Source organism: Bufo bufo, chromosome 3 (genome assembly GCF_905171765.1).
Source record: "Bufo bufo chromosome 3, aBufBuf1.1, whole genome shotgun sequence".
Lineage (NCBI taxonomy): Eukaryota > Metazoa > Chordata > Amphibia > Anura > Bufonidae > Bufo > Bufo bufo.
Genome location: NC_053391.1, coordinates 613,852,166 through 613,915,493, shown reverse-complemented (window position 1 = coordinate 613,915,493; position 63,328 = coordinate 613,852,166). Strand labels below are relative to the sequence as shown.

The 63,328-nt window shown below is 43.1% G+C and overlaps 1 protein-coding gene across 3 annotated transcripts; it reads right to left on the bottom strand.

The window, feature by feature from the left end:
• Positions 1–31,668: 31,668 nt before the first annotated feature.
• On the bottom strand, positions 31,669–61,854 carry RNASEH2B (ribonuclease H2 subunit B). Of its 3 annotated transcripts, none has more exons than XR_005777748.1 (11): positions 61,704–61,854; positions 59,229–59,300; positions 56,828–56,935; positions 51,518–51,594; positions 49,442–49,559; positions 44,750–44,814; positions 44,233–44,338; positions 41,646–41,727; positions 37,081–37,124; positions 35,705–35,782; positions 31,669–32,095 (listed from the first exon to the last, which is right to left on the bottom strand). XR_005777748.1 is itself a non-coding variant. In XM_040426040.1 (11 exons), exons 1-11 carry the CDS (start codon positions 61,765–61,767, stop codon positions 31,988–31,990), a joined length of 921 nt encoding a protein of 306 aa, XP_040281974.1. In that variant the 5' UTR covers positions 61,768–61,854; the 3' UTR covers positions 31,669–31,987. The 3 variants fall into 3 exon arrangements, 2 of the variants coding, with proteins under 2 accessions (XP_040281974.1, XP_040281973.1); XM_040426040.1 differs by having other exon boundaries at positions 35,705–35,789; positions 37,089–37,124; XM_040426039.1 differs by lacking the exon at positions 35,705–35,782.
• Positions 61,855–63,328: the final 1,474 nt, after the last annotated feature.

The window sequence follows — 63,328 nt, the reverse complement described above, 5'->3', positions numbered from 1 at the left end:
GTTATCTCCTAACCAGGAACAAAACCTTTTCCAAATTTTAAGGTAAATGGAAGAAGTAACCTTTTTCCTACAAGCTCTGAGTGTAAGTATCACTTTATCAGAAAGGCCCTTTCTTCTCAATGTCTCGCTTTCAGGATCCATACCGCTAACTTGAATATCTGGATGAATTAGAGGGCCCTGGACAAGCATATCCCTTTGGAAAGGGATTTCCCACAGGTCCGACAGTACTAAATGTTTTAAACTGGGGAACCAGCTCCTCTTGGTCAAGAGAGGAGTTATCAGGATTATTGTGGCGGTCTCTCTTTGGATCTTCTGAATGATCCGGGGGATAAGGGGTATTGGAGGGAACGCGTATGCTAGCTTTCAATTCCAGCTTATTGAAAAAGCGTCTACTGCCCAAGGCTTGTCCCTTGGATTTTGGGAACAAAAGAGATCTACTTGGGCATTTTCTTTTGAAGAAAATAGATCTATTTATGGGCGGCCCCATCTGGAGACTATCTTCCGGAAGTTGCCTCTGTTTAGAGACCACTCTATTGCCTCTATTCTTGTCCTACTGAGGTAGTCTGCCTCTATGTTCTCCGAACCTTTTAAGTGGATTGCGGATAACGATACAGAATTTTCTTCTGCCCAGGCGAAAATCTTCCTTGCTATTTCTTCTAGAGGGGTAGATCTTGTTCCCCCTTGGTGTTTTAGATAAGCTACTGTTACGTTGTCGGACAGAACTTTCAGAGGCTGACCTCTTAAAAGCCAAACCCCTTTCCTTAGAGACATGAGGACCATGTATAACTCTCTGAAGTTGGAAGAACTTTTCTTTATGTTTTCCGGCCAGGTGCCTTGAAAGAAATGATCTCCGATCTTTGCACCCCAGCCTAGGGTGCTGGCGTCTGTTATCAATTGAATTTCTGGCTGTCTTAACCAGCTCACTCCCTGGGGAAGGTTCCTTCTGAGTTTCCACCAATCGAGATCGGACTTCACCCGCTGAGGTATCTGGATTTTCCTGTCCAAATCCATCTAGCTCCTGTTCCATTCTTTCAGGATCCAACTTTGAGTTATTCTTGAGTGTGCCTGGCTCCAAGGAACAGAAATTACACAGGCCGTTAAATTCCCTAGCAGACTCATTGCTTCTCTTATGGAACATTTGTGAGCTCTTTGAAATCTCAAATTTTTGGGGATAAGACCTTCTGCTTTGTTCTACTCCTAGGAATCTTATCCTTTTTGATGGAGTGAGGGAAGTCTTCTTTAGGTTTATAATCAAACACAATTTTGAAAGGATGTTTAGGAATTTTTGGGTTGCTGCGATATTTTCTTCGCGATAATCAGGAAGTCGTCGAGGTAGGAAATAATGATTAAACCTTCTTTGCGAAGGTAAGCGACCATTTCTACTACTAGTTTCGTGAATATTCTGGGAGTGGAGGAGATGCCGAATGGAAGAGCAACATACTGGAAGTGATGTAAGGTGCCTCTTGGATCCTTTATTGTAAAACTGAAGAATTTTTGTGAGCAATGGTGGATGGGAATGTGATAGTAGGCATCTTTGAGGTCTATAGAAGACCTGAATGCCCCTTTCGGAATGAGTGGTATTGTGGATCTCATAGATTCCATTTTGAATCTTCTGTACAGAACAGATCTGGTTAGCGGTTTTAGGTTTATAATGGTACGATAGGACTGGTCTGGCTTTTTTACTAGGAAAAGGTTTGAATAGAACCCCATCCTCTTTTTCTAGATCTGGAACTCTTTGAAGCTCAAAAGCTCCTGAAGCCCCTTCCATAACTTGGGTAAGTCTGCCCCGAGGCGAGGTAAGGAATCTTCTGGGGGGAACTGAAGAGAATTCTATCTTGTATCCCTGTGCAATAATGTTTAATGCCCAGAGATTTGTTGTGATCTGCTCCCATGAAGATAGAAACCCTAACAGTCTGCCCCCCACCTTGGTGTCATTGCTTATTTGCTGTTTTGTCATTGCTGTTTTGAGGGTTAAGGATGAAACCCCTACCTCTCCCTCCTTTGGGGTAACTCCATCTGCTCCCTTTACCTTTTCCCCTATAGGATCTCTGGAGGGGTTGAAACTGACGAAAGGGCTTTTTATTTTGATCCCTATCTTCCGAAAAACCTTTTTTCTTGTCCGCTGCCTTCTTTAATATTTTGTCTAAGGTAAGGCCAAAAACGAACTCTCCTGAGAAGGGGATTGAACACAACTTAGCTTTAGAAGCCTTGTCACCGGACCAGGCTTTCATCCATAAAGCCCTACGGGCGGCATTTGATAGTGCCCTCTCTTTAGCGGAGAAACGAATGGTTTCTTCAGAAGCGTCAGCTAAGAAGGCAGTAGCAGATCTAAGTAAAGGGATGGAATCTCTTATCTCTTCTCTTGGGGTTTTGTTTTTAAGATGTTCATCCAGCTCCCCTAACCAGATATACATGGCCCTAGCAACAGATGTTGCAGCTATGTTGGCCTTTACACTAAACATAGATGATTCCCAGGCCTTTTTTAATAAGCCATCAGCTTTGCAGTCCATGGGATCGCCTAGTTTGGAGGAGTCCTCAAATGGAAGTGCAGTTCTTTTAACTACTTTCGCCACTTGAATATCTACCTTAGGAGTCTCATTAAAGATTTTACACTCAGACTGGTCGAAACAAAGCCTGTTTCTAAATTCTTTAGAGACACCCAGCCTCTTCTCTGGGTCTAGCCACTCGTCCATGATCATCTCTCTAATGTTCTCATTTATCGGGAAAAAAATAGATTTTCTTGATCTAAGACCTCCGAACATTTCGTCCTGGACCGTGCGTGGTTTAGGTGTGTCCTCGATCCCCATAGTGGATCTGATGGATCTTAAAAGCTCCTCCATTTGATCGGATGAGAAAAAATACTTCTTATCCTCCTCTATAATTTCTCCCTCAGATAAGGGATCTTCGTCTATAATCTGTTTAGATGAGACCGAGATCTCCTCTGCCTCATCTGCGTCAGATGAGGACTGGACAAAAAGTTTACACTTTTTTGGCGGATGAAGGGGGCCACTGGGAGCGGATATAGTGGCTAAGGAGGACTTTATTTCATCCTGAATAAAGGATTTCATCTCTGAATACTTGGTTGTTCCTCCTTCCATAACTCAGAAAGACACGATTTGCAAAGTTTTTTCTTGTAATTCTCAGGAAGCTTTTTAGAGCAGGCATTACATTTTAGTATCCTAGACTTTGATCTAGTTTCCTTTGTGCCCTGGAAACAAGAAACAACCAGCATACACCAATTAATACAGCTAGAACGCCTGTCTACAAAAGAGGAGTCTAGCATTAAAAAAAAAAACGCAGGGGACTCTCAGTACAGGCGCTTGCAGAGGGGTCCTGGACCTCCTGATGGGGAGTAGGTGTCTCGGTGACATCGTGGATAATCTGCAGGCAAGTGCTGAGAGGAGCCCGCGATCTTTTCAAATTCCGGCGTCTTACGTCATCAGACTACGCCTCGGCTGCCGGCTCGTTCATGCGCCGTAACATCGCCTTCAGCATCAGCGCTTAATGCGCCATACCTGCTCCCCTCACCGGTTACTTGTTGTAACAAGAGGACACCGCACTCGCGCGTGTGCCTCTCAGTGAATCCGGTGCAGCTGACTGCTTCCTCCAGAGGAAGGAGGTCAGTTGAAAAGGAAGGACCGCAGGCCCCAGCATAAGCCGGAACGAGGGTCCTCGATGCTCCAGCTGCCCAGCCAAAGCCCCTGCCGCGGGAGGACAGCCGGAGATCCCGTAAAGGAGTGGAATTTATTTTCCTTTTTTCTTCCCTCCATCAGGAGGGCTCTCTCCATGTGCTAATCTCGTAGGGGCAGGAAAACACTGAGGGGGTGGAGGGGTGGGGGTAATTTAAACTCTGTGTGTTCCTGCCCCTACAGAGGTCAAGGGTCAATCTCATTGTGGCAGTCATGGTGAATGAGGTGGAAATTAGAATTTCTCTGCTTTTAAGGCAGATAGTTATTACTTGACATTTCCCGTATGTCTATTTTATGTTGCATCATTTGGTAAATGTCATTTTATTTTTTAAAGACGTCAGAAGGCTTAGAATTTTTGAAGCAATTCTTAAAATTTTTAAGAAAATTTCCAAAACCCACTTTTTTAAGGACCAGTTCAGTTATGAAGTCACTTTGTGGGGCTTGCATAGTGAAAACCACCCATAAATGACCCAATTTTAGAAATTTCACCCTTCAAGTTATTCAAAACTGATTTTTAAAAACTTTGTTAACCCTTTACGTGCTCCAGAAAAATTAAAGAAAAATGGTGATGACATATCTAATTTTCACTTTTTTGGCAGATTTTCTAATTTGTTTCTTTATTTGTGTTTCATATCTGAATAGGCTTTTATAAACCCATATACATAATGCATAATTATTACGTTTAACAATAAGTAGAGAAATACTGAACATTGTTATAGGAAGTGAACAGGAAAGAAGGTCCGTTCTTTCAATGCAAAAGACTGATTGAGAGGCAGAGCATAAGGCAAGCATGACTTTGTAACATACATATACTGTTGTCCAATGGAAAGTGCATATATGAATGACTTTACTTAAGCAAGATAATAAAAGCGAGTAAAAAGGGGAGGGGGGGATTTTTTGTTCTCTGTTTATAATCCCAATGGAATCAGAACCCGGGTAACCAGCTAGTCTACCAGGGAGGTAAGAGGATTATTGGGAATAAATTGAGTACCACTTCCTCCATAGTTTCCACAGAGCCATAAATCTATCATGAGTTAGGGTTAACCAGCTACTGAGTTCCTCCATCCTATAAATATCTTGTACTTTCTCAACCCAATCGCCCAAAGTGGGGGTGTATTCACTAAGCCAGTGTCTGGGTATTAATAGTTTAGCTGCCATTATGAGAATCGTCGGGAGGTGTGCTTTTTTAATAGGGCATTCTTGTTTGGGCAAGTTAACCAAAACTAAAGTAGGGGTTAATCTTATAGAAGAAGAGAATATTTGATTAATGGCTTCATTAACTTTTCTCCAATATGGAGTAATAAGTGGGCAATCCCACCAAATATGGAGTAGTGAACCCTGTGTTCCATGACATCTCCAACATTCTACAGGGACAGATGGATTAATTTTGTGTATTATGTCAGGGGTGCGATACCATCTGGTCACTATTTTGTATGAGATCTCTTGAATTCTTATGCATTTTGATATACCGTGCGAGTTTTGAACGATTTGTTTGTTTTCAGAGTCTGATAAGGATATGCCCAAATCTTTCTCCCATTGTGAGAGGTAGTTAGGTTTAGTTGTAGCGCTACCCTCCAAAAGTTTTCTATATAGTAATGAGATAAGACCTTTGCGTTGGGATGTAGATTCTAACAGTGTCTCATACCACGTGAGGGCCGAAGGTATTTTCTTGGCCTGTAAAAAATGGGAGCATATGTTATAGAAATGCTTATAATTTCTAATAGACCATGTTTTATGTACTATAAACCTAATTTATGGTTTTCAGGGAGGGTATTGCATTATTCGCCAATAAGTCTCTTTTTAGTGTTTTGCCTAGTCTTGGCCAAATGCCTAAGTCATCTGTATAATTATACTTTATTAGGTAGGGAAGCAACTTGGCAGGGGTGAGGGAGGAAGGGGTATCCATTAGTTGCAGAGGAGCAGCTATGTTTTGTCATGTATAGAGCATCCTGTTAAATAGAGGGTGGATTGTCAAACCCGGTTGAGGTTGGCTAGGAGTCTTCCAGAGATTAGACACATCAAAGGGAGAAAACAGCAGCACAGATATATTCATTCCAAGCTTATCGATGTGTGGGTTTAGCAATTCAGTGTGCAGACGCATTTGAATTGCCCTGTAATAAGTTGTAATATCTGGAAGTCCAAAGCCACCTAAGCTTTTAGGCAGAATTAGGGTTTTGTAGGAAAGACTAGGTCGGGAATTTTTCTAGACAAATTAAGTAAACAGTCTCTTAACTAAAGTTAGGTGGTACATATATTGCGGCAGATTGCATAAGGTATAGTAATTTTGGGGCAATTAATGTTTTCAATAGGTTTTTACGACCCATCAAGGACATATAAGGGATATCTAAGCTAGTTAGTTGTTGTTTAATCTCCTTTAGCAAAGGGGGATAATTTAATTGAAACAGGGATTCTGTTTTAGGAGCTATATTAATCCCCAAGTAAGACATATGGGAAGTGGGCCACTGAAAGTCTGTGTCTGCGATAGAAAAGTCTTAGTGGTATGTGATATTTTAATCCCTAGTGCTGAACACTTCAGAAGGTTGATTTTAAAATTTGACAATGACCCGAACCTGTCAAATACCGTATTTTTCGCCCTATAAGACGCACCGGCCCATAAGACGCACCTAGGTTTTTGAGGAGGAAAATAAGAAAAAAAATATTTTGAACCATAAGGTGTGCTTTTTGTGGGTTTTGAACTAATGGTGGTCTGTGGATGGCACTGTTATGGGGGCATCTGTGGATGGCACTGTTATGGGGGATCATTGTGGGGGCATCTGTGGATTGCACTGTTATGGGGGCATCTGTGGATGACACATACAGTACAGACCAAAAGTTTGGACACACCTTCTCATTCAAAGACTTTTCTTTATTTTTATGACTATGAAAATTGTACAGGGTGGGCCATTTATATGGATACACCTTAATAAAATGGGAATGGTTGGTGATATTAACTTCCTGTTTGTGGCACATTAGTATATGTGTGGGGGGGAAACTTTTCAAGATGGGTGGTGACCATGGCGGCCATTTTGAAGTCGGCCATTTTGAATCCAACTTTTGTTTTTTCAATAGGAAGAGGGTCATTTGACACATCAAACTTATTAGGAATTTCACAAGAAAAACAATGGTTTGGTATTATTTCACAAGTTATTTACAAGTTTCTGACCACTTACAAAATGTGTTTAATGTGCTGCCGATTGTGTTGGATTGTCAATGCAACCCTTTTCTCCCACTCTTCACACACTGATAGCAACACCGCAGGAGAAATGCTAGCACAGGCTTCCAGTATCCATAGTTTCAGGTGCTGCACATCTCGTATCATCTGAAGGCAATCGTCTATGCTGTGAAGATACGAGATGTGCAGCACCTGAAACTATGGAGAAGAGGGTTGCATTGACAATCCAACACAATGGGCAGCACATTGAACACATTTTATAAGTGGTCAGAAACTTGTAAATAACTCTTGAAAGAATAAAGTTACATTAAAACCAAGCAAACCATTGGTTTTCTTGTGAAATTCCCAATAAGTTTGATGTGTCAAATGACCCTCTTCCTATTGAAAAAACAAAAGTTGGATTCAAAATGGCCAACTTCAAAATGGCCGCCATGGTCACCACCCATCTTGAAAAGTTTCCCCCCTCACATATACTAATGTGCCACAAACAGGAAGTTAATATCACAAACCATTTCCATTTTATTAAGGTGTATCCATATAAATGGCCCACCCTGTAGATTCACACTGAAGGCATCAAAACCATGAATTGACACATGTGGAATTATATACATAACAAACAAGTGTGAAACAACTGAAAATATGTCATATTCTAGGTTCTTCAAAGTAGCCACCTTTTGCTTTGATTACTGCTTTGCACACTCTTGCCATTCTCTTGATGAGCTTCAAGAGGTAGTCCCCTGAAATGGTTTTCACTTCACAGGTGTGCCCTGTCAGGTTTAATAAGTGGCATTTCTTGCCTTATAAATGGGGTTGGGACCATCAGTTGCGTTGAGGAGAAGTCAGGTGGATACACAGCTGATAGTCCTACTGAATAGACTGTTAGAATTTGTATTATGGCAAGAAAAAAGCAGCTAAGTAAAGAAAAACGAGTAGCCATCATTACTTTAAGAAATGAAGGTTAGTCAGTCAGCCGAAAAATTGGAAAAACTTTGATAGTAAGGGCTATTTGACCATGAAGGAGAGTGATGGGTTGCTGCGCCAGATGACCTGGCCTCCACAGTCACCGGACCTGAACCCAATTGAGATGGTTTGGGTTGAGCTGGACCGCAGAGTGAAGGCAAAAGGGCCAACAAGTGCTAAGCATCTCTGGGAACTCCTTCAAGACTGTTGGAAGACCATTTCAGGGGACTACCTCTTGAAGCTCATCAAGAGAATGCCAAGAGTGTGCAAAGCAGTAATCAAAGCAAAAGGTGGCTACTTTGAAGAACCTAGAATATGACATATTTTCAGTTGTTTCACACTTGTTTGTTATGTATATAATTCCACGTGTTAATTCATAGTTTTGATGCCTTCATAGTCATGAAAATAAAGAAAACTCTTTGAATGAGAAGGTGTGTCCAAACTTTTGGTCTGTACTGTATATTGCATCTTATCTAATGTGTCATCCACAGATCCCCCATAACAGTGTCCCTGTGTAGTGAATGGGGGCCGGCATCTGGCTCTGTAATGGCAGCGGGGCCTGGTGCAGTCAGTGTATTCTACTACACCGGGCCCCGCTCACTGTAGTATAATCATATCTAACTTGTGGGTATTGTTAAAAGTATTCAAATCATTTTAAATCCAGCGCTGTACTACTTACTACTAACTTCTTGGCAGTCAGGAGGCCGTGCGGGCGCTTGCATCGTAGCTCACTACGTCATGCACCTGCGCCGCCTGCTTCATTCATAAAGTGGGCAAAGCAGGTGCGTGACGTAGTGAGCTACGCAGCGAGCGCCCGGCCTCCTGACTGCCAAGAAGTTAGTAGTAAAGCGCTGGATTTAAGATGATTTGAATACTTTAACAATACCCACAAGTTAGATATGATTACTACAGTGAGCGGGGCCCGGTGTAGTAGAATACAATGACTGCACCGGGCCCCGCTCCCATTACAGAACCAGATGCCGGCCCCCAGCCCCTCCTCCCGCTCAGCCGACACACCCAACGGTCGCACCATTCTCCCCATAAGACGCACTGCTATTTTCCCCCACTTTTCCACTTTTGGGGGGGGGGGGAGAGTGTGTCTTATAGGGCGAAAAATACGGTAAGTCCAGTAGGGCTGGGAAAGCTGTGACCGGATCAGTGAGAAACAAAAGCATGTCATCTGCAAAAGCAGCAACCGTATGGGTGTGATTCTTGATAACTAGTCCTTGAATAGAGAAGTTTCGTCTATTAGCTTGGATTAGGGTCTCTTGGCATAAAATGAATAAGGAGGGAGATAAGGGGCACCTCTGTCTAGTGCTATTTTGGATATCAAAAGCAGGAGACAGTATGCCATTCACTCTAACCTTAGCATAGGGGGAAGAATATAAAGACATGACAGCAGTTATGAATGGTGCTGGGAAGCCGAATTTTAGTAATGTTAGGTCCGTGAATTTCCAATCTACTCTGTCTAATGCCTTTTCGGCATCTGTACTGAGTAGCGTTAAGCCAGAACCCGTACGGTTAGCATATTCTATGGCCTGTATAACCCTAAAAGTACTATCTCTTCCTTCCCTTAACAAAACCTGTCTGTTCGGGGGAAATCATTTTATGAAGTAGTGGTGCTATACGTGAGGCTAATACTTTGGCCCAAAGTTTAGTATCAGCGTTTAAAAGTGAAATAGGCCTATAGCCTGTTGTTAACTCTGGATCCTTACCCGGTTTAGGTAAAACTACTATATGAGCCTCAAATGATTGTTTGGCTGGGGGAGATCCATCTCACTGAGCGCTGAAGTATTGTACAAGGTGCGGTCCCAATATAGGGAAGAATTTGCTCGCAACTTTTTCAAATGAGAGCCTAGTGCTATAAACTTGCCTCGTATTACAGCTTTATGAGCTTCCCATATAGAGGATTGTTGTATTGAAGGTGCGAATTTTCTGTGAAGTACTTATGCAGTTTTTCAGAAAATGTTTGAACTGTGTCAGTGGATTCTAATATAGTAGGATTAAGTTTCCATGTCCACGTCCTATTAGGCGAGTCCGGAAATTCCAGAGTGAGCATAATAGGCGCATGATCTGAAATTGTGATACAGTGTATATCAGCTTTCACCACCTGGGGGAGACATCCACTGCTAGCCAAAAAGTAATCTAATCTTTGGTAAGATCTATGGGCATTAGAATAAAAAGTATAGTCTCTGACATTAGCGTTGAGAGTTCGCCATATATATCACATAAGTGAAGGTCTTGTAATTGGCGATGGAACCTTCTCAAGGCCTTATAAGAGATTGCAGATTTTTGTGAAGAAGAGTCCACAATGGGGTTTAGTGCCAGATTGAGATCTCCGCCCCAAATAATAAGGCCTGTGGCAAAAAGAGACACAACATGCAGTGTCTTCCCTAGCCATTTTACAGTACCCACATTAGGGGCATATACACTCACCTAAAGAATTATTAGGAACACCATACTAATATAGTGGACCCCCTTTTGCCTTCAGAACTGCCTTAATTCTGCGTGGCATTGATTCAACAAGGTGCTGATAGCATTCTTTAGAAATGTTGGCCCATATTGATAGGATAGCATCTTGCAGTTGATGGAGATTTGAGGGATGCACATCCAGGGCACAAAGCTCCCGTTCCACCACATCCCAAAGATGCTCTATTTGGTTGAGATCTGGCGACTGTGGGGGCCATTTTAGTACAGTGAACTTATTGTCACGTTCAAGAAACCAATTTGAAATCATTCGAGCTTTGTGACATGGTGCATTATCCTGCTGGAAGTAGCCATCAGAGGATGGATACATGTTCTCATTCTGTTTACGCCAAATTCGGACTCTACCATTTGAATGTCTCAACAGAAATCGAGACTCATCAGACCAGGCAACATTTTTCCAGTCTTCAACAGTCCAATTTTGGTGAGCTCATGCAAATTGTAGCCTCTTTTTCCTATTTGTAGTGGAGATGAGTGGTACCCGGTGGGGTCTTCTGCTGTTGTAGCCCATCCGCCTCAAGGTTGTGCGTGTTGTGGCTTCACAAATGCTTTGCTGCATACCTCGGTTGTAACAAGTGGTTATTTCAGTCAACGTTGCTCTTCTATCAGCTTGAATCAGTCGGCCCATTCTCCTCTGACCTCTAGCATCCACAAGGCATTTTTGCCCACAGGACTGCCGCATACTGGATGTTTTTCCCTTTTCACACCATTCTTTGTAAACCCTAGAAATGGCTGTGCGTGAAAATCCCAGTAACTGAGCAGATTGTGAAATACTCAGAGGCCCGTCTGGCACCAACAACCATGCCACGCTCAAAATTGCTTAAATCACCTTTCTTTCCCATTCTGACATTCAGTTTGGAGTTCAGGAGATTGTCTTGACCAGGACCACACCCCTAAATGCATTGAAGCAACTGCCATGTGATTGGTTGACTAGATAATTGCATTTATGAGAAATAGAACAGGTGTTCCTAATAATTCTTTAGGTGAGTGTATATTGCATATGGTGAATTCCCTATTTGACCTTTGAGCAGCAAGTATCTCCCCTCAGGATCGACAAGTTTATCCGACAATGAGAAAGGTACATTTTTGTGAAGACCGACCCTGACGCCTCTGGAAGATGAGTTATCATGACAAGCATGGAACCATAGAAACATAGAATGTGTCGGCAGATAAGAACCATTTGGCCCATCTAGTCTGCCCAATATACTGAATACTATGGATAGCCCCCGGCCCTATCTTATATGAAGGATGGCCTTATGCCTATCCCATGCATGCTTAAACCCCTTCACTGTATTTGCAGCTACCACTTCTGCAGGAAGGCTATTCCATGCATCCACTACTCTCTCAGTAAAGTAATACTTCCTTATATTACTTTTAAACCTTTGCCCCTCTAATTTAAAACTGTGTCCTCTTGTGGTAGTTTTTCTTCTTTTAAATATGCTCTCTTCCTTTACCGAGTTGATTCCCTTTATGTATTTAAAAGTTTCTATCATATCCCCTCTGTTTATAATGAGAAAAAGAGAGGTTAGGGGTGTGACCTGACCTGAAGTGAGTTTCCTGCAGCATGACTCCTCTTCACTGGTGAATTAAGTCCCTTAACATTAAAGGAAGCAAAGGCAACTTGTAGCTTAGCCATATGAGGTTACAGAAAGATATACATAAAAGTCGGACCTCATTCCTACAGAACAGCAGAGAAATACAATTAATACAAACATTAACCTAGAACTGAATAGGTGTAGTACACCATAAAATGAACATATTTTTAGATCTAAGTAACAGAGGCTCCAAATGGAGCATAGTGGGGGGGAAGGTATGATGGATCATGTATAGCCTGATTGATCAGACCCTCATCCCCTAAGCCCAGCAACTAAGTGCATAGGAGAGATCTCCCTTTGTAAAGGTATAATCAGGGAGTAAATGAGAAGTATGGTGGGCGACAAAGGCCAAATCACCTCAGGTAAGACCGAGGGGAGTCACATTAAGGTATCAGGAGACAACATCTCTTGGTGGGTTTCTTCTGTTTTTCGGCAATTTCACCTTCTTAGCCATATCCGAGGTAGAGGTCGATGGAAGTTGTGGAAGGGTATGGTCTTCAGATAGTGGCATCCATGAGGGGATCTCTATAGGTGGTATTTGGAGAGAGTCCCAAGCAGATGGAAGATCTTCTGGTGACCTGATCGTTATTCTTTTATTGCCCTGAACAATAAGAATTCCAGAAGGAAATAGCCACCTGTACGGAATTATTGCAATTTTGAGCTTGTCCGTGAGGGGCTTCAGGATTCTTCTCTTCTGCAATGTAGATGACGCCAAGCTCTCTTGCTTTAGCTAGTATATCTGCCGTGTCACAGAAAGATAGTAGGCCGCATATTATGTCCCTGGGATTCTCAGAAGATGAAGGCTTGAAGCGCAGGGCTCTATGGGCCCTTTCAATTACAATGGCATCCGCTCTTTCTACTCCCATCATCTCAGCAAACAAGCGCCGTGTTACCGCCATGACATCCTCTTTATCTCGGGCCTCAGGTAAGCCACGTATATGAAATTTTTTCCTGTGGCTTCTGTTCTCCTGATCTTCTAACAGGGGCATAGAATCGTTAATACGATTTGCTTGAGCTGCCAGATTCTTGTTAAAAGCTACGAGTTTCCACTCTGTCACCTATGTGGCAGACATCTGCTTTTATATCTGTCAAGTCTGAGGCAATTGGGGCTAGAGCACGCTTGAGGGGTCTTTGTAGGAAATCTCGGGTCATTTTTAGGGACTCACCCGTCTCCGGTAGCTCTGGGACGCTGTCCACATCCGAGGTTTCGCTGTGTTGGCTCCATCTTGGAAGGCTGAGATCTGCACGCTGGCTTCTGGAGGTATTTCTCCATTTCAGATTGCGAGCGCTGCCCCTTTGGAGTGCTGTGCGAGTCCCGATGAGTCTCTGCTGTTTGTTCTCACCATGGGAGATCACAGTTTTTAGGGGTTAATGAGAGTCTGTTGGCGGGAGAGCTCTCCTCGAGCTCGGTCAGGCTCCGCCCCCCAGATTTTCAATTTTTATATATTTTTTCCTGTAATACAGCAAGGGTTAACAGCCAAACTAACTCAACATCTATTACCCTGATTCTGCAGTTTACAGAAACACCACATATGTGGTCATAAACCCCTGTATGGGCGCACAGCAGGGCCCAGAAGTAAAGGAGCGCCATATGGTTTTTGGAGGGCAGATTTTGCTGGACTGGATTTTAGGCATCATGTCACATTTGAAACCCCCCTGATGCATCCCTACAGTAGAAACTCCCAAAAAGAGACTCCATTTTATAAACTACAGGATAAGGCGACAGTTTTATTGGTACTATTTTGGGATACATATGATTTTCGATCGTTCGATTTTACGCTTTTTTTAAGGCAAGGTAACCCAAAAATGGGTGTTCTAAAACAGTTTTTATTTAGTTTTTTTATTTTCACCTCACAGATTTAATCATGTGCTTTTTTCATAGAGGAAGTTGTTACGGACGCGGCGATACCCAATATGTCTATTTTTTTGTTTGTGTTTCATTTTTGAAAAGAAATCATGTATTGTGTCTCAATTTTCAGATTTTTTTATTTTTTGGGCGTTTGTCTCATATAGGGGCTTATTTTTTGAGGGATGAGGTGGAGGTTTGGTACTAATTTGGGGTACATATAACTTTTTTGATCACTTTTTATACCATTTTTTGGGAAGTGAGGTGGGCAAAATTGCAATTCCATCATAGTTTTCCTTTTTTTTTAATGGCGTTTACCGTGCGGTAAAAGTATTGTGATACGTTTATAGATCAGGTGGTTACGGACATGTCGATACCAAACGTGTAGTGTATTTTATTTTAGTTTTTACCCAATTATAAATGTGCGGATATGGGAAAAAGTTAGATTTTTTTCATTTATTTATTTTTTTACACTTTTTGGAACCAGACCCACTTAATTCTTGAAGATCCAGTGGGTCTGATGCCTCTACAATACACTACAGTACACTGTATAGTGACTTTACACTAAGCCTGATCAGGATCCTGCCTCTGGCAGGAACCTGTTAGGCTTTCATACCATGGCAAGCCTGGATGACTTTGTAAGGCATCTGGTTGCCATGGTAACCATCGGGACGCTGCTACAGCAGAGCGGTGGCCCGATGTGAGGAGGGAGGGAGGGAGCTCCCTCCCTCTGTTATCAATTCAAACCATCGGGACTCTGCCACAGCAACACAGCTGCCCAACGGAAAAGGGAGGGTGCTCCCTCCCTGTCAACCCCTTACATACAGCGGTCTCTACAGACCGCGGCATGGAAGGTCTTAAACTGCAGACATCGGTGCCAGCACCGATGTCGGCCGTTACAGCTGACACACTGCTCCGCTCGGCCATCCTGAATAATTGCGGGTCCTGATTGGAGTAGTTTTTCTTAACTGGATTTTGGGGAAAGGAGTTTTTTGTTTTTTTTAACTCTTTAACCACCTCCGGACCGCTGTACGCACAGACGCGTCCTGGAGGTGGTTGATTCATTCCTCCTGGACGCGCCCTCTCGCGATGGCCGAGATTTCCTGTGAACGCGCGCGCACACAGGCGCGCGCGCTCACAGGAACGGAAGGTAAGAAAGTGGATCTCCAGCCTGCCAGCGGCGATCGTTCGCTGGCAGGCTGGAGATGTGATTTTTTTAACCCCTAACAGGTATATTAGACGCTGTTTTGATAACAGCGTCTAATATACCTGCTACCTGGTCCTCTGGTGGTCCCCTTTGTTAGGATCGACCACCAGAGGACACAGGTAGCTCAGTAATATGTTGCACCAAGCACCACACTACACCCCCCCCCGTCACTTATTAACCCCTTATTCACCCTTGATCACTCCTGATCACCCCCCTGTAAAGCTTTATTTAGACGTCCGCATGATTTTTACGGATCCACTGATAGATGGATCGGATCCGCAAAACGCATACGGACATCTGAATGGGGCCTTACAGGGGCGTGATCAATGACTGTGGTGATCACCCCATATAGACTCCCTGATCACCCCCCTGTCATTGATCACACCCCTGTAAAGCTCCATTCAGACGTCCGCATGATTTTTACGGATCCACTGATAGATGGATCGGATCCGCAAAACGCATACGGACATCTGAATGGAGCCTTACAGGGGCGTGATCAATGACTGTGGTGATCACCCCATATAGACTCCCTGATCACCCCCCTGTCATTGATCACACCCCTGTCATTGATCACACCCCTGTAAAGCTCCATTCAGACGTCCGCATGATTTTTACGGATCCACTGATAGATGGATCGGATCCGCAAAACGCACACGGACGTCTGAATGGAGCCTTACAGGGGCATGATCAATGACTGTGGTGATCACCCCATATAGACTCCCTGATCACACCCCTGTCATTGATCACCCCCCTGTCATTGATTACCCCCCCTGTCATTGATTACCCCCCCTGTCATTGATCACACCCCCTGTAAAGCTCCATTCAGATGTCCGCATGATTTTTACGGATCCACTGATAGATGGATCGGATCCGCAAAACGCATACGGACGTCTGAATGGAGCCTTACAGGGGCGTGATCAATGACTGTGGTGATCACCCCCCTGTCATTGATGACCCCCCCCTGTCATTGATCACCCCCCCCTGTCAGGCTGCATTCAGATGTCCGTATGATTTTTACGAATCCACGGATACATGGATCGGATCCGCAAAACATATACGGACATCTGAATGGAGCCTTATAGGGGGGGGGGTGATCAATGACGGGGGGGTGATCACCCCATATAGACTCCCTGATCACCCCCCTGTCATTGATCACCCCTCTGTAAGGCTCCATTCAGACATTTTTTTGGCCCAAGTTAGCGGAAATTATATAATTTTTTTTCTTACAAAGTCTCATATTCCACTAACTTGTGTCAAAAAATTAAATCTCACATGAACTCACCATACCCCTCACGGAATCCAAATGCGTAAAATGTTTTAGACATTTATATTCCAGACTTCTTCTCACGCTTTAGGGCCCCTAGAATGCCAGGGCAGTATAAATACCCCACATGTGACCCCATTTCGGAAAGAAGACACCCCAAGGTATTCCGTGAGGGGCATATTGAGTCCATGAAAGATTGAAATTTTTGTCCCAAGTTAGCGGAAAGGGAGACTTTGTGAGAAAAAAATAAATAAAATCAATTTCCGCTAACTTGTGCCAAAAAAAAAAAAAATTCTATGAAGTCGCCATGCCCCTCATTGAATACCTTGGGGTGTCTTCTTTCCAAAATGGGGTCACATGTGGGGTATTTATACTGCCCTGGCATTCTAGGGGCCCTAAAGCGTGAGAAGAAGTCTGGGATCCAAATGTCTAAAAATGCCCTCATAAAAGGAATGTGGGCCCCTTTGCGCATCTAGGCTGCAAAAAAGTGTCACACATGTGGTATCTCCGTACTCAGGAGAAGTTGGGGAATGTGTTTTGGGGTGTCATTTTACATATACCCATGCTGGGTGAGAGAAATATCTTGGCAAAAGACAACTTTTCCCATTTTTTTTATACAAAGTTGGCATTTGACCAAGATATTTATCTCACCCAGCATGGATATATGTAAAATGACACCCCAAAACACATTCCCCAACTTCTCCTGAATACGGCGATACCACATGTGTGGCACTTTTTTGCAGCCTAGGTGGGCAAAGGGGCCCACATTCCAAAGAGCACCTTTCGGATTTCACAGGTCATTTACCTACTTACAACACATTAGGGCCCCTGGAAAATGCCAGGGCAGTATAACTACCCCACAAGTGACCCCATTTTGGAAAGAAGACACCCCAAGGTACTCCGTGAGGGGCATGGCAAGTTCCTAGAATTTTTTATTTTTTGTCACAAGTTAGTGGAAAATGATGATTTTTTTTTTTTTTCTTACAAAGTCTCATATTCCACTAACTTGTGACAAAAAATAAAAACTTCCATGAACTCACTATGCCCATCAGCAAATACCTTGGGGTGTCTTCTTTCCAAAATGGGGTCACTTGTGGGGTAGTTATACTGCCCTGGCATTCTAGGGGCCCAAATGTGTGGTAAGGAGTTTGAAATCAAATTCTGTAAAAAATGACCAGTGAAATCCGAAAGGTGCTCTTTGGAATATGGGCCCCTTTGCCCACCTAGGCTGCAAAAAAGTGTCACACATCTGGTATCTCCGTATTCAGGAGAAGTTGGGGAATGTGTTTTGGGGTGTCATTTTACATATACCCATGCTGGGTGAGATAAATATCTTGGTCAAATGCCAACTTTGTATAAAAAAATGGGAAAAGTTGTCTTTTGCCAAGATATTTCTCTCACCCAGCATGGGTATATGTAAAATGACACCCCAAAACACATTCCCCAACTTCTCCTGAATACGGAGATACCAGATGTGTGACACTTTTTTGCAGCCTAGGTGGGCAAAGGGGCCCATATTCCAAAGATCACCTTTCGGATTTCACTGGTCATTTTTTACAGAATTTGATTTCAAACTCCTTACCACACATTTGGGCCCCTAGAATGCCAGGGCAGTATAACTACCCCACAAGTGACCCCATTTTGGAAAGAAGACACCCCAAGGTATTCGCTGATGGGCATAGTGAGTTCATGGAAGTTTTTATTTTTTGTCACAAGTTAGTGGAATATGAGACTTTGTAAGAAAAAAAAAAAAAAAAATCATCATTTTCCGCTAACTTGTGACAAAAAATAAAAAGTTCTATGAACTCACTATGCCCATCAGCGAATACCTTAGGGTGTCTACTTTCAGAAATGGGGTCATTTGTGGGGTGTTTGTACTGTCTGGGCATTGTAGAACCTCAGGAAACATGACAGGTGCTCAGAAAGTCAGAGCTGCTTCAAAAAGCGGAAATTCACATTTTTGTACCATAGTTTGTAAACGCTATAACTTTTACCCAAAGCATTTTTTTTTTTTTTACCCAAACATTTTTTTTTTATCAAAGACATGTAGAACAATAAATTTAGAGCAAAATTTATATATGGATCTCGTTTTTTTTGCAAAATTTTACAACTGAAAGTGAAAAATGTCATTTTTTTGCAAAAAAATCGTTAAATTTCGATTAATAACAAAAAAAGTAAAAATGTCAGCAGCAATGAAATACCACCAAATGAAAGCTCTATTAGTGAGAAGAAAAGGAGGTAAAATTCATTTGGGTGGTAAGTTGCATGACCGAGCAATAAACGGTGAAAGTAGTGTAGGTCAGAAGTGTAAAAAGTGGCCTGGTCTTTCAGGGTGTTTAAGCACTGGGGGCTGAGGTGGTTAAGTCACCCTAGGGGACTATAACCAGCAATCATCAGATTACCAGTTGTATTCTGTGATGGGTATTTATCCATCACAGAAAACACCATTCACTGTATTCCAATACAGTGCTGCCACCTGCAGGCCTGTATTAGAATATACCAGTAATAGGTATAGGAGCTTGCATGAGGCTCCAAGCTATCACTGGCATATTACAGCTTCTCCGATCTCAGCAGAGGAAGGCTGTTGCAGGTGCTGGAGTGCGCAGCTCCCACGTCTTCACTGCTCAGATACTGTGGTCACATTTGAGAGGTTAAATGTCTGCAATCTGCCTTAAGGCTGACATTCGCCCCAGGCCTTTGCTGTTTCAAACAGCATAACTTGCTAAAGTGACAACTTACATGTACGTCAGAGGTTGTGACACTTCTTAAGGCCATTTCACACAAGCGTATTCAGTCCGTGAAATAAGCTCCGTGTGTCAGCAGTTTTTCCTGGACTGAACGCTGCTCCTGTGACATGAACACACAGAACTATTATTTATTTATAATGCTGTGTGTTCTGGCCCAACCACAGCTGTACTGAATTGTACTTACATAATGCCGGCAGTACAATTCAGTACAGCCATAGTCTGGCAGGAATGTACAGCAGTACAAATCATTATAATGACGTCAGTTCGCATTACAGGAGCAGTGTTCAGTCCGGGAAGTACTGCGGTCACACACAGTGTATTTAATGAATTAAATGCACTCGTGTGATATTGTCCTAAGGGACAGCCTATCCTCAGTGTAGGCTGTCTGACACTCCACTGAAAGTCTGTTTGGCAATAGCTCCAGAAGCTTGTCACTACAGCACTCCTCTCATTGACTACAAAGGGGAGAGAGCTGTTGGCTCCTGCTGCTAGAGCTATTGCTGAACAGCTAGTGATGGCCTATCCTGAGGATAGATCATGACTCAAAACGGTTTTCCAAGATTTTTTTTTTTTTTACTAATGATCTATCCTCTGGATAGGTCATCAGTATCTGATTGGAGGAGGTCCAACACCCAGGACCCCCGTTGATCAGCTGTTTTGAGAAGACACTGGCGCTTCTGTGAGCACCGCTACCTTTTTGCAGTTTACCAAGCACAGCGCTGTACATTGTATAGCGTATGTGCTTGGTATCATGCTCAGCCCCATTGACTTCTATGGGGCTGAGCTGCTCCTAGGAAAAGCAGAGAGCATGTCTCTACTGTGAGTGCCGCTGCCTTCTCAAATAGCTGATCAGCGAGGGTCCTGGATGTCGGACCCCCACCAATCAGATACTGATGACCTATCCAGAGGATAGGTCATCAGTAACAAAAATCTCAGAAAACCCCTTTAATGAAAGGTGGACAACCTTTTTAACCACCTCAGCCCCCCTAGCTTAAACACCCTTAATGACCAGGCCACTTTTTACACTTCTGCACTACACTACTTTCACCGTTTATTGCTCGGTCATGCAACTTACCACCCAAATGAATTTTACCTCCTTTTCTTCTCACTAATAGAGCTTTCATTTGGTGGTATTTCATTGCTGCTGACAATTTTACTTTTGTTATTAATCGAAATTTAACGAAATTTTTGCAAAAAAATAACATTTTTCACTTTCAGTTGTAAATTTTTTTTAAAAAAAACGACATCCATATATAAATTTTTCTCTAAATTTATTGTTCTACATGTCTGATAAAAAAAAATGTTTGGGTAAAAGTTATAGCGTTTACAAACTATGGTACAAAAATATGAATTTCCGCTTTTTGAAGCAGCTCTGACTTTCTGAGCAACTGTCATGTTTCCTGAGGTTCTACAATGGCCAGACAGTACAAACACCCCATTTCGGAAAGTAGACACCCTAAGGTATCCGCTGATGGGCATAGTGAGTTCATAGAACATCTGGTATCGTCTTACTCAGGAGAAGTTGGGCAATGTGTTTTGGGGTGTCATTTTACATATACCCATGCTGGGTGAGATAAATATCTCGGCAAAAGACAACTTTTCCAATTTTTTTATACAAAGTTGGCATTTGACCGAGATATTTCTCTCACCCAGCATGGGTATATGTAAAATGACACCCCAAAACACATTGCCCAACTTCTCCTGAGTACGGCGATACCAGATGTGTGACACTTTTTGCAGCCTAGGTGGGCAAAGGGGCCCACATTCGAAAGAGCACCTTTAGGATTTCACAGGTCACTTTTTACACATTTTGATTTCAAACTACTTACCACACATTAGGTCCCCTAGAATGCCAGAGCAGTATAACTACCCCACAAGTGACCCCATTTTGGAAAGAAGACACCCCAAGGTATTTCGTGATGGGCATAGTGAGTTCATGGAAGTTTTTATTTTTTGTCACAAGTTAGTGGAATATGAGACTTTGTAAGAAAAAAATAAATAAATAAAATCATCATTTTCCGCTAATTTGTGACAAAAAATAAAAAATTCTAGGAACCCGCCATGCCCCTCACGGAATACCTTGGGGTGTCTTCTTTCCAAAATGGGGTCACTTGTGGGGTAGTCGGTAAACGTATCTTTTACTGCAGAGGAGAAATCTCGTCTTGCAGCGCCGCATACACCGACTTTTGTGTAATCTGACAGCAGCGCAATGCTTCTGTCAGAATGCACATCAGTGCTGCAGCTAGTCGATCGGTTGGTCGTTGGTCCACCTGGAAGGTAAAAAAAAACAAAACAAAACAGAAAAAAAAACAGGCCACAACGCAATAAATTTATTAACTTTATAATAAAATTTGAACGGAACATATAAACTTTATTTAACTTTTTGAACTGAACGTTAACTTTTTTGCTTACCGGTGATTTATTTTTTTACCTTTATAGGACAAACCTCTCCTTCCCCATGGGACAATGTGCAAAGCGCAAAACGCCCAAAGATGTGGCGAAGTACATTATGCACTTTATCCCAGGTGAAAGGAGAGGTTTGCAGCAGCTGTGAGTGTAAGGGCCCTAATAGCCCTGTGTGATGCAATCCCTATGCTAAGTGTACCTGTGTGTGGTACTTTCGGAAACACTCCCCTAAGCATAGGGCAGGGTGGTCAGGGCAGTCAGGACAGAAATAGTGGGTGTCACGCCTTATTCCACTCCTGCTACAGACTGTCACGGCCAGTGGTTTGTTTGGTGACACTTTCCTTCACTTGGTTGCCTGTGGCAACGTGTGGTGTTGTGTGCATGTGGTGGCAGTGTCTCAGCCCTATGGCTGATCCCCAGGACATGATTGCCACGCATGCCGTTGCAACAGGTGAAGTGTGTTTGTTTATGTGTACATTCCCCTTTAAGAGTCCGTCTTCCCTTGCCTGGTGTTGGAAGGGTTAAATCCCTTCTGTGTGTGTGAACACTGGGTGTGTCTGTGTGGGTGTGGCTACTTGGGCCTATAAAGCCTCAGTGAATATCACTTGTCTGAGGGGTACTTCAGCTATGGCTAGCTGGAGCAGCCTCCTGTGTATTCCATCTGCCAGTGGGGGCCACCCTTGTGGTCATAGGTTTATCTATGGTGTTTAGAAGATGTTTGGTCTTGTTTTATTGCAGCGTATGGTTTCCTGGGTTCCCGTGTGATGTCTGTGTGTGCGGTGTCCTTTGTGTTGTTTGTGGACAGCAGCACTTGCACGTGGGTTCCAGGTTGTGTGTCTGTGGCAGGTAAGTGTGGTACTAGTTGCACTTACCTGCCATTGCCATATGTCTGTTTATGTTCCCCATTCTTTATAGCTTGGCCACCTTAGACTCCTGTTCCTCCGTGTCCAGGAGGAACGGGCTGTCTACCCAGCTCCTAGTTCAGGGATCGACGGAGGGTCAGAAGGGTTTTCCCCATCCTCAGCCGTGACACAGACACAACATCTTTTTCGGGGTGACGGTTGGGTTGAGGTACCAGCAACGACATTGGGGAAATGTTGCTCGTGTAGATGGCTCACTACACTGGTGGATGGGGCCATGGAACCTCCTTGATACAGGAGGTTCTCGATTATCTCTTCCTGAAATTTGAGGAAGGATCCTATTCTCCCAGCCTTACCGTAGAGAACAAAACTATTATATGCAGCCAATTGAATCAAATATACAGACGCCTTCTTATACCAGCGTCTGGTGCGTCGGGAAACTAAATAGGGAGCCAACATCTGGTCATTGAAGTCCACCACTCCCATGTGAAGGTAATAGTCGTGGACTGAGAGGGGCTTTTCAATGACACTGGTTGCCCGTTCAATTTGTATTGTCGTGTCTGCGTGAATGGAGAGCATGTAAACGTCACGCTTGTCTCTCCATTTCACCGCGAGCAGTTCTTCGTTACACAAGGCAGCCCTCTCCCCCCTTGCAAGACGGGTGGTAACGAGCCGTTGGGGGAAGGCCCCGGCGACTAGGTCGCGCGGTGCCACAGCAGCCCATCTGTTCTAGGAACAAATGACTGAAGAGGGGCACACTTGTGTAAAAATTGTCCACATAAAGATGGTACCCCTTGCCAAATAAGGGTGACACCAAGTCCCAGACTGTCTTCCCACTGCTCCCCAGGTAGTCAGGGCAACCGACCGGCTCCAGGGTCTGATCTTTTCCCTCATAGATCCGAAATTTGTGGGTATAGCCTGTGGCCCTTTCACAGAGCTTATACAATTTGACCCCATACCGGGCGTGCTTGCTTGGGATGTATTGTTTGAAGCCAAGGCGCCCGGTAAAATGTATAAGGGACTCGTCTACGCAGATGTTTTGCTCAGGGGTATACAAATCTGCAAATTTGTTGTTGAAGTGGTCTATGAGGGGCCGAATTTTGTGGAGCCGGTCAAAAGCTGGGTGGCCTCTGGGACGGGAAGTGCTGTTGTCGCTAAAGTGCAGGAATGTGATGAATTGGGTTCGTGGACCAATATGACCGCAATTCATGCTTTTTGGTTAGACCCATGTTGAGGAGAAGGCCCAGAAAAATTTTAATTTCGGAAACTTGGACGGAAAGGCTGGGCATAAAAGCTTCCCGGGTTGGCGGATATAAATTGAGTGGCATACCGATTTGTTTCTGCCACGACTAAGTCCAAGAGCTCCGCAGTCAAGAACAGCTCAAAAAATCCCAGTGCTGAACCGATCTGAGCTGTCTCAACCCGAACTCCAGACTGGGCGGTGAAAGGGGGAACTACAGGTGCGGCTGAAGTTGGGGACTGCCAATCAGGGTTTGCCAGCACCTCAGGGAATCTACGGGCCTGTCTGTGTGCGGTGGCTGCGACGGGGTAACTATTGCACGTGCCACCGTACCAGCTTCGACTGCCCTTCTGGTGCTCACCACTTCACCATGTTGTACGGCAGTGCTGGTACTAGGTCCAGGATGGGCTGCGCTGCTGGTGTATGCCTCACCACGTAATCAGACAGTGCCAGCCCCACTCTGCTGCCCTTGAAACGTATCCTGCACAACCTGTGGTCTAGTAACAAGGGGCCGGGTACGCCTGGTGCTATCAGGGACCTCAACCTCCTCGTCCGAACTTTGGGTCAGACTGCCACTGCTTTCTACAGGTTCAGATTCTGACCCGCTAGATTCATCAGATGAGGGTTCCCATTCCTCATGGTCAGAATCCTGTAGGCCTCTTCAGAAGAATACCCCCTGTTTGACATTTGGACTACTAAATTTAGGGGTATTCCGAGACTAACCAAGAAAAAAAGCAAGCCTGTCTTACAAATGGGAGGCTAGCGAAGTACCGGAGGCCGCTGCGATTGATAAAAAATATCAAAACAGATTTTTTTATCGCCGCAGCGCTTGTAAAGTGATTGTGCAGTGTCACTGCGGCGGGGCGGGCGTGGGTGAACGCACGTGTTGGCGACCGATCAGGCCTGATCGGGCAAACACTGCATTTTGGGTGGAGGGCGAGCTAAGGTGACACTAATACTATTATAGATCTGACTGTGATCAGTTTTGATCACTTACAGATACTATAAAAGTACAAAAGCTGATTAGCGATACGCTAATCAGCGAATCAGTGACTGCGGTGGGCTGGGCGCTAACCGACGCTAACTACCTAACCAAGGGGCCTAAACTATCCTAAAACCTATCAGTCAATACCAGTGGAAAAAAAAAAGTGACAGTTTACACTGATCACTTTTTTCCCTTTCACTAGTTGATTGACAGGGGCGATCAAGGGGTTAATTGGGGTGATGGGGGGGGTGATCTGGGGCTAAGTGTGGTGTTGGGTACTCACTGTGATGTCTGCTCCTCTGCTGGAACCAACCGACCAAAAGGACCAGCAGAGAAGCCATTTAACACCTTATATTTATAAATATAAGGTGTTAGATGGCTTGTCATTCGATTTTTTAAAAATCAGCAACCTGCCAGCGACGATCATTGGCTGGCAGGTTGCTGACGAAATACTCCTCTAACTTTTGCTGGCCCGCGATGCGCATGCGCGGGCCGGCTCTGACCGAAATCTCGCGAGATGACGCACGGATGCGTCCAGGAGGAATGAATCGACCGCCTCCAGGACGCATCCGTGCGTTAGGCGGTCCGGAGGCGGTTAAAGGGCATCTGTCCTAACTAAGGGCAACATAAACTAGTGGCAGATCCCCTTAGCAAAATGCTGGGTCACTTTCTTTAATAAAAGCAGGCATTTTGCTAAAATCTAGTGCTAAACAGCTCCAGCGCATGCTGAACGAGTCCTCCTATTCATGAGCTCCTGGTTCATATGGAGAAAAAATAATAATTGTTGGGGTGGGAAGAGCCATGAGCTCATGAATATCAGGACTCATTGGCATGTGCTGGAGCTGTTAGAACCAAGCGGCATAAAACTGCTGACAGATTCCCCATAAATATTTCCCTAATTCTAGGTTTTAGCACCAGAACATATGGTAAAACTATTCGATTATTTATAAAATCTTATAAATATAAAATGCATGTTATGCATAATGGTTGCAGGGATGGTTAATACACATATCTTCTGCATCAAGGGGTTCAGAGGGAATAGGTCATCGTTTACAAGAGTTGGATAACCCCTTTAATTGGTCTTTTGATCTGTATGTAACATTCAGAGCAGTGAGCTGCGTATTGTATGATCTCATCATGATTCACAACTACCGCATTTAATACTTTTATACTAATTTTCCCTTAACAATACCAACCATGCCATTTGTCCATTAACCCCCCCAGGACCCTGCCATTTTTCACCTTAACCCTTTCATGACCAAGGGTCATTGATGCCCCAGTGTCCAGGTCAAAATTTACAAATCTGACGTGTCACTTTATGTGTTAATTGCTTTGGAACACTTATTTATCCAAGCCATTCTGAGATTGTTTTCTCGTGACATATTGTACTTCATGATAGTCATAAATTTGAGTCAATATATTTCACCTTTATTTATGAAAAAATCCCAAATTTATAAAAAAAATTGAAAAATTCACAATTTTCAAAATTTCTATTTCTCTACATCTAAAACAGAAAGTCATACCTAATAAAATATTTATTACTTAACATTTCCCATATGTCTACTTTATGTTGGCATCATTTTGGAAATGTCATTTTTTTTTTTTAGGACGTTAGAAGGCTTAGAAGCAATTCTTTAAATTTTTAAGAAAATTTTTAAAAACCCACTATTTAAGGACCAGTTCAGGTTTGAAGTCACTTTGTGGGGCTTACATAGTGGAAACCCACCACAAATGACCCCATTGTAGAAACTACACCCCTCAAGTTACTCAAAACAGATTTTACAAACTTTGTTAAACCTTTAGGTGTTCCACAAGAATTAAAAGGAAAATGGAGATGAAATTTAAAAATTTCACTTTTTGGGCAGATTTTCCATTTTATTACATTTTTTTCTTTAAAGGGCTTCTACCACCTCATTTTGACCTAATTAGCTCTCAGACACTAGCGATCTGCTAGTGTCTGATCTACCCAACAATGCTATTCTCAGACCTGTGTGTGGACCCGTTTCACTAAAAAACAAACTTTTATTAATATTCCAATGAGCCTCTAGGTGCTATGGTGGCGTCTTTTCAGCACCTAGAGGCTCGGTCTACTCACATTGTATGCCGCCCCGCTCGTCCGTTAAGCCCGCCCATCTCCTCTTGAATGCCATCCTCCATCTGAGCCAGCGGACGAATTCTCGCGCCTGCGCGTCTGTATTCGGCGCAGGCAATGTCTGACCGCTGCCTGCACAGACATCTCGGTCATCGGCGCAGGCGCAGCGGGTCTATCATGTGATATATTTATAGAGACGGTCGTTTCGGATGCGGTGATACCTAATATGTGTAGTTTTTTTTTTTTTTATAGGAAAAGGTAATTTTTTTTTTCATTTTACATTTTTATTTATTTTCACTATTTTTTTTATCAAGTCCCTCTTGGATCTTGAAGATCCAGTGGGGCTGATGGCTGTACTATACTTTGCAATGCTCTTGCATTGCAAAGTATAATACAATCAGATGCCCTGTAGGTGGCAACAGCGTCCGGTTGCCATCGCAGCGCGGCAGCCCCGATGGTGGAGAGAGGGAGCCCCCTTCCTCTATTAACCCCATGGATGCCGCTGCATCTATGGGGTTACAGCAGAGTGTCAGCATAGAGCTGACACTCTCTGCTGATGGCGGCGGCGCGGGAGGGGGGGGGGGGGGGCACAGCCAGCATTGAGGGGGCAGGAGGCGGACAGCATCAGGGCACTGGGCAGGCTGCATTAATGTGGATGGGAACGGGGGGACTTCATAAGGGGCAGGCAGGGACAAGGGGGGGGCTTGGCGCACAGATCAGAAGAGGGGGGGGGCACGAGGACACTATCTGATTTCAGGCTCTGATCTGCAGAGCGCAGATCAGAGCCTGAAACCGGCATTTTTTCACTGCCTTGATCCGATTGGTTAGTCTGCACAGACACCGTCCGTGACAGCACCAGCGCAGGGGCAGAAGCTTTAATCCAAGCGCTTTGCAGCGCTTGGATTAAAGAGCTGCCATGACGTCTATACACGTGTTAGCTGCACGGGGTATGTGGAGCTATCACGTATATATATACGGATTGCGGTCGTGAAGGGGTTAAGGACCAGGCCATTTTTTGAAAATCTGACATGTGTCACTTTATGTGGTGGTAACTTTAAAATGCTTTTACTTATCCAAGCCATTCTGAGATTGTTTTCTCGTCACATATTGTACTTCATGACAGTGGTAAATTTGAGTCAAAATATTTCATTTTTAGTTATAAAAAAAACAACCAAATTTACCAAAAATTTAAAATAAATTCACAATTTTCTAAATTTCTATTTCTCCGCTTTTAAAACAGACAGCGATACCTCCTAAAATAGTTATTACTTTACATTTCCCATATGCCTACTTTATGTTTGGATCATTTTGTAAATTACATTCTCTTTTTTTTTGGGACGTTAGAAAGCTTAGAAGCAGATCTTAAAATATTTAAGATTTCCAAAACCCAATTTTTAAAGGACCAGTTCAGGTCTGGGCACTTTGTGGGGCTTACATAATAGAAACTACCCATAAATGGCCCCATTTTAGAAACTACACCCCTCAAGGTATTCAAAACTGATTTTATAAACTTTGTTTAGGTGTTCCACAAGAATTGAAAGATAATGGAGATAAAATTTCATAATTTCACTTTTTGGCAGATTTTCCATTTTATTCCATTAACAAAGCAAGAGTTAACAGCCAAACAAAATTCAATATTTATTACCCCGATTCTGTAGTTTACAAAAACACCCCATATGTGGTCGTAAACTGCTGTACGGGCACACGGCAGGGCGCAGAAGGGAAGGAGCGCAGTATGGTTTTTGGAAGGCAGATTTCACTGGGATATTTTAAGTTGCCATGTCACATTTGAAGACCCTCTGATGCACCCCTAGAGTAGAAACTATAAATAAAAAAAGACCCCATTTTGAAAACTACGAGATAAGGTGGCAGTTTTGTTGGTACTATTTTAGGGTACATATGATTTTTGGTTGCTCTATATTACACTTTTTGTGAGGCAAGGTAACAAAAAATAGCTGTTTTGGCACAGTTTTTATTTTTTGTTTTATACAATGTTCATCTGACAGGTTAGATCATGTGCTATTTTTATAGAGCAGGTCGTTACGGACGTGACAATACCATTTAAAAAAAATATTTTTTTAGTGTCTCCATATTCTGAAAGCCATAGGGCTCATTTTTTGCGAGATGAGGTGACAGTTTGGTACTATTTTGGGGGACATACACCTTTTTGATCGCTTGGTGTTGCACTTTGTGATGTAAGTTGACAAAAAAAAAATTAAAATGATTGTTTTAGCACAGTTTTTATTTTTTCTACGGCGTTCAGGTGAGGAGGTGGATCATGTGATATTTTTGTAGAGCCGGTCGTTACGGACGCGGCAATACCCAATATGTCTGGTTTTCTTTTCTTACAATTTTATGTGTTTTATTTTAGGATTTTTTTTTACTTGAAACAATTTTTTTTTTATTATGAAAAACACTAACTTTTTTTTTTTGTCCCACTCTGGGACTTCAACTTCTGGAGTCTGATCCCCTCTGCAATGCATTACAATGCAACCTGTATTGTAATGCATTGGCTGTTAGCTTTTATGCTGACAGCCTGCCTGTGAGACCCATGCAGCGGTCAGCTTTGACCACGGCATACAAGGGGTTAACAAGTCAGCATCAGTGTTTTTACCGCTCCTGCACCCGCCCGATCAGCCCGCCGTACATATACGGTGCTGTTCCTTAAGTCACGTCCACCAGCGCCGTCCATGTACGGCGCGGGTCCTTAAGGGGTTAAAAATAACTGTACCAAAACATAGTTCCTATTATTTGTACTGGCGCGGGTTACAAACACAGCAAGGAAAAAACACTTTGGATGCTGTGAGCCATCAGGACACCCACCCATGCTCAGGTGTCACATTATTGGTACGCCATGCTCTCTAGTGTCTCGTTGTGGGTCAGTAATACATTTAGTCTATGACTGACTGCTCGCATCTGTCCCCCACTGAGCAAGGTGATAATTGGATATAGTGAACTAAGGGGAATACAATAACCCCTATGATAGATCCTCTAGGATTCACACATAGTTAAAGACATACCAAAGTTGTGAATATTCGTCATGTTAATAATGCCTGGGGTAGTAAACATTGTCTTCATGCCTGATCAACAGAACACCGACTTCTCAGATCTTCCATTACTACAAGGACTGGATGCTGCCTGCAGGTTACCATTAATACAGAGTAGCTTCATATCATTCACCTAAAAAATCCTGATTTCTTTTTAACTTTATCTGATGATTAAGAAAAAGAAGAGGTAGAAAAAAAAAAAAAAAGACAATAATTGAACATGGTGTCTGAGATATACAAAGTATGTTATAGAGCAGGAGGAGCTGAGCAGATTAATGTATAGTTTTAAGGGAAAAAATCCAGTAAAACTTCTAATTTATGCATTTAATGTCAGTCTCATTCTGGGCTTTGTAGTCCAGGAGGAGGTCCTATCAGTGATTGACAGCCTTCCCTCTATGACTGCGTATACAGAGATATCTGTCAATCACTGATAGGACCTCCTCCCGGGCTGCAAAGCCCAGAATGAGCAGGGTGTACAGAATTTTTCCCATAAAACTATATATCTGCTCAGCACCTCCTGCTCTATAACATGCTGCCTGAGGTTTACAGGCTTGGCTACACGACAATTGTCACGTGACTATTTGTTACAGCAAAGTTTTGTGATATTTTCTGTAAAGATAGGTCAATGGTGTCGCTCTTTGATGTAACTGTTGCACACAAAAAAGAAGTCACATAACATTGCTGCGACACGTGGCAATTTAGCTGTACCCTTTTTGTAGCTTGACAAATGTCGTCGTGTAGCCGTATCCTACTTTGCATTTTCATGGTGTCAGGTTCCCTTTAACTTGCTAAGAGTATTGCAGGGTTTTATTATTAAAAGTTTAAGGGTGTTTTGTGTCTATCCATATAAAATAATATCCTAAAATCTTCCAATAGTCAGCAGAGGGTTGTGGCTCTGGGTAGCGTTGGTAAACATCAGGTAATGCTAAGTCCACATCTGCCGCAGGCATTTCAGTATTCTTTGGCAGCAGAGGAACAGAATACCGTAGTTGCTAAATCAGGCATAGCCAGACACTGACGGGTGCCAATCTCTATAATGGGGTCTGCCAGACAAAAAAAAAAAACCTGCATGTGGTGTCCGGCTATTCCGCATATTGAAATTTCACTATTCTGTTCCTATGCCAGAATGCCTGACGTAGATGTAGACGTAGCCCAAGACAGTTCCACTATACACAGAGAAAGCTCTGAACTTTCCAGTCTCTGGGGTACGCAAGTTCCTACAGGACACTGCATTACGGGTGTATTCGACAGGCAGATTTTCTGCCCAATAATCGCAAACGCTCCTTTATCAGGCAATCCAAATCTTTCAGCTTACTGAAAGATCAGTATTTATTGGCGGCAGATCGTTCTGTCTAATAGCGATCTGCTGCCAGCAAACCACTGTACAGCATGGGAACGAGAAATGGCATAGCGAACGTTCCTCCCCATGCTGCTGAGGAGATCGCTGCATGTAATAGCTGGGGTCTCCTCCGCTAGCGAGCAGGTGATTGTCGGGAGGAAACGCTTCCCTCCCGACAATCTTCTGTGTGATCGGGGTGTCTAATACACCCTTTAATCTTTTAGCATTTCTCGGATCATTATCTCCTATTTACTGCAGTAAGGGTGCAATCACATGGTTCTTGCTGCAAATGATCTCCTTGTCTGTGGTAGACGTAGAACCATGACAAATCACAGTAAAAATGTGTTTTACAGCGTGTTTCTCAGCCAGAGAGAAAAACCAATGGCACAACCATACTGGGTGAATACACATGCTGCTGTAATGTTTATACAGACATTACAGGAAGGTTATGACTCTGATATGACTGCCTAGGAAGTGGTTATAAAAATGAATAGATTCCACATTAATAACAAAAAAAATACAAATATAACATTATTTCTTCGATAGATTATCATCTAACAGCTCCACTGTCGCCCGTGCGTTGAGTCTAGGATTGCAGCGCTGCGCCACTTACTGGAATGTGTATAGTGATAAGTTAACATTTGCCCTGTGTTTGGGTTTTTTCACATCTTTTTGATTAGCCAAGGAAACAAAGTTAGCAGCCAGGCTAAACATGAATGAGAACTGTAAACTGTGCACACTGTAAAATACGGATTTTATTTTCCCTCTTTTCCAAGTAGACTTTTCAGGCAGCTGCAATAAATCCCATCTGTCTTACTTCCATCGTATTGCTATCAACAGAGCAAAATGCAGGATACGCATACGATATCCATAAGACTAATGCGGCATAGCGTTCATAGCTCTATTATTATAGGAAGACATTATAATAGTGTGAACAGCGCCTTGCTATAACTGGAACATATCAAACACCACCTGCCCTCATCCAAAGAACAGACGGCATGTAACAAAACAATTTTACTACATAAAAAAAATTAGAAATTTCAGTGTTCTCATCTTATTTTGTGGCTTTAGATTTTGGACTAAAAAAAGATGATATGTTTTTCATTCCACTTTTGTCCACTTTGGCCAGGGATTTCTGAGCTGCCGACATCTTGCTATTAGCCTGTAAATGGAAGACACAAAATGCACCAGAAATTTTTGTTAGGTGGACATTGTCAGGTTGGTTGTTACTCCTATAGATTTCAATTGAGCGAGCCGCACAAACAGCCACCTTTTCTATGTGGGTTCACATGATGGCTAGGACTGGAGCAGGAAGCGGAATTACCGCTACTTGATATACTGTATACACAGTGGTTAAACATCTCTGCCTTCTCTATGGGGCATCCGGCTGTGCGGTTTCCAATGTTGATGACCTATCCTCAAGATAGCTCATTAATATCAGATCAGTGCGGGTGAGAATTCAGCCTCCTGTAAGTGCTGCCTTCTCTGCACTGCAGCGACAAGCAGGTGCAATTACAGCTCATCTGTCCCCATTCACCTCAATAGGGTGCAGTGTAACCTGAGGACAGGTCATCACTAATGGAAACCGCATATATAGCCAGAAGGATAATACCCTTTGCATAAAGAAATGATAGTTTTCTCTGATGTTTTAATTAGCAATACATACGTTACCTTCCGGTAAATAAATCAAGAAGCTCTCAATGTTTAAGTAAGACCTGTTTTGGATTCTGGTATAGAATGTTGGGAATCATCCGGAAAAAAACCTATTTGTCCAGCCGTTTCTCTACATAGTTGACGGATCACCAGCGGACCCAATTCTAGTTAAAAGGCCAGGCGGCATTCCGACAATGCTGGATCCGGCAGGCAGTTCCCGGCCGGGAACAACCTGCCAGATCGACAAACACAAGTGTGAAACAAGACCAGTCACATGAAGTCGACCTGACATCTAGAAACATCGACAGGAACAACAGTTCACTCATCTACTCATCTGTATAACACATGTTAAGGCCTCATGCACACGACCGTATATTTTTGCGGTCCGCAAAACGGGGTTCCGTTTTTCCGTGATCCATGACCGTTTTTTCGTCCGTGGGTCTTCCTTGATTTTTGGAGGATCCACGGACATGAAAAAAAAGTCGTTTTGGTGTCCGCCTGGCCGTGCGGAGCCAAACGGATCCGTCCTGAATTACAATGCAAGTCAATGGGGACGGATCCGTTTGACGCTGACACAATATGGTGCAATTTGAAACGGATCCGTCCCCCATTGACTTTCAATGTAAAGTCAGGAGTTAATATACCATCGGATCGGAGTTTTCTCCAATCCGATGGTATATTTTAACTTGAAGCGTCCCCATCACCATGGGAACGCCTCTATGTTAGAATATATCGTCGGATTTGAGTTACATCGTGAAACTCAAATCCGACAGTATATTCTAACACAGAGGCGTTCCTATGGTGATGGGGACGCTTCAGGTTAGAATATACTAAAAGAACTGTGCAGGCAGCAGGGGGCAGCCGCGCCCCCTGTAGTTAACACATTGGTGGCCAGTGCGGCCGCCCCCCCCCCTCCCTTGTAGTTAACTCATTGGTGGCCAGTGGGCCCCCCCCCCTCCCTCGTAGTTAACTCGTTGGTGGCCAGTGGGCCTTCTCCCCTCCCTCTCCTAATTAAAATCTCCCCCCTATCATTGGTGGCAGCGGAGTGTACCGATCGGAGTCCCAGTTTAATCGCTGGGGCTCCGATTGGTAACCATGGCAACCAGGACGCTACTGCAGTCCCGGTTGCCACGGTTACTTAGCAATTTGTAGAACCATTATACTTACCTGCGAGGCTGCGATGTCTGCGTCTGGTCGGGAGCTCCTCCTACTGGTAAGTGACAGGTCCGGCCGGGAGCTCCTCCTACTGGTAAGTGACAGGTCATGTCACTTACCAGTAGGAGGAGCTCCCGACCGGACGCAGACATCGCAGGTAAGTATAATGGTTCTACAAATTGCTAAGTAACCATGGCAACCGGGACTGCAGTAGCGTCCTGGTTGCCATGGTTACCGATCGGAGCCCCAGCGATTAAACTGGGACTCCGATCGGTACACTCCGCTGCCACCATTGATAGGGGGGAGATTTTAATTAGGAGGGGGAGGGAGGGGAGAAGGCCCACTGGCCACCAACGAGTTAACTACAGGGGAGGGAGGGGGGGCCCACTGGCCACCAACGAGTTTACAGGGGAGGGGGGCCGGCCGCACTGGCCACCAATGAGTTAACTACAGGGGAGGGGGTGGGGCCACTGGCCAACAATGAGTTAACTACAGGGGAGGGGGGGGGGGCCGGCCGCACTGGCCACCAATGAGTTAACTACAGGGGAGGGAGGGGGGGGGGGGGCGGCCACACAGTTCTGTTAGTATATTCTAACCTGAAGCGTCCCCATAACCATGGGAACGCTTCTGTGTTAGAATATACTGTCGGTTCTGAGTTTTCACGAAGTGAAAACTCAGCTATGAAAAAGCTTTTATGCAGACGGATCTTCGGATCCGTCTGTATAAAAACTAACCTACGGCCACGGATCACGGACACGGATGCCAATCTGGTGTGCATCCGTGTTCTTTCACGGACCCATTGACTTGAATGGGTCCGTGAACCGTTGGCCGTCAAAAAAAATAGGACAGGTCTTATTTTTTTGACGGACAGGATACACGGATCACGGTCTCGGCTGCAAAACGGTGCATTTTCCGATTTTTCCACGGACCCATTGAAAGTCAATGGGTCCACGAAAAAAAACGGAAAACGGCACAACGGCCACGGATGCACACAACGGTCGTGTGCATGAGGCCTAAAGAGGTATGAAGAGCAGTCATTGTGTAATGAAAAGTTATACATTTTTGTAATAAGTTGGAAATATCTTAACAGTTAGCACTCTTAACATTTCAGACATTTTCTATAAAAGGGGATTCACTATTATAATTTTCAATTATGATGTATCTTGCGGTTCAGTTATCCAGCGAAAATGCTGGTCCATTGTCAGCTGATTTCCTATATATTTTTTTTTCCGTTCTTCAACCTTCATATCAAATAGACTATTTGATGAAATCTGGGTTTTAAATTTCATTTATGCTGATATTTTATGTTCTTACACAATGGACATATATACTTTCGATCCACAATAAAAGTTAAAAGGGGTTATCCCATGGAAAATATTCTACAGTTTTCAAACCAGCACCAGGATCTGAATACTTTTGTAATTGCATGTAATTAATTATGTATTATAGCTACTGAGTTATTGACTAGACTATCTGTATAGCGCCACCTGCTGTTTGCTCTTTTTCTAATTCCTCTGCCCTGCTTACTGAGGTGGACGCACATGCTCAGTTCAATCCTTCAACTGCCACTAGTCGTAGCGGAAAGGGCACGCCCCTAAGCTGACAACTTGAAATAAATCTAGCAGAATAATTGGAGCAATGAATGGGGAGATCTCTGGATCTATGTGAGGTACAGGGCTGGTAATTGCTTTGTTAGAAAGATGTTGTCATGTATTATGCAGGATTTTTTACACTATTCATGGGATAAACCCCTTAAAATAAAAGGACATCCATATTATACATACTTAAGACAGGCAGTATGAAGCACAAGACAATCACAGATAGAAAAGATCCATAACTATGCAATGCAATAAATATGGCGGCACAGATCTAGTCTGAAATTATTCTTCTCAAAACCTTCCTTCATCTGTTTAACATCAAGCAAATGACAATAAACCAGAAGTTGTAGGGAAAACATGCCCACCTTTTTGCCTTTGTCATTTGAATTATATTTTGTGTAGTCCTCTTCTGCTTCCACGGGCTTGTCAGATAGTTTCCTTTTCTGCAAATTTAGATGGGGAATGGGCTCAGTGATACAACAATAGAGAAAAAACCCAGGTCTTAAGGGGTTGTCCACTTTTGTAACATTATGACCTATCCTGAGGATAGGTAGAAATCAAACAGCGGTGGCAGCATCTCCCATCATTTCATCTTTATTGAGGACTCACAGCATACACAAAATAAGCAACGTTTCGGCTGTGCAACAGCCTTTGACATGTTGCACAGCCGAAACGTTGCTTATTTTGTGTATGCTGTGAAGTCCTCAATAAAGATGAAATGATGGGAGATGCTGCCACCGCTGTTTGATTTCTACGTATTTTCCGGCTGATGCGGGGCTGCTGCATCTTCCTGTAAGAAGTACGGACCATTGAGTGCTGTTCCTGCACACTTGATTCTACTATCCTCAGGATAGGTCATCAATATCAGATCAGCCGGGGTGCGACTCCTGGCCCCCCCCAGGTGAGCAGGTGTAATTACAAGTATGGCCTCCCCATTCACTTCTATGGAATGGCTATGTTCAAGTGAGCCGTCCTATAGAAGTGAATGGGGACGCCATACTTGTAATTACACCTGATCACCACTGCAATTGCTGCAGCCAGCAGGTAAACAGAGCAGAGAAGTCAGCGCTCGTATGACCACTGCCTTCTCTTCAAACAGCTGATCGGCAGGGGTGCCGGGAGTCAGCCCCCCGCCAATCTGATATGGATGGATGAATACCTCTTCTCATATGTACAGCGCTATGGAATGAATGGCGCTTTAATAATAAATATTAATAATAATAATAATAATAATGACCTATTCTGAGGATAAGTTATCAATGAAAAAAAGCAACAACCCCTTTAAGTTGGCAATATGATCAGACCAAGAATTTGTCTGTGTCTGGGGAACGAAAGAGCACATCTAACAGTCAGAAGAGCATTGTATCGCACAGAGAGGTGCCTTAACGTGTTAATTTCTCACTGCAGATATGTAAGGAGTCTCACTGGGATTGTGGTGCTTCCAACACCAAACCATCTCTGGAAAATGATGATGCCATCAACCACAAATGCAGGAGGGACATCTCACAGTTTACAGCCATCTTAAATTGATTATCCCCCCCAGAATTTACAGAAACGAGAACACGCCACCTAAAATGCAAACTCATTTTTAGTGTTAAACTTTTAGAACCCAAAGCAGAATTACACTGGCCCAGAGCTGTTACTGGCTATTAGGAAAGAGTTAGTTTTGATGATTGGAAATGCTAGCAACAGCAAAGCAGTAGCAGCCATTGCCATGTCCAAGCAGTGAGCTGCAGATTACCTTTGTTAGGTGGTTCTGGGGTTGGACTGGAAACATCTGGGAGACTAAAAGAGCATTAAAGGAAAACAAATATATATCAATAACTTGTTAACATCGGAAACAGTAGACAAAAAGGCATGTCTTTTTACTTTAAAGAGTCACTCTACTTTCACACAATTTCATTTAATAGAGAATGGTTGTAACTAATACATTTCTAAATCCCTTACATAAATATAAATCTGCCTGCATCCTCCTTAAAAAAAAACAAAAAAAACTGTAAAGTCATGGCACTAGGGATCTCCATTTGCAGTCCACTGCCTGTTGTCGGCTGAGAGAAATTGGGGGGAGAATGTCAGAGCTAGCTGAGATTATGACCCTGATAGAAGAACTGCTTCTACAGCTCACAGGAGCACCCTGCTTTTATGTCAGTGTGATCTCTCCCTCCTTATCTGTGAGCTCCTGAGTAAAAAAAAAAAAAACATAGGCAGAAGTAACAGAAAGGATGTCAGAGCAGTACAGTGCTGGCAGATTCCACAGAAGGGGAGCTAACACCTGCTTCTGAGAGAAAATGCATCTAGCTGTTCGGCTAAAGAGGGGAATAATAAGGCTATAAAAAAAAAGACATTAGGAAAGACCTATTACTTCACAGTTATGATTGAAGTCATATTATGCAACTTTTTTTTTTTTTTTAACTCAGACACTCTTTAACCACCTCAGCCCCCAGTGCTTAAACACCCTGAAAGACCAGGCCACTTTTTACACTTCTGACCTACACTACTTTCACTGTTTATTGATCGGTCATGCAACTTACCACCAAAATGAATTTTACCTCCTTTTCTTCTCACTAATAGAGCTTTCATTTGGTGGTATTTCATTGCTGCTGACATTTTTACTTTTTTTGTTATTAATCGAAATTTAACGATTTTTTTGCAAAAAAATGACATTTTTCACTTTCCAGTTGTAAAATTTTGCAAAAAAAAACGAGATCCATATATAAATTTTGCTCTAAATTTATTGTTCTACATGTCTTTGATAAAAAAAAAATGTTTGGGTAAAAAAAAAAAATGGTTTGGGTAAAAGTTATAGCGTTACAAAACTATGGTACAAAAATGTGAATTTCCGCTTTTGAAGCAGCTCTGACTTTCTGAGCACCTGGTCATGTTTCCTGAGGTTCTACAATGCCCAGACAGTACAAACACCCCACAAATGACCCCATTTCGGAAAGTAGACACCCTAAGGTATTCGCTGATGGGCATAGTGAGTTCATAGAACTTTTTATTTTTTGTCACAAGTTAGCGGAAAATGATGATTTTTTTTTTAATTTTTTTTTCTTACAAAGTCTCATATTCCACTAACTTGTGACAAAAAATAAAAAGTTCTATGAACTCACTATGCCCTCACGAAATACCTTGGGGTCTCTTCTTTCCAAAATGGGGTCACTTGTGGGGTAGTTATACTGCCCTGGCATTCTAGGGGCCCAAATGTGTGGTAAGGAGTTTGAATCAAATTCTGTAAAAAATGACCAGTGAATCCGAAAGGTGCTCTTTGGAATATGGGCCCCTTTGCCCACCTAGGCTGCAAAAAGTGTCACACATCTGGTATCTCTGTATTCAGGAGAAGTTGAGGAATGTGTTTTGGGGTGTCTTTTTACATATACCCATGCTGGGTGAGATAAATATCTTGGTCAAATGCCAACTTTGTATAAAAAAAAATGGGAAAAGTTGTCTTTTGCCAAGATATTTCTCCCACCCAGCATGGGTATATGTAAAATGACACCCCAAAACACATTCCCCAACTTCTCCTGAGTACGGAGATACCAGATGTGTGACACTTTTTTGCAGCCTAGGTGGGCAAAGGGGCCCATATTCCAAAGAGCACCTTTCGGATTTTACTGGTCATTTTTTACAGAATTTGATTTCAAACTCCTTACCACACATTTGGGCCCCTAGAATGCCAGGGCAGTATAACTACCCCACAAGTGACCCCATTTTGGAAAGAAGACACCCCAATGTATTCGCTGATGGGCATAGTGAGTTCATGGAAGTTTTTATTTTTTGTCACAAGTTAGTGGAATATGAGACTTTGTAAGAAAAAAATAAATAAAAATAAAAAATCATTTTCCACTAACTTGTGACAAAAAATAAAAAATTCTAGGAACTCGCCATGCCCCTTACGGAATACCTTGGGGTGTCTTCTTTCCAAAATGGGGTCACTTGTGGGGTAGTTATACTGCCCTGGCATTTTCCAGGGGCCCTAATGTGTTGTAAGTAGGTAAATGACCTGTGAAATCCGAAAGGTGCTCTTTGGAATGTGGGCCCCTTTGCCCACCTAGGCTGCAAAAAAGTGTCACACATGTGGTATCTCCGTACTCGGGAGAAGTTGGGGAATGTGTTTTGGGGTGTCATTTTACATATACCCATGCTGGGTGAGATAAATATCTTGGTCAAATGCCAACTTTGTATAAAAAAAAAATGGGAAAAGTTGTCTTTTGCCAAGATATTTCTCTCACCCAGCATGGGTATATGTAAAATGACACCCCAAAACACATTCCCCAACTTCTCCTGAGTACGGCGATACCAGATGTGTGACACTTTTTGCAGCCTAAATGCGCAAAGGGGCCCACATTCCTTTTATGAGGGCATTTTTAGACATTTGGATCCCAGACTTCTTCTCACGCTTTAGGGCCCCTAGAATGCCAGGGCAGTATAAATACCCCACATGTGACCCCATTTTGGAAAGAAGACACCCCAAGGTATTCAATGAGGGGCATGGCGAGTTCATAGAATTTTTTTTTTTTTTTGGCACAAGTTAGCGGAAATTGATTTTATTTATTTTTTTCTCACAAAGTCTCCCTTTCCGCTAACTTGGGACAAAAATTTCAATCTTTCATGGACTCAATATGCCCCTCACGGAATACCTGGGGGTGTCTTCTTTCCGAAATGGGGTCACATGTGGGGTATTTATACTGCCCTGGCATTCTAGGGGCCCTAAAGCGTGAGAAGAAGTCTGGAATATAAATGTCTAAAAATTTTTACGCATTTGGATTCCGTGAGGGGTATGGTGAGTTCATGTGAGATTTAATTTTTTGACACAAGTTAGTGGAAAATGAGACTTTGTAAGAAAAAAAAAAAAAATTTCCGCTAACTTGGGCCAAAAAAATGTCTGAATGGAGCCTTACAGAGGGTGATCAATGACAGGGAGGGTGATCAATGACAGGGGGGGTGATCAATGACAGGGGGGGTGATCAATGACAGGGGGGGTGATCAGGGAGTCTATATGGGGTGATCACCACAGTCATTGATCACGCCCCTGTAAGGCTACATTCAGACGTCCGTGTGCGTTTTGCGGATCCGATCCATCTATCAGTGGATCCGTAAAAATCATGCGGACATCTGAATGGAGCTTTACAGGGGGTTGATCAATGACAGGGGGGTAATCAATGACAGGGGGGTGATCAGGGAGTCTATATGGGGTGATCACCACAGTCATTGATCATGCCCCTGTAAGGCTCCATTCAGACGTCCGTGTGCGTTTTGCGGATCCGATCCATCTATCAGTGGATCCGTAAAAATCATGCGGACGTCTGAATGGAGCTTTACAGGGGGGTGATCAATGACAGGGGGGTAATCAATGACAGGGGGGTAATCAATGACAGGGGGGTAATCAATGACAGGGGGGTAATCAATGACAGGGGGGTAATCAATGACAGGGGGGTGATCAGGGAGTCTATATGGGGTGATCACCACAGTCATTGATCACGCCCCTGTAAGGCTCCATTCAGACGTCCGTGTGCGTTTTGCAGATCCGATCCATCTATCAGTGGATCCGTAAAAATCATGCGGACGTCTGAATGGAGCTTTACAGGGGTGTGATCAATGACAGGGGGGTAATCAATGACAGGGGGGTGATCAGGGAGTCTATATGGGGTGATCAGGGGTGATCAAGGGTGAATAAGGGGTTAATAAGTGACGGACGGGGGGGGGGGGGGGGGGGGTAGTGTAGTGTGGTGCTTGGTGCAACATATTACTGAGCTACCTGTGTCCTCTGGTGGTCGATCCAAACAAAGGGGACCACCAGAGGACCAGGTAGCAGGTATATTAGACGCTGGTATCATAACAGCGTCTAATATACCTGTTAGGGGTTAAAAAAAATCACATCTCCAGCCTGCCAGCGAACGATCGCCGCTGGCAGGCTGGAGATCAACTCTCTTACCTTCCGCGCCTGTGTGCGCGCGTTCACAGGAAATCTCGGCCATCGTGAGAGGACGCGCCGGCGCGTCCACTCAGAATGAATCAACCACCTCCAGGACGCGTCTGTGCGTACAGCGGTCCGGAGGTGGTTAAAAATGCAACAGAAAAACACCAGAAACATGCATCGTATGAACCTGGCATATGGAAGGATACATTTTGAACAAAATGAGGGCCATACATTAACAAAAACATTGGGAGGAGAGCAACCAAACCAATGTTTTTTGCTGCAAGTGGGTGCTGAAAATATCAGCAAGCTTTTATGAACATTCAAAACAGAACCACAGAGAAGTGGGATTTACACGTATTGTTCCATTCATTTAAAGGTTTTAGCCTTACTTTAGATACGTAGACAGCTCGTCGCGGAGCTGTATGGAAATGTATTCTGAAACCAGTCCATGAGCATAGCGCACATAGTCCTCTGTGCAAACAGAAATAAATGTTAATAGACAAAGTGAAGATAAGCACACAGGTCCTGTGTGAACCCCCTAATATGCAAGATCTAAATACTGAGTTTTAGTAAAACTTTTGATAAGTCCTTACTGTAGGAGACAGGCTCAATAAAAATCTATGGGCCCATCTCCATTCTGCCCTCTGCAGCGATTAGAGAGAGCACGATATAGGTTCAGTGCTAGTGATCGTTGGGTTCTTAGTGCTCCGACACCCACCAATCAAAAGTTTTGATATGTGTCTATGACATATCAAAAGCTTTACCAAAACTTAGTGACCTTTTAAGTGAGAGTCTGCCACCATTTCTGAACCATGATGACAGCACTAGATAGCTGGGGGGTAAAGGTAGTTAAAACATACCTCTTTTATTCAGCATGCTACTGGCATAATCAAGAAAATTAACTTTTAACCTCTCCACTGACTCTTGCAAGTGCCTTTCATGTGCCATTGCCTCGGATCTCTGCACTGAACACACGACTAGCAAATTCCCCCTTCTCCTCGCTTGATTGAGCTGTCAGTCGAGGGCAGAAAGTCAGTCACAATACACATGAAGGTCATGTAACTAGCATAACCATCATCAGAGGTATGTTTAACCTACATTACCCATCACCTACAGTATCTATCACTGTCCGATATTGCTGACAGACTCCCTTTAATGGGAGAACCATAGCAAATAAACAAGAAGGGTTGTATCTGCTCATCTGTTCAGATGTGTAGTCTTCAGTGAGAACAAAAAGTTAAGATTTTCTTTTTATGTGGATGATCACACAAAAAAATGACCAAAATAATCCCATCAAAAATAAGATGTACAAATAAACACCATGTAATTTTCTGACGATACATCCCCTTTGAAAGAACTGAGGGGGTTTTGCATACATTTATCAGGTTAGAAGAATCTCCTGAACCCCGGTATGACCTGGCATTCCTGCAGAGGGTGCAGTAAAAGCTGTGCAAATATAACACGAGCCAGTTTATGAACCATTAGGGAATCTCATACCAGTGAGAAATTGTTTTAGACAAAGTTTCACTAACACAGCTAAATGTCTAACAGTCCATATAATAACGCCGGTCTTATCATTTACAGAATTTCTATCTGCAAACTATGGAAAAAAAACAAAACAACTGATATCTATAGGTTTAATTAAAGGGGTTGTACAGCCGGTAATATTGATGATCTATACTCAGGTTAGGTCATCGATATCTGATCAGTGGAGGTCCGACTCCTGGCACCCCCGCCAATCAGCTGATTGAAGAGGAGGCGGCGCGGGTATGAGCACTACTTCCTCTTCAAGATTATACTGCACGTCGTCAAGTGAATGGAACAAGCATTTGCCATTAAACTGTGCCGCCAAGACAACATGCAGTGTAATCTTGAAGAGAAAGTAGCGCTCGTATAAGCGGCATCTCTTCTTGTAACAGCTGATCAGTGGGGATGCCGAGAGTCGGATCTCCACTGATCAGATATTGATGCCCTGTTTTCTAAATTTGAATCTCTCCGCTTTCAAGACAGATCGTGATACCTCATAAAATATCCATCAATTAACATTCACCAGAAGTCTACTTATTGTTGGCATCATTTTGGTAATGTAATAAAAAAAAATTAGGACGTAAGAAGGTTTAGAATTTTCGAAGCAATTTTTGAAATTTTTAAGATCTACTTTATATGGTAGATCCATGTGATATTTTTGTAGATCCGTTCGTTACAGACCCGATATCAAATAGGTCTTTTTTTTTTTTTTTTTTTTACGTTTTACACAATAGCAGCCATTTTCTTAGAGCCATATTTTTTACATTTTTCTGGCTATAGTCTTGTGTGGGGGCTCATTTTTTGCGGGATGAAGTGACGTTTTTATTGCTACTACCATTTTGGGGTACATGCGACTTTTTGATCAATTAAAATTATATTTTTTGGGAAGTGAGGTAACTAAAAAGCAGTTTTGGCCAACTTTTTTTTTTTTTTTACAACATTCACCTGACGGGGTAGATCATGTGATATTTTTAGAGAGCCAGCCGTGGTCACGGACGCAGCAAAACCAAATATGTCTATTTTATTTATTTTTTCTATTTTTAACATTTTTGAAATGACTTAAATTGGGGGAAAAATTTTTTTTACATGTGAAAATTTGTTTTTATTTTACACTTTGTGCCCCCCATAAGGTCATACAAGACCTCTTGGGGACATTTACCTTTTTTTTTTTTCCCACTATTGATTTTCCTGTAACTGAGGCTGACATAGTAGTCCAAGTTGCAGGGGAAAAGACATTTAGAAACATCCGATTAGAGATAAACCCGACTGCCCAGGGCGTTTATAGTCAATGGGCGGTCGGGAAGTGGTTAAAAGGTGAACTGATGAAAGGCTACATAAGAAAATATTGTATTCTGACACACTCTGAGGTCAATCTGGAGGACCAAAGGAACGGATGGCATTGCAACTGAACAAATGCTCAATGAAGACACTGTAGTAACTGCAACTTACCTTCTTGTATGTGAGATTCCTGTTTAACCCGAATAAAGCTGACAGACTGTGTGGTTCCCCCCACACATACGTCACTGTCCTTCAATACTTTAACAGTTTGATCAACCTACAGATAATCACATAAAAGATTAATGCACAGACCATGTTCACTTCTTTTAGGGTACTATTACAAGGCCTGATCTTCGGGCAGTGCAAACGCCAGCGGATAACATTCATCGGCGCTCGTTTCTACAACCCAATTACACAGGCCAATGATAACTAATGGGCGTATTACACTGGCAGATTGTGTTTCAGCTCATCACTAACAAGCGCTCATAGTAACAATTGTTGGCAATCATCTGTGTAATTCTGCTGCCGATTACCTGATAAACAAAACTAGTTCATCAGGCAGTCCAGATTTTTAAGCATGCTTAAAAATCATTGTTTGCCTTCGGCAGATCGTGCTGTGTAATGACAGAGGAGTGGTCATCAGTTAATAACCCCTTTAATGTTCCATTATGTCACAGAGATAAGTCACCTTTTTCTTTAGCCATGCAAGAGTCTTCTCTTTACTGTACTTGTAAAATTTCTTGCTGCCAATTTCTAGTAAAACAGTGAAACACAAGTAAAAAAAAAAATCTGTGGAAAGACCTACAAAGCTTTTTTTTTCAACAGTAAATTTTCATTGGCTTATAATATATTTTAAAGTTACATTCATTTCCTTTTATGTGGTTAATAGAGTTTAATAAACAAATTTTATAACATTTTCTCTGGTTTTGTCGTTTTTAAATTTGAATAGTTAAGTTGTAGAATATTAATTAGTGAATAGTATAAATATTAAGAATAAGTTACATATTTGATTTTGATTTGTTTTTATATAAATTAATCTATATATATATTTTTATATGAATATTAACGACAAAGTATATAAGGCATTAACTATTCAGATAGTATTTAGTTTACTAGAAGGTATGGGGGTGGGTTGGATATGCCAATATGAACTATTAAGTAGCTATATAAATATTATACATAAAATATATATATATATATATATATAAACACCTTTAGGACCTTGGATGAGAATACTCGTCCTGACTTGCAGGTACTTCAGGCACCAGGACGAACATTCTCGTCCTGCAGTTAAACGGACACTGTGAGTAAACACACAGCTGATAAGACAGAGCTGCTTGTAATTCTGATTCCCAAGTGCTGAGGAGATTGGAACTGTAAGTTAGCCTGCCCTTACCTCTCAGCTGTAGTTAACCCCTTCAGTCCCCCTCACACATCCATAGCCCTTCCTTCGTGCTCATTGATATTTTGGGGAGCCATGTAACCAGTTAGCGGTGCCTGCGCTTCCCCGTTAGCTGCAGCAGTTAACCCCATCAGCTGCACTTAGTCCCCCTCAGACACCCATACCCCTTCCCTAGTGCTGTGCGACCTGTGAATAAAAGGCAGGGAGCTGTAAGTGTATTACACTGTTCATACACTTAAAGCCAATGCATTATAATACAGAACTATTGTAATGCATTGTAAAGGGGATCAGACCCCCAAAAGTTGAAGTCCCAGAGTGGGACAAAAAAATAAAGTGGAAAAAAAAATTATTCAAACTTTCAAGAAAAAAAAAAAAAAAAAAAAAAAGAAAAAAGGGTCTTTTTCCCAAAATAAAGTAAAAAAAAAAAAAAAAAAAAAAAAGTAAAACATAGGGAAAAAAATAAAGTAGACATATTAGGTATCGCCACGTCTGTATCGACCGTCTCTAAAAAAAAATACCACATGACCTAACCCCTTCAAGTGAACAGAGCTTAGCCCCGCCCATGCTAGTTGATACTAGTCGTGACGTCACTGGGCCAGCGGTAAACAGTGAGAAGGCCGCGGCGCTCCAGCAGCGCCGCTGCCTTCTCAAACAGCTGATTGGCGGGGGTCCCAGGTGTCAGACTCCGGCCGATCAGATGCTGATGATCTAACCAGAGGATAGACCATCAGTTAAAACAAAGTGCAGAACCCCTTTAAGGTAAAAAATTGCAGGGTCCTTAAGGGTTTAAATAACAATAAAAAAAGATAAATACACACTAATATATATATATATATATATATATATATATATATATATATATATATATATATATATATATATATACACACACACACATACACACACACACACACACACACACATACATTATAATTAAGGGAAGGTTCAATCTGGTATAGTTCTTAGAAAAGTTTGGATTCCATGAGGACCAATACTTTGTGGTTTTCTTCAGAGATTAAGCTTTTCTATTTATTTGAGGAGGGTGAGGAAATGTAAAGAAAAACAATGAAATAGACAGTAGCCCCCCTTCTACTGCATTCTTTCCCAAATTAGTCCTCAATGAACCCAAATGTTATACTGTATTTACATGTGCCATTTTTGTAATGGCTTTCTATCACAACTGCCACAAAAACTGTGGCTATTTAAAATGGTGGTAAATTTTACAACGATTTTGCATAAGCAGTGCACTTCTGTGTTAACGGAGGCACTAAAATGCTACAAAACTGGCACATATGTATATACCTGAACGAGTCATGGGTTGCATATGACACATAAAACAGATGCTGGCTTTGTCACATATTTTTGGTCATGATCATCATAAAACGTAAAGGCTATGTACACTTACAGAGGCAATTTTTGTTTATGATCGCATTTTACTTATTTTTGGCTAAAAATCATATTTTCAATTGGCCTTTATTAAAAATATTAAAGGGGTTATCCAATTTCTCAAACAGGCCCCCATGTGCCGGGCCCCTCACAGGTAATACACTTACCCCGCTCCCGGCGCTGCTCCTGGTCCCCGCACTGCTTCTCCCTGTACACGAATGAAAACATCTGGTGTCGGGGGGGGGAGAGCAGCCAATGGATGGCGGGGACTGGGACGAGCCATTGTAAGCAACACTAGGGAGGCTCGTCCCCGTCTGCCATTGGCTGCTGCTCCCCCACCCCCCCCTTCCCGACACCGGATGTTTTCATCCGTGTACAGGGAGAAGCAGAAGCGGCGGCGCCAGGAGCGGGGTAAGTATATTACCTGTGAGGGGCCCGGCACATGGGGGGGGGGGGGGGGGGGGGTTGTTGTGTTTAATAAATTGGATAACCCCTTTAACCCGTTCTGTCACAAAGGGTTATCAGTTTTTTCTGTGTGACTGGTACTTTCACTTTGTGCCGTCATCTAATAAACCTTCTCTCTAAACTACACTGCGTGCAGAATTATTAGGCAAATGAGTATTTTGACCACATCATCCTCTTTATGTATGTTGTCTTACTCCAAGCTGTATAGGCTCGAAAGCCTACTACCAATTAAGCATATTAGGTGATGTGCATCTCTGTAATGAGAAGGGGTGTGGTCTAATGACATCAACACCCTATATTAGGTGTGCATAATTATTAGGCAACTTCCTTTCCTTTGGCAAAATGGGTCAAAAGAAGGACTTGACAGGCTCAGAAAAGTCAAAAATAGTGAGATATCTTGCAGAGGGATGCAGCACTCTTAAAATTGCAAAGCTTCTGAAGCGTGATCATCGAACAATCAAGCGTTTCATTCAAAATAGTCAACAGGGTCGCAAGAAGCGTGTGGAAAAACCAAGGCGCAAAATAACTGCCCATGAACTGAGAAAAGTCAAGCGTGCAGCTGCCAAGATGCCACTTGCCACCAGTTTGGCCATATTTCAGAGCTGCAACATCACTGGAGTGCCCAAAAGCACAAGGTGTGCAATACTCAGAGACATGGCCAAGGTAAGAAAGGCTGAAAGACGACCACCACTGAACAAGACACACAAGCTGAAACGTCAAGACTGGGCCAAGAAATATCTCAAGACTGATTTTTCTAAGGTTTTATGGACTGATGAAATGAGAGTGAGTCTTGATGGGCCAGATGGATGGGCCCGTGGCTGGATTGGTAAAGGGCAGAGAGCTCCAGTCCGACTCAGACGCCAGCAAGGTGGAGGTGGAGTACTGGTTTGGGCTGGTATCATCAAAGATGAGCTTGTGGGGCCTTTTCGGGTTGAGGATGGAGTCAAGCTCAACTCCCAGTCCTACTGCCAGTTTCTGGAAGACACCTTCTTCAAGCAGTGGTACAGGAAGAAGTCTGCATCCTTCAAGAAAAACATGATTTTCATGCAGGACAATGCTCCATCACACGCGTCCAAGTACTCCACAGCGTGGCTGGCAAGAAAGGGTATAAAAGAAGAAAATCTTATGACATGGCCTCTTTGTTCACCTGATCTGAACCTCATTGAGAACCTGTGGTCCATCATCAAATGTGAGATTTACAAGGAGGGAAAACAGTACACCTCTCTGAACAGTGTCTGGGAGGCTGTGGTTGCTGCTGCACGCAATGTTGATGGTGAACAGATCAAAATACTGACAGAATCCATGGATGGCAGGCTTTTGAGTGTCCTTGCAAAGAAAGGTGGCTATATTGGTCACTGATTTGTTTTTGTTTTGTTTTGGAATGTCAGAAATGTATATTTGTGAATGTTGAGATGTTATATTGGTTTCACTGGTAAAAATAAATAATTGAAATGGGTATATATTTGTTTTTTGTTAAGTTGCCTAATAATTATGCACAGTAATAGTCACCTGCACACACAGATATCCCCCTAAAATAGCTAAAACTAAAAACAAACTAAAAACTACTTCCAAAAATATTCAGCTATGATATTAATGAGTTTTTTGGGTTCATTGAGAACATGGTTGTTGTTCAATAATAAAATTAATCCTCAAAAATACAACTTGCCTAATAATTCTGCACTCCCTGTACTGAGAGGTCATAAACACTTATTTAAGCCACATTCTTATTAGGAAGATAAAAACTGAGCTATGATGAGTGTTTCTAATGTCAGAGAGCAGAGATAAGGAGCCCTTCAGCTCCCCAACTGACAGAAGAAAGAGAAAATCCAGAGGCTGCTTCTAGAGCATCAAAGCTATGTACAGAAAAAAGGACTCCATATTTATAATAAAAAATGATTTTAGCTCAAAATGAGTACAATGCAATAAAAAAAAATAATAATAAATTGCCCCCAAAGGTGTACATAGCCTTTAAGTACGGGTAAGTATTATGCGAAAGCAGCAGGAAAAAAAATAGCACTTGTTAATGCATTCTTGGGGCTCCTTGAGGAAAGATTTAGGAAACACAATTTTAGTGTTAGGTATCTTTGGATTGCATTTCATTAACTTTAGTTGCTCAGAAATGATTACCCTTTTCTTCTGTGACATGATGAAGAGATTGTGCTACTGGTGTGCACTGCAGTAACAATGAACATGCTGGAAATTCTTCATCTACCACAATCTGCTCCACTGGCTGAAATTTCCCTTGCTTAATAAAAAGAAAAGAAAAGAAAACAAAACTGAACCAATTGACAACAAAAATTATTGAGTTAAAAATCTCGCTAGTAAAAAAGAGTGAATGGCTTCTGCTCTGAAAGAATATTCTCAACAACACTGTTCGAGACAAATGCAGAATCTAATGGACGTCGACAGTCCTGGGTAGTGTAGGGCCATCTGATGAAGAGCTGTTTCTGCTTACAAAGTACCATATTTTTCGCCCAAAAAGATGCACTTTCCCCCCCCTAAAATGGTGTGCGTTGTGGGAGAATATCAGTGCGCCTTATGGGACGAATACTAATTACCACTTCCATTATGGTACAGTAAAGCACAAGTTAGACTGGAAAGCGGTGAAGCTTCTTGTACTAGCTGTACTCAATGCTCCCTGGTCTTCTTCTGCCGGTGCCACACACAATCACAGTGCGAGGACGCAGGCACGCTCTGCGTCCGGAGCCGGAAATGCAAGTTTATTTTTTGTCTAATATGAGGTCTTAGTATCACTGGGGGTTTGATCTGTAATCTAATAAAAAATAAATCTTTTTATTGGGCAGGTGTGCATCTTATGGGCAGGTGTGTCTTATAGGGCGAAAGGAAACCCTGGCAATTAGCCTGGAGGAAATGTGTATAGTCACCTTAAAGGAGTTTTCCAGGACTTTAACACTGATGACTTATCCTTAGGATACGTCATCAATATCAGATCGGTGGGGGTCCGACTCCCAGCACCCCAATTACCTGTCTGAAATAGCTGTGAACAATAGTGAAGCACTGTGCAGTATCATTTATAGCCACTATGTAATGTGTGTTGGGGGGGGGGCAAGGAATGACATTTACTAAAGCCTGACATTTTACATGGCAGTGTTAGGCCTCTTTCACACTTGCGTTGTCCGGATCAGTCGTGTACTCCATTTGCCGGAAGTGCCCGCCGGATCCGTAACACCGCAAGTGAACTGAAAGCATTTGAAGACTGATCCGTATTCAAAATGCGTTCAGTGTTACTATGGCAGCCAGGACGCTATTAAAGTCCTGGTTGCCATAGTAGTAGTGGGGAGTGGGGGAGCAGTATACTTACCGTCCGTGCGGCTCCCGGGGCGCTCCAGAATGACGTCAGAGCGCCCCATGCGCATGGATGACGTGATCCATGCGATCACATCAACCATGTGCGTGGGGCGCCCTGACGTAACTCTGAAGCGCCCCGGGAGCCGCACGGACGGTAAGTATACTGCTCCCCCGCTCCCCACTACACTTTACCATGGCAAACAGGACTTTAGCGTCCTGGCAGCCATGGTAACCATTCAGAAAAAGCTAAACGTCGGATCCGGTAATGCGCCGAAACAACGTTTAGCTTAAGGCCGGATCCGGATTAATGCCTTTCAATGGGCATTAATTCCGGATTCGGCCTTGCGGCAAGTGTTCAGGATTTTTGGCCGGAGCAAAAAGCGCAGCATTCTGCAGTATTTTCTCCGGCTAAAAAACGTTCCGGTGCTGAACTGAAGACATCCTGATGCATCCTGAACGGATTTCTCTCCATTCAGAATGCATTGGGATAATCCTGATCAGGATTTTTCCGGCATAGAGCCCCGACGACGGAACTCTATGCCGGAAAAGAACAACGCAAGTGTGAAAGAGCCCTGCTGGTGTAAGGTGCAGCTAATTTATTAAGAAACGCAGTCCTCTTAAGACATTTGTTGCAAATGTGATGTTAGTGTGACAAACTGAAATAAAGGAGCTAGTGGAGATTTTACTTCTAACTTATGCCAGTTTTCTGTTATCACCACTTCCACTAAGCTCTGGCTCTTTTTAGAAGTTGGTGAGAGCGACACGAAAAATGCAAACTTTTGTGAAAATGCCATTTATGTTAAAATTTGCGACTTTGGTAGGGCAGACACTACACAAGCTGCCTCTTTCTGTCCTGAAAGTCCAGTGATCACAATTAGCTGGTGTATATTGTACCTCTTTGTCAGCTTTCATCAGATAGTACAGCACCAAAAACAGAGGGTCTACTGGTGTGACATACAGTAATCTGCCATCTAGAAAAAAACAAAACAAAAACTTAGAATATTTTTAGCACAAGAATAATCATGCACACAGTTATACGTGAAAGCTAGTGTAAAAATGAAACAACTACCACTTTTATTCTGCTCTAGAATATTATATGTGATGATTTACTCATGTGTGTGTCTTTATGATCCTTATTAGTTTAAAGCCTGGTTTGTTAAAACAATATCCCCTAAGGCTTAACCCTTTCAGGACGCTGCCATATTTCACCTTGAGGACCAGGCCTTCAGGACACAGCAAGGGTTAACAGCCAAACAAAACTCAATATCCATTACCCTGATTCTGCAGTTTACAGAAACACCCCATGTGTGGTCTTTCACTGCTGTATGGGCACACGGCAGGGCACAGAAGGGAAGAAGCAACATATGCAACATATGAAGGGCAGATTTCACTGGGATAATTACTTTAACTTTGTGCACTAAAAATCAATAAACCCATATCTTACCGTAATAAAAAAATTGCACTTGTTAACTGGTATCAGCTTTGCTTCACATGCCCTCAGAAATGCTCTGATATGATTTTTGCTCAGAGCGGTCATCTCCTGTGAGGCTCTGTGGGTGTTCCTGTTGATTTCACATGCACCAGCACAGCTCTGCTGCCCCGCCCCCACATCCTGTTACATAGCACAGCTAGCAGCCATCCTGAAGGGGAGGGGGGTGACGGCTTGTATGGAGGTGAACACGCCATCCTACACAGCGGGAGAAGGGAGGGGGAGAGGGACGGCATCGGGCCGCTGCCACAGCAGAGCAGCGGCCCGATGGTTAGCCCTTTCCATACAGCAGTCCCTAAGGACCATGGCATGGAAGGGGTTATGTCTGCAGTTTGAAGCAGACTGTCAGCTGTATGTTACAGCTGACAGCAGAGGTTGCACTACATTTTTTCCAGAAGAGTAAAAATACTCCTCTTAACTTTGAGCAGTATTTTTAGTCGAGGAGTACAAATTTTGCGGTAATTCACATATATAATGCATAGGCCCACATAATGTTATGAGGCTGATATTTCTGCAGGAAAACCATTGCTAGTCTCCCATGCAGAAATAAATGTAGCCAATTTTACGTTTATCCAACATTTTACATTTATCCAACATCTAAAAACAGAAGACCACTGCTGCCATACACTGCGCCCACCTTACACTAATATATACATATTACATACACAGCTCTACCACATGCCCATTACACAGATAGTTTACTATTTACACACAGCCCTGCTACATGTCCATTACACAGATAGAACTACTGTGTGCACATTACACACAGAAAACTGTACAATAGACTGGTTACACTGACAAAGCCCTGCTTTATACACACCTTCCATACTTAAAGGGATTCTGCCTATAGAGCTGTGGACAGGTGCTGCTGGATCGCTGCTAGCAAGTCTGCAATATACATTCCCCATAGCTGTGAGTGTTTTTATTTAGGCAACAATATATATATATATTTTAAATAAAAAAAATTGGCGGCACCAGTAAACTGATGATCCATCATGAATCTGCACAAACGCATCTGTTCAGATAATACAACCGCATGCATCCATTCAGAACGGATCCGTTTGTATTTAACATAGCCAAAACGGATCCGTCCTGAACACCATTAAAAGTGAATGGAGGACGGATCCATTTTCTATTGTGCCACATTGTGTCAGTGAAAACAGATCCGTCCCCATTAACTTACATTGTGTGTCAGGACAGATCCGTTTGGCTCAGTTTCAACGGACACCAAACGCTCCGCCTCCAAAGTGGAGTGGAGGCGGAACGGAGCCAAACTGATGCATTCTGAGCGGATCCTTTTACATTCAGAATGCATTAGGGAAAAACTGATCCGTTTTGGACCGCTTGTGAGATCCCTGTATGGATCTCACAAACGGAAACCAAAATGCAAGTGTGAAAGTAGCTTAAGGGGCTGTTACTAACGTTTCAGGAGCCCAGCACCGCCGCGCATCCTCTGAATCTTCTCCTTGCTCCCTGAGGTCACCAAGTTAGAGCGCCGTATTCTCACGCATGTGCAAGTATGCCGAATGTCAGTGCCGGCACAGTGTTCCTTCCCTGTGCTAGTATCAGCTTCAGGGAACGAACTGCGCATGCGCTAGCTGCGAGATTACGGCGCTCTAACTTTGTGACGTCCGGGAGCAAGGAGGAGATTCGGATTTTGCCTAAATAAAAGCACTCACAGCTATGGGGAATGTATATTGTGGATGTGCTAACGGCGATCTAGCAGCGCATGTCCGCAGCTCTACAGGCAAAAATCACATAAAGTACCTCTTCATTGTCCACCAGCACAGTACTACACGGAGCCCGTGTTCCCCTAACTCCTCCCACACACAGCTGATCACCACAGGTCCTGTAACCACAATGTAGTGTTTAGTCCAGACTCTGGAGCTGCTCATGGTGAGAGAGATGTCCGTGAGGGGCGGGGCTTTTCAGGTGAGGGGCAGGGCTTCATGTGTGCCGAACCTGGCAGCTTCTGATACAGCGCTCCTGACTATGGGGGGGAGACAGGCTGTAAACTCACTGAGAGCAGCCTGCTATGCATAGGAAGCACAGCAGGCTGTAGAACAAAAACAAAAAAAGATAGAAAATAGAACCAATTGGAGAAATTATTTTCTCCAAAAAATAAATTAGTGTAAATATATATATTTTTTTTTACACAAAAGGTGTCCATATCCTGTAAGTTACCATGTCACATTTGAAGACCCTCTCCTGATGCACCCCTACTAGGGATCGACCGATTATCAGTTTTACCGATATTATCGGCAGATATTGAGGATTTTGACAGTTATCGGTATCGGCATCTATTTTGCCGATATACCGATAACATATTGGGAACACAGAACGCGCTGCTCTCAGCGCTCTCTGTGTTCCCTCCGCAGCACAGGGGAGAAGGAAGCAGTGTCTCCCTCCCCCTGTGCTGCTGCTGCCGCCAATTAGAGGAGGGAGGACAAGAGGAGGGGTGGGGCTGTGGCCACCGCTCCACCAATGAAGATAAGTCTTTCATTAATTCATATACAGGAGGCGGGAGCTGGCTGCAGAATCACATAGCCGGCTCCCGACCTCTATGACAAGTAGCTGCGATCTGCGGTAGTTAACCCCTTAGGTGCCGCGGGTCGCAGCTACCGCTCATAGAGGCCGGCTATGTGATTCTGCAGCCAGCTCCCTCCTCCTGTATATGAATTAATTAAAGACTTATCTTCATTGGTGGCGCAGTGCGCCCCCCACCCAAGCCCTTTTCCCCAGTATTAATCATTGGTGGCAGTGGCCACAGGATCCCCTCTCCCCTGCTCCTCCGATCGGAGCCCCAGAAGTGTAATCCTGGGGCTCCGATCAGTTACCATGGCAGCCAGGACGCTATTGAAGCCCTGGCTGCCATGTTCAGCTCCATGCTGCTGTGTGTACTATGCACAGAGCAGCAGGGACAGTGTGAGGTCCTATTCACCCTGATAGAGATCTATCAGGGTGAATAGGACAAGGGTTCTAGTCCCTAAGGGGGCTAAAAGTTAGTAAAAAAAATAAATAATATTAAGTATAAATGAAAAAGAAAGATTTACAAAAAAAATAAAAATACACGTTAACAATAAACATATTACTTTTCAGCAGATTTGTGTAGGAATTTTTTTCCCCCAAAAATGAAAATTCCCAGAATATCGGTATAAATTATCGGCTATCGGCCTGAAAGTTCACAAATTATTGGTATCGGCCCTAAAAAAAAATCAATATCGGTCGATCCCTAACCCCTACGGTAGAAACTCCCAAAAAGTTACCCCATTTTGGAAGCCACAGAATAAGGTGACAGTTGTTGGTACTATTTCAGGGTACATATGGGTTTTGATTGCTCTATATTATGCCTTTTGTGAGGTAAGGTAACAAAAAAATAGCTGTTCTGCCACAGTTTTTATTTTTTACAATGTTGACATGACAGGTAGGTTAGATCATGTGCTGTTTATAGAGCAGATTGATACGGACGCAAAAATACCAAATATGACCACTTGTGTAGGGGCTCGTTCTTTGTGGGAAGAGTAGATGTTTTTATTGGTACTATTTTTAGGTACACATGATGATAACTCTGATCCTGGATGTTTAACCCCACAGATGCCATGGTCAATCGTGATTGTGGCATCTGAGTGCTCAGTCAGAATGAGGGGGCTCCACCTAACCTCCAACAATATCGCAGGTGTGCCAATTGGTTGCTATGGCAGCCTGGGGCCTTGCGAGGTCTCCCAGACCAGTAATAGGTTTTAATAATAAAACTTAATAATAACAAAATTTAGGGTTTAATAGGAAAACTGCAGAATCCCCATAGACTGCAACAGTAAAGTAGTCTATGGTATAAGCAATCAAATGATTGCAAGTTCAAGTCCCTTAGCAGGACTAAATATAAAAAGGTAAAAAAACATAAATAATGTTTTTTAAAAATATAGCATTAAAAATTTAAATCACCCACCCCCCTTTCCTAATTTTATATACAAAAATAAACATAATTGGTATTGCTGCGTCCAAAAACATCTCAAAGTATTTATCCTGCATAGTGAATGCAGTTACGTAAAAAGAATCAAAATCGTATGCACCCCAAAAATTGTACCAATACAAAGTACAGCTTGTCCTGCAAACAAGCCACGAGTCAGATCTGAAAATAGAAATATAAAAAAGTTCTGGGTGTGAAAATAAGGTGATAAAGTGTTTCCGTTTTAAATTCCATCTTACGAATTCCGTTATAACCATGTTTTAACAGAAAGCAAGAACGGAATTCATAACGCTGATGTGAACCTGGCCTTACACTTAAATCATTGCTGACAGACACATCGTATTGACAAAGGGAATATTAATGCGCAGATGTCAAAACGGGACATTACCTTTTTGTGCCTCTGTGGCTACTAAGGGTGCGGAAAAGCCGCATGAAATTGAACCAAAACCATACCAGTTGATACCTTGGTACCAAAGCTCACTTCGGATTCCTATTTTAAAATGTTTTTTAAATACGCAGATAGGAATATCGTAGTAATGCACCAAAGTCTTGTGCAACTTCGAGGAATATGAACTTTGCCTACACAGAGACCATACATTTTAATGCTGTACAGAAACAGCATAACAGCAATGTTTTTGAATTGAGTTTGGATCTATGATCCAAAGCTGGATTCGCACAAGCCTAATGCTACCTTTACACAGAACAGCATATTAAGCTGACAGTTCGGGGATTGTATTAACTTTCTCACCTTCCTGAACTGTCTGACCAATAAACCATGACCGATATTCCTCCTGGAAAACTTTCACTTCGCAGACCTGCTGTCCACAGCTGATAAATAAGAACATGGCGCCTTTATCTAGAAATACATAAGAATTGATAGTTAGCCATCCCACAATCAAAGAACGTCCGACACGTAAGATATCTGCCGTGCCTATGGAGAGGAGACAAGCCGCTGCCAGAAAACTAAAAGCCCCCATACACATTAGACTTACCAGCTGACAATCTAATATGTAAGGGGGTCTGAGGAGTCCGTTTACTCCTTGTTGCCCCTCATTTAAAACACATGCATGCTCAGCCAAATCTGTATTATGCGAGATTCAGGAGAGAAAGCTGTTCCCTTTTTGAGGCGAGCACTGGCAGGGAAACCCCTTCATGGCACAGGGTTTACAGTATGGAGCAAGTTCCCCATTTTGTATGGCTTAGATCCAAGATTTATCAAACTGTCATGTGGTGAAAGTAGCAATAGCGAAACTGATGACAATGGCAATTCTGCATTTATACGAGTAAAGTTACGTCCACATGCAACTTATTTTGTTTCAGAAAATCTTCTGCCAAATTACTTGTGGATTTTGCTGTGGATTTCACCCAATGCATCGCAAAGGGTGAAATTTGCAGGAGAATTGTAAAATCTGCGCTGCATATCATCTTTTACACCGAATTTTGGCCATCCACTTTGCAAAATCCATGGGATTAACTTGAAAGGGGTATTCTGGTTATATCGAGTTATCCCCTATCCTCAGGAGAGGGGATAACTATTAGATCGGTGGTGGTCTGTAAGATGGAACCTCCAACCATCACAAGAATGGGATCGCTTCAGAACCCACCAAAACAACCGGTGGAACATGTGCACTGCTGCTCCATTCATCTGTATGGGACTGCCGGAAACAACTGAGCGCTGTACTCTGCCATCTCTGCCAGTCCCATAGAGAATAAATGGAGAGGCACAGGCTCAATCAGCAGTTCCATACATTTCGGGGGGTCCTTATTCTGATGATCGCTGGAGATCCCAACGGCCGGATCCTCACTGATCTAATAGTTACAGTCTAGCCTGTGAATAGGGGATAACTTCATATAACCAGAATAAGGCTTTAATTTCCTGCTTTTTGTACCAATATAACTACCAGCATTGCCCCACAGAAGATTGCAAACACATTCCTAACATCCCTGTGTGCACTTTGTGTCTCTATTCCATGTCCAGAAAAAGGGCTTTTATTCTGCTGGAAAACAGCTCCCAAGTGCCCAGTTGTGAGGGTTTTGCTTTGGGCACAGGAAACAGCAAAGCTCGCCCAGTTGAACACTTGGGAGCTGTTCTACAGCAGAATAAAAGTGCCTTTCCTAGACATGGAATAAAGACCCAAAGAGCACACAGGGATGTTGGGGATGTGTTTGCAATCTTTTGTGGGGCAAGGCTGTTAGTTATATTGGTGAAAACGAGGCGACACTCTCACTTTAAGAGCATCCATCCCTGTGTGTTACATAGCGCACTCATCCACCAGGCCGGCGGTCAGCCGCATTGTGATTGCTCTAAGCAGTTAGCATGTAGCATACAATAGGTTTTTTTTATCTGCATGCCCTGTATTTCTCGGTTCTCCTCTGTACTAAATATTTTATTGAAATTGATAAGAATACTGTGTGAATTAACAGGAATTCTTCTGATGCATACTATGTAATTGTTTCTGCCTCAAAAACAGCTCCAAGAAACACCTCAAAACAGCCTTCCATTCATTTCAGTGGGAAGCAGCACTTGCTTTTGTTTGTTTTTACACGTGGAAAAAAGCAGCATGCCCTATCTTGGAGCAGAATCCCCACGCTGAAAAAACTTTCAGATTCCACACTGATTTGTTTAAAGGGGTTCTGCAGTTTGTTTAAACTGATGATCTATCCTCTGGTTAGATCAGCTGTTTGAGAATGCAGCGGCGCGGCCTTCTCACTGTTTACCGCTGGCCCAGTGACGTCACGACTTGTATCAACTGGCCTGGGCGGGGCTAAACTCCATTCAAGTGAACAGAACTTAGCCCCGCCCAGGCCAGTTGATACTAGTCGTGACGTCACTGGGCCAGCGGTAAACAGTGAGAAGGCCGCGGCTCTGCTGGAGCGCCGCGGCCTTCTCAAACAGCTGATCGGCGGGGGTCCCAGGGGTCGGACCCCCGCCGATCACATGCTGATGATCTAACCAGAGGATAGATCATCAGTTTAAACAAACTGCAGAACCCCTTTAAGCGTGTTTTCCAAAATTAGTCGTTGGTCCTAGTGTATGGCGGGGTCACAGAAGACAGACATCAATGATGTGTTCCTGTAATACGCCACCAATGATAGCATTAAGATAAGCCTTTTCAATCAAGAATGAAGAAGTAAGACGCCCATATCACCTGAAAGGGGACTGCGTAACTTGGCAAACAATGTTTTATCACTTGGCTTCTCTGCATCATCTTTCAGGGAATCTGAAATGAGATGTGAAGAATTTACAGAAATCCACCGTGTATAAATTATCACCAGATAAATACAAAAAAATCTGAACAGATAACAAAAAAAATGCAGGTTCTCAAGATGTGTTTAACCCCTTCAGGACCCTGCCATTATTCACCTTAAAGAGGACCTTTCATCAGTTTAGCCCTAGTCTAATTATGGTCTTACCTTATAGGGCGGCCCCCACTGATCCCATGGCACTTTTATTTTTCTTCAAAAGACCCCCCCCCATTCGTGCACTGTTGGCCCCGTTGATTTCGGCACCTTATATTATAATGAGCTGACTCTGTTATACTAGGCGGAGACTCGCAGTTTCGCTGGGGGCGGTTCTCTTCTCCCTGGCTGTGAGCACATCCAATCAGAGCGCACCGCTCTTAGCCAGGGAGAATGTCTACTTCATGTTTGGATCACTTTGTAAATGACCTTTTTTTTTTTTTTTGAGACGTTAGAAGCAAATATTAAAAAATTTTAAGAAAATTTCCAAAACCCAATGTTTAAAGGACCAGTTCAGGTCTGAAGTCACTTTGTGAGGCTGAAATAATAGAAACCACCCATAAATGGCCCCATTTTAGAATCTACACCCCTCACGGTATTCAAAACTGATTTTCCAAACTGTAAAGCAGCGTTTTGGTGTCCGCCTCCAGAGCTTTTTGCGGAACGGAAGTACAGGACGAAACCCCACGGAGGTGCTTCCGTTCCGCATCTCTGGATTTGTGGACCCATTGAAGTGAACAGGTCCGCATCCGTGATGCGGAATGCACAGAGAACGGTGCCCGTGTATTGCAGATCCGCAAATGTGGGCAATAAGCCTTAGGATACAGGAGGTTTTTTAATTTTTCTCCCCTATCTACCTTGAGCCATAACTTATTTTTTTCCCGTTCACATATCCATATGAGGGCTTTTTTTTGGCGGGACAAGTTGTACTTTCTAATGCCACCATTAATTATGGCATGCAATGTAGTGGGAAGCGGGAACAAAAAATTCCAAATGGGGTGGAATTGGAAAAGAAAAACTGACCTATGGCTTTCATTCTCTGGATCAGTACGATTACAACGAAACCCCATATGTATCGTTTTTTTATGTCTAAATACTGAAAAAATAAATTGAAACTCTGAAAAAAAACCTTTTCTTTTTTTACATCCCCATATTCTGACCCCCATAACATTTTTATAGTTATATCTACTGAGCTGGGCGGAGGCTCATTTTTTGCAGGACAATCTGTCGCTTTTATTGATATCATTTTGGAGCGTGTGAGACTTTTTGATCACATTTTACAGCATTTTTTGAGGGGTACGCCATTCGCGGTATTGGAAAATATTTGTATATCTTAATAGTACGGGCGTTTTTAGTCACGGTGATGCCCATGATGTTCATATTTATGTATTTATTTTTTAGTCTACGGAAAGAGGGGTGATTTAAACTTTTATATTTTTTTAATTCTTTATATATTTTATATCCTCAGCAATGACAGCGAGCAGGTAAACATACGGTCCGTGAGCGAGTAAGATCATATGAGTGCAGGACAATAGTCCCGCGGGCGCCCGATGTGCACAGTATCATAGTAACGATGTATGCCACTCCGGGACATATGGCCCGCTCACGCACCGTATGCCTTGAAGGGTATACAGTCGTGTGCATGAGCCCTAAGAGCGCTGCTTTCTCTTCAAACAGCGGATCAGCGGTGGTGCTGGGAGTTGGACCCCTATCCGTTCTGATATTGGTCATAAATATATATAAAGCAGACAACCCCTTTAAGTGCCCTTAGGGGACTTGAACACGCAATCCTCAGATTGCTTCTCTCACAGGCTGCAGTTAATTTCCCATTATGTTCTTATAGAGCCCTGTCACAGGCTGGGCTCCATAGGAACATGGCTGTGGTAATCCTCGGCGCCTCTACCAGAGTGAACGAACAGCTTCCCCGATCTCTGCACCTCCAGATGCTGTGGTTTCAATTTACCAATGTGAACAGAACCGAATGGCAAAAGGCATTGGAAAAATCAGTGCAATGTTAGGGGCCACACACACAGGATTCATCACAATAGCTGAAACAGAAAAGCAGAGCAGTTTCCCCAACAACCAATCAGCTTCCAGCTCTCATATTTCAGTGGTCTGTTTTCAAATGAAAGCTGTATTCTGATTGGTTGCTATTGGCAACTGCTCCACTCGCACCACTTTAGGGCCGTCTCTTTTTATTTGGATGCATGCATCTGTGGCTTCCATGTTACGTCCTAGCAGAAACAAAGTTACATCTCCCTCAAACTACTCAGTGCATTCCTACAAACAGTGCAGCTGCTGTACGGCACACACCTAGTGCAGCGACCAATCGGTAGTAAAAACGCACTGTATGAACTAACACGTAACGCCAGGCCTATGTATACCTGGAGCTATGAGCACCCACTGGTCACTGGGCACATGCCCGGGTTTCTTCCTCCTGGGCGGCATGTTCTATCAGCAGCACTCCGGTCTGCAGAGACTTGGCGCCCTCCTGGGTTCAACCACGTCGAGCGAGGGGAGAGGGGGCGTCTTTTAGCGATATTTGCATGTAATATATTTGATGTAAATGTCTACAGGACAAGAACTGCACGACACATACTATGTTATCTGTAAAACAAAGTTCAGTCCTATAAAGAATTGAACATAACATTACACTTTAATACGAAGCAAGGTATTATAGACCCCCCCACTCTATAAAATGGTAGCTACCGAGCGCGATTTACTCTGTAGCAGGACACAGTTAGAAGACGCTTCCTGTCACATTGCTGAGGAGGCTGCACTCGGTATAGAAGCAGCCAGGAAGCTCCCTGCACTCCAGCTGTTGGGGAACTACAAATCTCAGCATGCTCCATTCATGTTCTGAGGGTGTGCACTGTGCCGAGTGCTGCTGAGCAAGTGTGCATGCTGGGAGTTGTAGTTTCACAACTTTTAAAAAGGCCAAGGGGGGACAGTAGTATCTGCAGCACCCGTATTAGGCTACATTCACACGTCAGTATTTTTCTATAATCCGATTTTCTGTCCGTTTTTTGCGGATCCGTTGTTCCTGAAAATGTTTCCGTATGTCATCCGCAAAAAACTGAAAAATGTATAAATTTCAATAAGCAAATAAAGTTGTTTGGATTTCTTTAAAAAAAAATTATAATTTAATGTCATTTCCAGGAACGGATTCCGTATAAAACGGATGACATACGGAATGACATCCGTATGTCATCCGTTTTTTGCGGATCCATTGACTTTGTATTGTACCAGGATCCGATTTTTCAGGAAAAGAATAGGACATGTTTTATATTTAAACGGACATGCGGAACGGAACAACGGAAACGGACAGCACACATTGTGCTGTCCGTTTTTTTCCAGGACCCATTGAAAATGAATGGGTCCAGATTTGGTCCAGAAAAAACGGAACAGATCAGGAAAGAAAAAACGGACGTGTGAATGGACCCTTACACTGTGACAGATTTAATTTTATGCTAAGGGTGGGTTCGCATATGCGTTCGGAATTTAAGGACAGAATGCAAAAGGGAACACTTTAGCAGGGGCGTAGCTATAGGGGAAGGGGCTGCTTTGGGGCCCTGACCCAGAAGGGGCCCATCCAGGTGGAGGAGGACTAAAAGATTTTGTCAGGGCCCCCTCAACAGTATTACACAATGACATTATATACAGTGACAGTATAGACAGTGTAGGAAACGGATGGAACAGCTGCCGGGCCTGGTCTGAGAGAGCGATCTTTACTAGCCACAGGAATGGGGGCAGCATGAAAGGAAGGGGTTGCGAAAAAATTACAAGAGGAGGGGGGCCCCATTCAAAAATTTGCTGTGGGGCCCAGTCATTTCTAGCTACGCCACTGCTTTAGAGGCATGATGTCCTAATACATCTCTATGGGCATCAACACGACTATATTCGTTTTGTGGATTCACAAAATACGGATGTGGTCCGTATGCCGCCCACACTTTTTTCTTTTTGCTGACTCGTTGGGACACATTTACTATGGTGTCTGCGCCTGTTTTCA

Coding starts and splice junctions, on each gene's coding strand:
- RNASEH2B (XM_040426040.1), bottom strand. CDS start 61,767: ATGCCGCCCAGGAGGAAGAAACCCGGGCATGTGCCCAGTGACCAGTGG. Junction 56,936..59,228: donor GTTACGCAGTCCCCTTTCAG/GTGATATGGGCG, acceptor ATGTATTTCTAG/ATAAAGGCGCCATGTTCTTA. Junction 37,125..41,645: donor GAGCTGTCTACGTATCTAAA/GTAAGGCTAAAA, acceptor ATGCTCTTTTAG/TCTCCCAGATGTTTCCAGTC.